A 72,089-nucleotide genomic window follows, 5' to 3' on the forward strand; every position below is an offset into this window, starting at 1 on the left:
CAATCCCAGAACCTGGGAGACTGAGACAGGAGAATTACAGTTCAAGTCCAACCTGGGCTCCATGGCAAGATCCTATCTCAAAAAAGTTTTAAAAAATAGGAGTTGAGAACTTAGTTCAGAAGTAGTATACTTGACTATAAGGCATTAAGACCCTGGGTTTGGTTCCCAGTGCCAAAATATAGAAATAATAAATGTGAGAGTTGGTTTTGAGCTAGTGAAGTATACCTCTTAAGTGTTTCCAGAGAGGGTCAGGATGTGGGGCAGTGACTGAAGGAAAAGACCTGCCCAGATGGAAAAAGCTGATGAAGCCAGAAGACATTAGATTCCAGCCTCCACCTGTCAACATGAACCTGACAGTAGCAACTACTCTCCAGTAAACATCCAGATCTTCAGCACCTGATGGGGACTACCAGAGGCTTCCAGAAGACACCTTTCTGTCTACTGGCTAAGTTTAATTAATATGAACTTTAGCAGACAGTTCTAATGTTTCTAAGTCATTTATCCTTTTTTGCCTTTCACTTAACATTTCAATAAATTTTAATTAGCTTTATAAACATTGTAGCTTTCCTTATCTTTTCATACATAGTTTTGGCTGACCCTACTCCCACCCTCTCTTCTCCCTCATCTCCCCGATCCCTATCTCCTCCATCTCCCTGACCTTTACCCCCAACACACACACACACACATTTAAACCCACCCTCAATAATCCCCCTTCCACTTTCATATCAGCTGTTTTAGTGTCCTCCCCACCTTAAAGCTTCATTTCCCTCCCTCTAATGGACCCCTTTCTAGTTTCCAGGCCTCTACATACAGCTACTCCCATACAAATTCACATACATAAAACTGAGAAGCTAGAATTCGTATATGTAGTGTTTGTCTTTTATGTCCTATGGCTAATCTACTTACATTTGTCAGTTCTTATCTCAATGTGTTATTCTCCAAATTTTGTAATGAGATTGTTAATCTTTATATACTTAATCTTTATATCAATTTTATTGGGTATATATATATATAAATTGTAAATATAGTAATATATATTATATATATCTCCAGTTTTATATATATATGTATGTATGTTTTATATATATATATATATGTATGTATATATATATTGCACAGCTGGGGATTACACCTAGGACCCTGGGGATATTGGTCAGTCACTCCACCACTAAACTATACTCCTAGCCCTTCGGTGCCAATTTCAATTTTGATTTGCCTTTTCTCATAAAAAAGTGTCTTTTGAGCAATGATTGTGGTAATAATGTAGTTTTAATTGAAAACTAACAAAATTTGTCTAAAACAAAAACCTATCTTCTCCTCACGTCAGTTTTGTTTTGAAGAACAGTATTTCAGGGTAGAATTTTTGGAGCTCCACAAAATCAAACTTCTGTAATTAAATCTTGTTAGACCAGATCATAACTGAAAATTTTAAAAGGGCTATATTATGATATATTTAGGATTTATACATTTGTCTGTGAAGATGTCTTCCAGACTGAAGTTCATTTTAGGATATATTTTTCTCTATTAGTCGTTGTTCTTTCTGCCACATGTGAATTTGTTAGACTAATAAAATGAGCAGTGCCAGGTGTTAGAATGCACTGCTAACTTTTTCACTTTGGTAGAATACAAAAATGCTCGATTTTTCAGTGCATACTAAAGCTGCGCAGATGTTAAAGGCAGTGGTGGCTCATGCCTTTAATCCCAGCACTCTGGAGGCAGAGTCAGGCAGACCTCTGTGAGTTCAAGGCCAACTTGGTGTACAGAGCGAGATCCAGGACAGGCACTAAAACTACACAGAGAAACCCTGTCTTGAAAAAAAAACCAAAAAAATATGAATATTAAAGGAATAAAATAAAATTAATAAAAATAAAAATGTTCTCATCTTTTTCTTTTTTTTTTGTTTGAGACAGGGTTTCAGCCCAGACTGTCTTCTAACTTACTATGTAATTGAGGATGACTTCATTATCATCATCATCATCATCATCATCATCATTGTTATTGAAACAAGGTCTCACTATGTAGCCCGAGCTGTTCAGGAACTCACTCTGTAGATCAGGCTGGCCTCAAACTCAGCGATCCACCTGCCTCTGCCTCCTGAGTGCTGAGATTAAAGGCATGCACCACGATGCTGAGGTTGACTTTAAACTTGATCCTCCTGCCACTAGCTCTGGGTTGGGGGATTACAGGTATGAGGCACCATAACACAGTTTATATGGTGCTGGGAATGAATCCAGGGCTTAATGCATGATAGACAATAACTCTATCAACTGAGCTACAGCCCCAGCCCTCTCAACTATTTCTTAAGGAAGAGAAACAGAACATTAATAATCTAGAAACAACTTTATCTTTTAGAATATGTTTTAATCTAATCTACTTAAAAATCTTTATTCAAAACAAAACAACTTTATTTTCTATGCTTAAGGTTGAACATGCCAGGCAAACACTCCACCACTGAGCTATGCAGCCTCAGCCCAGAATCTCAATATCTATATTCGTAAATACTAACAAAATTTGGGCTACTTCTGACTTGAAAAGTTTAATTAAAATAAAATAAGCTTTTTATTTGTTTGATCTCAGTGGGATTCAAAGAAAGACAATTAACAAATATAATTTTACCTATCAAAAGCCAGAGACATTTTTAAAAGAAAAGACAAAAATTTGGCAATTTCCGGAGAAACTGTGGACCTCTAACTGAGTGTGCTTGACTGTTCTGGAATTTTCTATCTTAACTGTTTGCATAGTGTTTGGCCTAGATAGCTTACTTCTTCATACTGTTCCTGAGGAAAGAATTTAGGGACCAAATGTTTTAGGTATTTAGGATATTTCTGTTTTTAAAACAGAAAAAAAAATCCAGAACAAACTTCAGTGTACAGGCACAAATTCTTAATCGTATAATGCATAATGTATAGAGATATATATTCAATCTCTTAAATGAATTTAACTTAATGGAGATCATCTCCATTTAGCCATCTAACTAAGTCTTATGTATCCATGTCATATGTAGATCTACAAAACACAGCACCAAATGGCCAGATGAGTCACCAAGTGGTAGTACAACGTGATCCCCTTCAATTAAACTGCATGCCTCAGAGTGACCTGTTTGTTCCCATGACTGTTCATGCCAGATACCTTATATTGACTATGATTTTAATAAGTATTACACAAACAGGTTTTAAATCAGTCCAGATTGTTCCAAGGCAGAGCTGTGTCTGTTTTCATTGATCTACAGCCCTTACTAAAGAACACTGCCAGAAATTCCTTTAATCTTCTATGTACCCTCTATTCTGCTCCCTCCTCTTCTAAACTTGATCAGGTTCCCCTCCCATCATGGAATAAACTGTCGGGTGCAAATTAATGGCACTGCTGGCTACAGTGTAACACTGTGGTGGAACACATGCAAGTCCCTGGGTTTAATCTACAATCCCAAAAAGAAAAAAAGGAATGGGTGAGGGGAAGGAAAAAAGAATAAGAGGTGAAAATGATGAGGAATGGGAGATAGGGAAGGCAAGAAATAAGAAATGGAATGTTTCCCTTTGAGTTCCCAGTGGGTGTGATGCCTCCTGCTATTATATTCCTTGAATATAGTATGCTGTACTTCTCAAGAGCACCCTGCACTCAAACTGCCAGCAGGCCACTTCTGATCTGCTAGACCTTGAGCAAGGCACTTAGCCTGCATGCACTTCAGTTTCCTGAGTGGCAAAACCTATGGCGAGTTACAGATCCTGCCTCACCATGATACTTGAAAGAAATATGATCTCATACAGGTCAAATGCCTGACTAGCATACAAATGCTCCAGAAGCATGAACTGCTGAGGATGTCTTTCTGTATGCTGTGAATGTGTTGCTCTGATTGATTGATAAATAAAACACTGATTGGCCAGTAGCCAGGCAGGAAGTATAGTATAGGCGGGATAAGCAGAGAGAATTCTGCCAGCCGCTACCACCATGAGAAGCAAGATGTAAAGTACCAGTAAGCCACAAGCCACGTGGCAACTTATAGATTAATAGAAATGGGTTAATTTCCTGTGAAGGGGAAGTAGATGAGATCTACATGAGTGGACTGGGTGTGGGGGGTGGCAGAGGGTGAGGAGGGGATGAGAACATAGGGAAATGGGAGGGTCAAGCTGGAACAGGGACAGAGTGGGAGGGCAGGGAGGAAGATACTATGATAGATGAGGACATCATGGGAATAGGAAGAGGCAGGGTGCTGGGGAGGCTCTCAGGAATCCACAAGGTTGACTCCACCTGGGTCTGCTGGCAGTGGTCCAGAGGGTGCCTGGACTGGTCTACTCTGGTGACCAGCCTAGCAATAACCTAGCTGTCATCATAGAGCCTTTGTCCAGTGACAGATGGAGGCAGATACAGAGATCCACAGCCAGGCACCAGGCTGAGATCCAGGAATCCAATTGATGAGAGAGAGGAGAGATACTGCAGGTGAGGGACGTCGAGATCATGATGGGAGGACATGCAGAGATGACTGGCCACACTAGTGGAAGCCCATGAACTGTGGACTGGTGGCTGTGGAGCCCCCATGGGACTGGACTAGGCCTTCTGGACACAGAAGACAGTTGTTTGGCTTGAACCGTTTGGGGGGGCACCCAGGCAGGGGGATCGGGATCTGTCCCTGGTGCATGGGCAGGCTTCTGGAATCTGGTGCCTGTGGTGTGACACCTTGCACAGCCTTGGTGCAGTGGGAACGGGCTTGGACTTGCCTAGGCTCAGTGTGCTGGACTCTGCTGACTCCCCATGGGAAACCTCGATTTGGGGGATGTGGGGATGCGGGATGGCATGGGAAAGAGGGCTTGGGGGTGGGAGGGGAGGAGGGGGGTCTGTGGATAGCATGTGGAGTGAGTAGAAAAATTCTTAATAAAGAAAAATGAAAAAAAATAATCACATCCACATTTCCTTAGTTGATTAGTAAGATATATTTCTTATATTGCTAAACAGGGCTATAAAAACCCCAGTTGAATAAAAATGGCAAAGTTATTATGAGAATATAAAGTTAGATCTTGATATCACTCATGAAAATCCATTTAACATTTCTAAGAATAACCATAAGATATATGAAAAGGTTGGAGAAAAGTTTTTTATGGCACAATCCTGGAGCTCCAGCTCTTATTCCACTAATGGCATTATCTAAAACATAACAGTGTCTATAAGCAGAGCTATAACTATGACAGTCAGCTACACTATTACAAAGCTCTCATACTATCATTTCACTCAGTTTAGCTATCCCTCTGCACCTTGTCAATGTGTCCTTGGGCTTCTCAAGTCCTCTCTGAAAGACCAAGCTTCAGAAACATTACTCAGCTTACGTCACACAATACACAACAGGATGTGACCTGGCAACTTACAGAGATAGGACATCTATGTAAACAGGTGCTTTTCATCTTCACTAATGAACCACAAGTGGAAACAGGAAAAAAAATAGAGAGAGAACAGAAGGAAAGTCTACAGGAGGTGAATGAAACACATCTTTTAACTTAAAAGCACTAATTCTCTCTGTGTGGTGATTTCCAAGGAGGAAGAAAGAGAGGAAGTGAGGGAGGCCAAAGAGAGTGGAGGGAGGGCACAAAGTTGCAAAACCTAGGTCCTTGTTTGTGCATGTCTACCTGTGACAGTATCCTGAGCTTCAAAGAGAAGCAAGGTTTGAAATCTGAGTGTGAGAGGCTACTCCATGAGATACACTTTCAATTATCAAGTACATAAAATTGAAAACTGAGTCAAAATTACAATTTTCTCACATCAGGAATATGAAAGATAGGACTACTTATGTGTCTTAAATTGTCCACTAATCTTTAATGGATGTGATATGATGGAATTCATCCTGTTGGTTTGTATAAAAGTTTTTGCTCTCTTGTTTAAGGACATAAAACTGATAAAATGAAGTATATATGTGGATCAAATTAGATGATCTGTATATCTTAAATGTTATATATAATTAAAATATGATAAATCAAAGAATTAATATGCTTTTCTCACTTAAAAAAAAAGAAATGGGTTAATTTAAGATATAAGAACTAGATAGCAAAAAGTCTGCCACGGCCATACAGTTTTTAAGTAATATAAGTCTCTGTGTGTTTACTTGGGTCTGAGTGGCTATGGGCCCCAGCGGGACTGGAGAAATCTCCAGTTACAATTGGCGCCCAACAGCTCGAGTTTCCACCTAAAACCTGAGAATACTTAGTAAGCAATTCTAAATGGAGCCCAAAACAGATTCCTACTTCATGTCTCATGCGGGCAGCTAGACGCCACAACATGTGGGCTTGAGCTACTCTATGGCGGGTTCGCAGCGTGCGGGCTTGACCTGCATGCAACATGGCAGATTCCAAACCACTCAGTACGCTGCGGGGAGGATATAGCTTTTGCTAGTAAAAAAACCTGGAAAAACTCCAGCTATAATGAACAGTTACTGTTTTTAAACCAGATGTATCCTGCCCAGCCATAAAATGGTGTATCTAGTAAATGCAAGAAGGAACAAATGGTTCTGAGTTTCCTCAGTTTCCTCATCTACCTCATCCCTGGACACTTGTTTGTGATATTTTCAGATTTAAACCCTCCCATAATCTTTACAGATGCCACAGACTTCCATGAATTCCTTTATCCCCTTTCCATTTACCCTTTATGAACAATAAAACCTTTGGGAGAAAAGCAAAAAACAATAAGCTGGGCAGTGGTGGCACACACCTTTAATCCCAGCACTCAAGAGGCAGAAGCAGAGGCAGGCAGATGTCTGTAAGTTTGAGGCTAGCCTGGTCTACAGAGTGAGTTCTAGGACAGCTGGAGCTCGAGAAACCCTGTCTTGAAAAAAAAAACAACAACAAACAATCATATAGAATTGATGGGATTTTAGACAACCTTACTGAAACCAGTCAGCCTTAAAAGGAATGTCACTCAAAAGAACATGCCCAACTGTATAAAACTTTTGGCTGAAATCTTTAGTACACAGGCATCAGACGCAACATGGTAGGCTCACAATTCATATCATTGTAAAAGGATTTATTGTTTAATCATTCTTTCACCCCTCAGCCGCATCCAGCCACTCATTCTGCTTTTCTGATCATTCTAAAAGCTGAATATAGTCCCCTTTATGGAAGATGAAAAGCAATGCGAACATCAATACTTTTCAGCATGCCTTTATTAGGCACTATGCCACTGTGCAGGGAGTGCTGGTTTGCAACAAGCAAGATTTTTCTAGGGCTCCACAGGGTAGTCCTTTTTCAAGGTCACTGGGACACTCATGGACTTGAAATGCCGCTGTCCATCTAAATACAACATGGACTCTGAAACACAAGAAAGACACCTCTGGAGAAATGTGCAGCACCCTAGACAATCATTTAGATGAATGACTACTTGGGAATACTAGGGAGAGCAGCTATGCTGAGAGAGCAGACCCTGACTCCATTCTTTTTGTTGGCTACACTAGGCTTTCATTATCAGTGGCTGTTTGCAGTTTGAACCAGCTCCATGTACAACAGCTGTGCAACGCAGCAACAGCCACTCCTGGGGCCCCAAAGGTATCTTTAGCTTTCAGGGCTACAGAACTTCAAAACCCAAATCTCCCAAAGACATGCTTCTGGGCTAACAGGTTTGGGGACACTGCTGAGGATAATTTAAAAGAAGAGGGGTGGAAATATAACTCAGTGGTGGAGTACAAGTTTGGCTTATGTGAATCCCTGGGTTCGGAGGTAATTTAAAAGATGCGGGCTGGGAATATAGCTCAGTGGCAGAGTACTTGCCTAATGTATGAAAGCCCCTGGGTTCAATCCCCTGCCACAATTTTTTCTTGAGAATTTCTTTCTTTCATTAGGAAGAAGCAATCATCACAACTTACCTCCGTATGTTCTGGGGCAAATCAAGGGTACTTCTTTTTCCGACATGAATGTAAAATGAAAGACATTGGTGGTCATATGCTCATTACTCTCAAGAGAGGACACTTCACTATGTACTCTGACTTGAATGTAATTGTCCTGAGTAAAGCATACCTAACAGATTATAGACATAAGACTTAATCAGTTGTTTTAGGAAGGAGGAAAGAAACCAGTCATAAAAGAAACACAGAAGGTAAAACCTTCTTTTCTAAACCCAAATGACAAAAAATACTTTTCACCTTTCATGACACACCTACCTGTGAAGAAAGAAAGAGCAATGAGCCAACTTCAACAGGTTTCTGAAACATTATATCATCTACTGTCACCACAAATGGCCGGGAACCACTATTGGAAAAAGCCCAAAATTGGAATGAATTGCAAAATTCAGGTCTAAAATGTTTCCCTTAACAATTCACTGATGCAAAATAACAACGGTCAAAAAATAAATGTATAGAAAGGGAAAAATATCAAATGTAGCTACTATGAGGGCTATGTTCATTAAAGTAAAATTCTGGGACTGGATATGCTCTAAATACACTGTATTCATGTATGGCATTACCTAGGAATATATAATAAAAGTTTTTCATTCAAAAAAATCTGAGGCATTTAACTTTGATTTTAGAATGTTAGCCCATTAATTCAAGACCTACTGAAAAAAAAGACAGCAATACAAAAAAGGGGAAAGAAACAATGATTTGGGACCTATATGGTCAGTGTTATCTCTTACATAACTCACCCATTTGGAACATGAAGAGACACATACACATACATTAAAAAAAAACAGAACAACAACAATAGAATGTTCCCACAAGCATGTGAGCATGTGCACACATAGATCTTATAAAAAGCATAATCCTATAGTGCAGTTCAGAGTGGTTTAAAATGTTTCCTTTCAAAGGAATAAAATAACTTGCTTCTCAGAAGTTAACTTAACTCAAACTCACCCAAAGCTACAAGCAGTAGCCCACCCAAGTTCATATGCTTTCCTCATAAGAAAACCACCAAAGATCCGATTGAAAATGTTCCGCTCCTATTAAAAAATAAATGAGTAAAAAAAATGAGTATTAATAAATAAAAGTTTGTGGCTACCCTTATATAGAGAACAAAGAAATTAACAATATCATAATAGAGGTCCGTTTAAAGGTGTGTCAAATTTTAGACAATTAACATGAATGCAATCTAGCACATTCAGAAGACTGCTCACAAAGTTCTAGTACCTGAGGATGACAAATATCCAAGCTCTTGAGTTTTGTATTCTCCATCCACACTGACTTAGGAGGCAAAATTCGACTATGAAAGCTTATAGTCCTGTGCAAGTGGAGAAGAATGAAACCCGGTTACTGTCATGTTTTCACTGTGGAGAGGAAATAGGTTATAAACATTCTCCATTCAAGTGTGGCTCTGGAGAAGACCTTGGACTTGACTGCTTTCTCAACTTGCAGTCTCCCCATCTTAACTTACTTTGGATCCAGTGTGCTAAGAAACAGCTCATGTATGGCATTCCTCTCCTCGGGACTGGGAGCCATTTTCAGTAAGGAAATGGAGCTAAAGGCAATTCTTCGTCCCTTGTTCACTGGAGTATGCAAAAACAAAGAAGTATGATGATCAGGAGGGTCACCCCACAGCACCTAGGGTACTTGGCAGCATCCAAAGTATATCTAAGTTCCAAAATCCCACAAGAATAATTTATATAATATATAAATATATAAATATATAATATAAATATTATATATATATATATATATATATATATATATATATATATATATATATATCTCCAAGAGAAGGCTGCAGAGACCACATAGAATTTCCAGAGATGGACCAGGGACACAGTTGAGTGGGAAACACTTATGCACAGGTACAAGGCCCTGGGTTCCAATCCCAAACCACAAAAGAAACCTTTTTTTCCAGTGAGTATTTTCTTTTATTTTTTAAGACTTTATTTTGTTTTGTTTTGTTTTCTTTTGTTTTTCGGGATAAGGTTTCTCTGTGTTAACAGCCCTGGCTGTCCTGGAACTTGCTCTATAGACCAGGCTGGCCTCAAACTCACAGAGATCCACCTGTCTCTGCCTCCTAAGTGCTGGGATCAAAGGCATGCACCACCATCGCCCAGCTAAAGAATTTTTTTATAATTTATTTTTATTTTATGTGTATTTGGTGTTTTGCCTGCATATATGTCTGTATGAGGATGTCAGGTCCCCTGGAACTGGAGTTACTGACAGGTTGAGCTGCCATGTGGGTGCTGGGAATTGAACCCGAGTCCTCTAGAATAGCAGCCAGTGCTCTTGACCACTGAACCACCTTTCCAGCCTGAGTATTTTCTTTAAGATGGAAATTATATCAGTTTAGTATGAGGACACTGGTTATCATATTGATCTACAGCCCTGACCTGACTTGCATTTAAAGCACTAAGATATAATTCCCATTTCATGAAAAATAGCTACCAGTGTTCCAGTACATGGTCCTGCACCCATGCACATCCACCAGCACTAAGTGGACTCAGTTTAAAAAAAGAGTACATGAAGTTGAGAGGGAAAAGTGGGCAGTGGGTGGGGAAGGAAGGAAAAGAAGGGCAGGGATTGGGGTAGATTTATATTTTTGGTTGTGAGCCTAGCCTTTAACAGCTGAGCTATCCCTCCAGCCCTATGGAGGGCGGGAAAACCGGGCAAAGCCGGGCGGCACGGGGCGGGCCCCACGGGCGCCCGAGGGGGGGCTCCCTAATGGCCGGCCTCAGAGCGGCCGTCTGCGGCAAGGGGCGGGAGTCTGAGGGAGACACGCCGCCTAACGGGGACCGCCCGCGGGCGGCCCTCGATGATGACGGGCTCCCTGAGGGCCCCCACCGCCCCCCCCCCGACCCCGGGGACGGAGAGAGCGACCCCCCCTCCCCGGGGATCTTTAAACCTACTCGCCGGAATGCGATAGCCAGGTACCCAGACAGGGTCGGGGTGGGCGCTCCGAGGCGGAGGGGGGATCCCACCGCGATGACACCCGCGTCACGCCCCCCCCCCCAACATGACACCGTGTATGGCCATGGTGGGAGGAGGGCGGCGGGGAGGCCGACGCAGCGCTCACCCTCCCCCCCCCCCCAGCGGACATAACGCACGCCACCCCTGTAAAGGAACGGGAGAGCCAGATGGGAAAGAGGGACAACCACGGGCCGGGGTGAGGCAGCGGCGGCAGAGAGGGAAGGAGGGAGGGAAGGAGGGGCGAGGCCCCCCTGGCCTGCCGTCCACCACGAGTCAACCGACCGAGGTCTGGCGACCACAAGGATCCACGGATAGTCCGGGATGGGGGCAGGCACCCCCCTCTCCTCTCTCTGGACCGCAGGATGACACACAACGACGATGACGACCCGGGGCGCGCCTCCCCTCCCGGCGGGGTAGATTTAATCGAAAGACACTATATGCATGTATGAAATTCTCAAGCAATAAAAAAATGAAAAGACAAATTGCCTCATTTAATACTATCTCATCAATAAAACTGTTCAAAGCATGAACTCCATGGGACAAAATACAATATGTTTTTACTATCAAAAACTTTCTGATATGAGTAAGGCATCTGACTGTTATAAGGGAGCCATATAATCTTCAATAATCCCTTCTATGGTAAAATTAATATGCTTTATATTTTTGTTTTACTATAAACAAATTAACATACATTCTCCTTGTCTAAAGAGCTCTTCTTCTTCTGCATTTTCAGGGATGAGTGGATTTACAAATGCCGGCCTAAAGAAAAGAGAAAAATTCAGTTTAAGAAGTGGGCTTGATGGCTTACTTCTGTAATCTCAAGATTAGGGATGCTGAGATAGGAGGATGTCAAGTGTATGCTATTTATGCTATTATCTAATAAAAAAACAACTGCCTGACAGTTTTAAAGTCTTCATCAGGGTTATGACTCAATGATAGGGTGCTGGCCTAGCATATGTAAGGCCCTGGGGGCCAGCGCTGCCAACATGAAAAGGTTTCTTTTGCCATTTGTTTTAGGTAATACTTACTGACAGTCTCATACATGGACACTGGAACAATTAAGTAAGCCTTCTCCTTACAGACCTAACTATGCACTAGAAAGTTCACATTCTAAAAAGGATACAGAAGTTGGGCATGTGGCACATGCCTGTAATCCTAGCACACGAGAGATAGAAGGAGGAGGAAAAGGAGTCCAAGGTCATCATCATGAGTTTGAGGCCAACCTGCCCTCCATAAGGCCCTGTCTCACAAAAAGAAAGGGACAAAGAATACAGGATACAGGTACTTGCCACACAGTTAAACCTGATTCTACTCATTGGGACACAAATATGGGTTTAGAAGTTCTACAAGAAAACTGACTTGGACTCTACAAAAATCTCAATGTCTTCAGAGATAGAAAGCAGGAGGGGTACTTCTGCTAAATAAACACAATAACCAAATCAAATGCAGGACCCTTTAGTGCAGCAGTTCTCAACCTGTGGGTCTCAACCCCACAGGGGTAACATATCAGATATTTGCAATATGATTCATAACAGTAGCAAGATTACAGTTATGAAGCAGCAACAAAAAAAATCTTATGGTTAGGGGTCATCATAACATGAGGAACTGTATTAAAGGGTTATAGTATTAGGAAGGTTGAGAACCACTGTTTAGTGGATCCTGAATCTGGGCTGGCACTTCACAAGGATATTTTAGGGAAATCTGGTGAAATCCAAATATGAATCATGTATTAGATAATATAATTGCTTCACTATTAAGTTGGAAATATTGTAATATAAAGCCATTGAAGTCATGTATGAGAATTACTTTGTTTTTAAGAGACATACACTAAACTACTGAGAGTTGAAGTCACCAAAAGCATACATTTAAATGATTCAGAAAAAAATGATCCACGTGTGTAATTTCATAGGGTGAGAAAGATAAATGCGGTTCCATGTTGACTGGGGAATTTAGGTAAAAGGTATATGAGGATTCACTGCATCATTAAAAATTCTTGAAAATAAAAATAAAACAAATAATAACTATGAGTCAACAAAAATGATAAATAAAAAAATTCTTCAAAATAAAAATTGAATTCCTCACATAATTAAAAAAATAAGGAAAAAAAGTTTTTCACTGTAGTGAAAAAAATCTAACATATACATCATTTGTGAACCTTAGATTTCAAACCAAAACATAAAATTATATATAATATATACATATACACATATATACATATACATACATACATACATACATATACATTATGTGACATGAAATTAGGACTGAAACAATCTGGGAAAATATAGAGGAAGGAAGGAGAAGAAAAAAGATGGTTGGGGTCAATATGATCCAAGCCTATAATACACTTGTACAAAAATGTCTTTATGAGATACATGCTGTGATGGTTAGTATTGTCAATTTGACAGAATCTGGTATCATATGGAAAATAGACCCCTGCTTGGGCACGTGAGGGATTATGTAAACTACATTAGCTTCTAGGCATGCCTATGGAAGATTACCTTGACAATACTAATTGAGGTGGGAAGACCAGCCCACTGTGGGTGACATTGTTCTCTGGCTGGGATCCTAGACTACAGAAAGTAGAAAAAGTGAGCTGAACACTAGCATTCACTCACTGTTATCTGCTTCCTGATTGTGAATGCAATGTGACCAGTTGCTTTAAGCTCCTGCTGCCTTGATTTCCCTACTATCATAGACTGTACTCTTTTTTTTTAATTTAATTTAATTTTATTTTACAATATAATTTAAATCTACATATCAGCCACGGATTCCCTTGTTCTCCTTCCTCCCGCCCCCCTCTCCCCTTTCCCCCAGCCCACCCCCCATTCCCATCTCCTCCAGGGCAAAGCCTCCCCCACAGACTGAGATCAACCTGGTAAACTCAGTCCAGGCAGGTCCAGTCCCCTCCTCCCAAGCCGAGCCAAGTGACCCTGCATAAGCCCCAGGTTTCAAACAGCCAACTCATGCACTGAGCACAGGACCCGGTCCCACTGCCTGGATGCCTCCCAAACAGATCAAGCCAATCAACTGTCTCACCTATTCAGAGGACCTGATCCAGTTGGGGGCCCCTTAGCCATTGGTTCATAGTTCATGTGTTTCCATTCGTTTGGCTATTTGTCCCTGTGGGCGGTGGTGGCGCACGACTTTAATCCCAGCACTCGGGAGGCAGAGGCAGGCGGATCTCTGTGAGTTCGAGGCCAGCCTGGACTACAGAGCAAGCTCCAGGAGAGGCACCAAAACTACACAGAGAAACCCTGTCTCAAAAAGCAAAACCAAAATCAAAAAAATATGTTGGGATAAACTTTCAACAGCCCGAACTGACCTACTCTGGTGATAGGATGGCCAAACACCCTAATTGTCATGTTAGAAACCCCATCCAATGACTGAGGGAACCGGATGCAGAGATCCACAGTTAGGCCCCGGGTAGAGCTCCGGGAGTCCAATTGGCGAGAAAGAGGAAGGTTTATATGAGCGAGACTGTACTCTTGACCCGTAAGCCACAAGAAACCCTTTCTCCCCTAAATTCTTTTGTCAGGGTATTTTACCATAGCAAAAAGAAAAGTAACTAAGATATTATACAACACACACACACACACACACACACACACACACACACACACACATACACACACACTGTATGGGACCAGCAATGTCACTCTGCTCATAAAGGAACTTGCTGACAAGCCTGATGACCTGAATTTTATTCTCCAGACCCACATGGTGAAAGAAGAGAACTGACTGTCCTCTCACCTCCATACATGTGCCATGTCATGTGCACGTACATTTCAATAAGAAAATAAAATTTAAAAATGCTTTAAAGCAGTGGTTCTCAACCCTCCTAATGCTACAACCCTTTCATGTAGTTTCTCAAGTTGTGGTGACCCCCAACCATAAAATTATTTTTTTTGCTACTTCATAATTGCAATTTTGCTACTGTTATGAACTATAAATACCTGATATGCAACCCCTAAAGGTGTCACAACCCTCAAGTTGAGAACCACTGCTTTAAAGAACCAAAAAAACTGAAATTTTTGGTTTGGGAAGTGGAAATTTATCTGCTGGGAGGGAAACCTGAAACAATACCCTGAGTATTTGCAAATGAGTCACTGGCCAGCCACTGGTCACAGAAGGTCAGCTGGAGCTAATAGGAGCAGATGAGTATTATTCTTTGTTCAAATCACAGTTATTAAGGCATTTTCCTTTTTTAGAAGGGGTCTCACTTAGCCCAAGTTGGCCATAAACTAACAATCTGCCTGTTTCAATCTTTCAAGTGTTAAAATTACAAAAAGCATGTGCCATCACAGCTGGCTTAAGGTAGTATTCAATCATAACCTGGTTTTCCAAACAAGCTTTCTATATAACAGGAAAAAAAATCCCATTACTGACTCCTAGGTTGGGTTTCTAATACATATGTGATTAGGTCACCAGATTGTCCTGAGAAAATAGCAATAGAGCAGCAATCCCCATACCCAACTAAACAGCCTTCAGTTTGCAGGCCTTGGGCAAGTACCTGTTGCTGGAAGCCAAGTATTCACTTTAAGCGTAAAAAAACAAAGGCCTATATAGTTAAATTTCACACAAAAATGTCCATTTAAACTCCTGAAGTTTTTCTGTTTAACACATATCCTAGCTCTATACACTGAGGCATAGAAATAAGTGACAAAATATTACCAATATTATTCCAGTGCCTAGATTTTGGAGTCAGATACTAGTTCCCACTAAAAGGAGCCCCAGGATTCTATAGATAATGGCTGACTCCAGGGTTTTGGAAGGAAGGCTATTAAGATGAAGGAGACAGTACTGGGAGAGATGACTGGAAATGTGGGGCATGTTGAAACCTAGTGTAGTATAAACTCCCTGGAATCTATGAGTGTGACCCTAGCGAAGTCTCCTTGTAATGGAGTGCCAAGAGGCATGATATAAGTATAGCAGATGGCAATTAATATTCAGTTATCAGCACACCAGAAGTTCAACTCTCTGATGGGAATGTTTTGTTCAAGCAAGACTTCTGAGAATATAGACTCCAGAATGTCTTTTGCTTATGCTGAGATTTCACATTGTTGCTGCTACATGCTTTTCTCTGGTATGATGTATTTATATATGGGGAGTCCCCCACTGCCTATAGAATTCCACAAAAAGCTGTTTTATATCATAGCTCAGGTTGACATAGGAAAATAGTTGAATTTCCCCACCTGCCAAGACAGCTGTACACTATTAGGAGATATAAAGCTTCAAAGTAACTTTAGATTAGACCAGGTGCCTTGCTAATGGTTTTTAAGATAAACTATTCCCGGAAAAAGCAGTCCACTTCACTAGGACATACAGCCAGCTGTCTGATTTGTTGAACCAAGGTTAAAGGCACAAAGCAACCTAATTGCTATGCCAGTTTCTCTTGCTAGGTCTGGCTGATAACTTAGGACAATGATTTTATAGTTTTATGATATGGGTATGTAACTGGAAGACTCATAGTTCAGCCAACTAACTGTTTTTATGTTAAGTCCTGAAATCGCACTAGTGACAGAGAGCAATTTACCGAGGTCTAGAGAGAAATGGTTTTTGTTCAGCTACACAGCAGGGAAAGATTTTTTCCAACTGGCTAGGGCCACAGAGAATAATCTGACTTCACAGTCCCTAGAAAGAGTTGCAAGTTTCCTTTTTTATGATCTAAAGTTACACGCAGGACAGAAAAATATATTTTAAGATTTAAAATGCTTTTGTTATCACTGTGCCTTGGAGAGTGCCAAAGTGAGCTCATATTAAGAGAATTAAGTTAACCTGAATTCCAGCCAAAGCATTTAAGACATAGCTCTCTCCCTGTAAACACTCCCACTGTGATAGAGTCTGGCATTTATGACAAATGACAAAATGTTAGTTTAAAATGTTGTTACACTCAGAAATATAGGGTGTAGTACATGATTTCCTTATTTTTCTTAGACTCCTCAATAGTTTAGTTTTATAACTCCTTTAACATCCTTTATAAGACTATCTCCCTAGTAAAATAACAATGATTGGTTCTTTCTTTGTAACTGCAGCCCATCAATTAGGGAGTTGAGATTTATTCCATGTGAGTTGTCGGGATAACTCTGTTTCTTATTATTTACTGGAATGTGACCTTCAGATGTAACTCCTATATTCAACATGAAAGATTCTGTTGGGTATATGTAACTGTGAAGAACAAAGAGATTCAGAGTCAACATGAGAGAATAAAGTGAGAAACCATCAAGAGAGTGTGAGTTCTTTCCTTTCCCTGAAAATCCTCAGATAGAAAAAAGTCTTAGCCCCACTAACACTGTGGATTTCTTGCAAGCCCTGTGTGTAGCCTTGGAGCTGGTTCCCCAAGGCTACAATAGGGAAGGATATAGTCCCTAAACTGTCCATCTTCTATAACCAGGCAAGGTTCCTAGCAGTGGGACTGGAACATCAACCCAGTCACAAAACCTTTGACCTACAATCTGTCCTGCCTGCAAAATGTACTGGGGTAATGGTGGCACAAAACTTGTGAGAGAGGCTCGTCAACAACTGGTCCAACTTGAGGCCCATTCCATGAGAGGGAGCCCATGCCTGACACTGGCTGTATGACCAGGAACAAAAGGCAGGATAGTCCAGAGACCCAGGATAGAACCAAACACGACTGGCCAAAAATAAAAATTAAAAAAAAAATCAAAGAAATGATTCCTAATGATATTTTGCTATACTCGTAGATCAGTGCCTAGCCCAGTTGTCATCAGAGCGGCATCATGCAGCAACTGATGGTAGCAGATGCAGAGACCTACAGCAAAACATTAGGCAGAGCTCAGGGAATCCTGCTGAAGAGGGCAAGGAAGTATTGTAGAAGCCAGAGGGGTCAAGACACCATGAGAATACAGCTCACAGAAGCAACTAAGCAGGGCATAGAGCAGCTCACAGAGTCTGAAGTGACAAACACAGACCCTGTATGGGTCTGAGCTAGGTCCTGTGCATATACGTTATGGTTATATAGCTTAGAGTTCTTGTGGGACTCCCAACAATTGGAGTGGAGCGGGTATCTGTGACTCTTTTGCCTATACTTGGGATCCCTTTGCCAAGTCCAGCTGTGATTTGAGGGTGCCCAGTTTTATTGTAACTTGTTAGACCATGTTTGGTGGATATCCCTGGGAGGCCTGCTCTTTTTGTTTTTGAAGGGAAACAGAGGAGGGAGAGGTCTAAGGAAGAAAGGAGGTAGGGGAAGGGTCTGGGAGGAGTGAAGGGAGGGGAAACTGCAGTAAGGAAGAAATGTATGAGAGAATAAAAGGGGGGAAAAGGTGAGCCTACACCATCTTGACATACCAGAGGACAGGAAGGTATAACAGACTATTGGGGTAGATAAATGCTCCTCTTAGCCTTACAGAGAGAAGCTTCTTTGTGTAGTGGCCAGAGGTTAACTGTTGAGTGCTCATCACTAAATGAGGTTCTTTATCAGCCATTCCTGGCTCAGGGAACTGTAAGGATATACATATAAGAGCAGGAAGATGGGGAACAATGCTGTGAAAAACTATCTTCTGGACATGACAAGACAGTTTATATTCATGAACTCCCAGCAACTGTGGTTACCTGCACTAACTGGAGGCCATCAACATTTCATCATGGATGGGGAGAGGCTCATGAAGTCTTGCCCCTCCCAGAGGTTTGCCTGGGGAAAGCCACCATTTTCTTCAGTGGTGTAGCTACTGATAAGTTACCCATGTTCCAATAAATAACACTCCCTCATCCTCACATAAGCAACCCTAATTAAACTCAGTGGGTCATAGAAAAAGACAAGAAAGTAGGAGGGGCATTGTTGGGAAGAAGGGGTTCAGCAGGTGTGGGGAGAAGAGTACAGAATGAGAATAAGAGGAGAAAGAGGTAAATGTGATCAAACTACATTGTGAGCGCATGTGTGTGTCTGAAACTATCAAAGAATAAATAAAAAAGGATAGGATGTTAAAGGAGTTATAAAACTAAACTATTGAGGAGTCTAAGAAAAATAAGGAAATCATGTACTACACCCTATATTATTATATTATATTATTTCTGAGTGTAACAACATTTTAAACTAACATTTTGTCATTAGTCATAAATGCCAGACTCTATCACAGTGGGAGTGTTTAAAGGGAGAGAGCTGTGTCTTAAATGCTTTGGCTGGAATTCAGGTTTACCTTAATTCTCTTAATATGAGCTCACTTTGGCACTCTCCAAGGCACAGTGTTCCTGATGTTGCTAAGATTGATCTGTATATTCAAGGAATGACAGGCTGATTTCTCCCTAATTGGTGGGCTGCAGTTACAAAGAAAGAACCAATCATTGTTATTTTACTAGTTGAGATTTATTCCATGTGAGTTGTCAGGATAACTCTGTTTCTTATTATTTACTGTAATGTGACCTTCAGATGTAACTGAATGTTGTGAAAGGCTCGATGAGTTCAGTAGGTGTTGGTGGTTCCACTTTCATGATTAACTAGGAAAATAGTGCAATGAAATATTATTGTTGTAAATACAAATTATCAAAAATTGAAAACAAAAAACTAATGGGGGTAGGCTGAAAGGACAAATGTGTCCCATCTCCACCAACCTGAACATCAAGAAGAGCAAGGACTACAGTTGGTTGAAATATACATTAATATACCAAATCCATGGAAGTCAGACACCTTTTTTAAAGAGAAAAAAGAAATGGAAATATGTCATTAGCAAATGGACCAACCCTTTATTCTGAAAAATATGTGCGTATATATATATATATAACAAATATATACCAACTTCCAAAGCTGTCTTCTAACCTACACACATTCTCTCTCTCTCCTCTCAATATTTATATAAATATTTATATAAATAAATAAATAGAAAAGATGGAAGTAGTAGTAGCTAATCTAATCACAAGATGAAGAAGAGAAAAACAACTTCACAATGGAGAAATCAGCCTGTCATTCCTTGAATATACAGATCAATCTTAGCAACATCCCAGGTGGAAGCACCGACACCTACTGAACTCATAGAGCCTTTCACAACATTCAGGAACAGTAACACCAAAAATGTGCTCTCACTGATCCTGACTTTGAATCTTACATGAAGCTCCAGGTCGAACTTCCGGTACAGGACACAGTAGGTACAGGGTACCACATACAAAGAATTAAGATGTCATGAGGAAGCAATAAGGCAAAGCCAGCAAGTAGGATATTTTGTGCAAAAGTTAGCCCAACCTTTCAATAAATTAATGATATAAAACAGTAAGAGGGTAGTGGGAACACACAAGTGAGCTAGATTAGAACACACTTAAAAGAATGTACAACTTGTAAGTATATCAAAATCCAAATTGTACATATTCAGGGGATATGACATGGCATGAGTTACATCTCAATAAACCTATTTTAAAAAACAGATTTATGAGACAAAAAAATCAAGCATAACATGTATACTGAATTTGGATCCTAATTTGAACAAACCTCTTTTAAAAGAGATTAAAAAGAAACTATGAATGAATACTATAATATATTAAAGATTACTTATATTTGTCAGGTGTGACAATGGTAATATAGTTTTGAATTTTTATGAGTTTATTTTTTCAGCTGGGAATCAAACTCAGGGCCTCACACATGTTAATCAAACATGCTACCATAGAGGTAAGTCCCTAGCATGGTGATAAAAGTTATTTAAGAAAATAGTCAGTACTAGCATTAGTGCAGAGGGTGCCTGAATTGGCCTGCTCCAGTAATCAGACTGGGGAATACCCTAACTGTCATCATAGAGCTTTCATCCAGTAACTGATGGAGCAGATGTAGAGATCCACAGCTAAGCACCAGGCGAGCTCCAGGAATCCAGTTGAAGAGAGAGAAGAAGAGAGAAGAGCAAGGAGGCTCAAGATCATTGCTGTGGGATATCTTTCTGTATGCTGTGAATATGTGTTGCTCTGATTGGTTGATAAATAAAGCTACATTGGACTATGGCAAAGCAGCTTAGAGGCAGGTAGAAATCCAAGCACATAGACAGGAAGGGACAGGACAGGGGAGAGACGCTAGCCTGCCACCCAAGGAACAACATACCAGTAGACCAGTAAAGCCAAGGAAAACACATGGCAAAACATAGATTAATAGTTAGGGGTTAATTTAAGATATAAGAGCTAGTTAGCAAAAGGCCTGCCATAGACTATACAGTTTGTAAATAATATATGCCTCTGTGTGTTTACTTGGGTCTGAGCAGCTGCGGAACTGGGGAAATCTACAGAGACAACTGAAACAAGCTAGTAGGAATTTATGAACTTTAGACCAACAGCTGTGGAACCTGCATGGGACTGGACTAGGCCCTCTGCATACAGGCGACAGTAATGCAGCTGGGTCTGTTTGAGGGGCCCCTGGTAGTGGGATCAGGATCTATCCCTGGTGTATGAACTGGCTCTTGGAGCCCATTACCTATGGTGGGATGCCTTGCTCAGCCTTGATGCAGGGGAGAGGGGCTTGGTCCTGCCTCAACTGATGTACCAGGCTTTGCTGACTCCCCATGGGAAGACTTACCCTTTTGGAGGAGGGGATGGGGGATGGGCTGGGGAGAGAGCAAGAGGAGGGATGAGAGGGGGATTTGTGGTTGGTATATAAAATGAATAAAAAATTTTCCTAAAATAAAAATAAATAAATAAAAGAGTCAGTTTTGGTATCACAATACTTGAATTCAAGATATATTACAGGACTGATATGATAACACATACCTATAATCCTAGCACTGGCGAGGCTATGACAAGAAGATTGCATCCGATGTAAGCACAGGATAATTGCTAGACTTTGCCTCCAAACCAAAAACCAAGTCTGCCTCTGTTGGTGCATACCTGTAATACCCAGGCTTAACATGGAGTTAAAGGTCATTCTCTGTTCAGGCTTAAGATGGAGTTAAAGGTCATTCTCTGTTGTGGAATATTCCTTTACACTGTGTGAAGATGTGTTGCTGTGACTGGTTTAATAAAAAGCTAAATGGTCAATAGCTAGGCAGGAGGTATAGGTGGGACTTCTGGACAGAGAGAGCTCTGGGAGGAAGAAAGGTGGAGTCATCAGCCAGACACAGAATAACTAGGATGGGCATAATGGAGATGAGGTAACGATCGTTACCTCATGGGGAGTCAGATTAAAAAAATATGGGTTAATTTAAGTTATAAGAGCTAGTTAGAAACAAGCCTAAGCTAAGGTTGAAATTTCATAATTAATAATAAGTCTCTATGTAATTTTTTTGAGCTGGCGGCCCTGTGGGAGCCCATTTTCAGGTGTTTAGTGGCTTTACCCAGCATGTCTGCATAGAGAGGATGATTGAACCACGGGCCTGAGTGCAGGTGTCTGAGATGGTCTGCACTTGGCTGTGCTGGGGGGAAGTCTTTTGCTCTGCCCCTTTGCGTTTCTATAAATACCCTAGTGCAGAGACAGTCAGGGATCATTGGAATAGGTTCTAGGCCCTCTTGAGGCTATCCTGCATTTTCTGTTTATCTTCACAATCTAAATCCTTCTATCTAATATTTCCTGCTACTCTCACTCAAGAAAACTCTGGGGAACTGTGGGGTTGATGGGTAAACGCCCTGCATGGCCCCAAAAGAAAAAATCTGCCTATAATCCTCAGCTACACACAGTGCAAGGATAGCTTGGGCTATACTAGACCATAATACATATACAGAGACTTTAAAAAGCAAAATAGGATGTTACTGGCATTAAACACATACAGATCAGTGGAAGATAATAGATTAGTATATAATAACATAACTATAGTATGTAGCACAAAGGAAAGTCTTCTCAACAAATGGTGCTAGGAAAACTGGGTATGCACACATAGAAGAAAAAAACTAGACTTATCTCTCAGCACTTAAAAAAATGAACTAGCCTGTGGTGGGGACACATGCCTTTAATCCCAGCATTTGGGAGGCAGAGGCAGACAGATCTCTTGAGTTGGAGGCCAGCCTGGTCTACAGAGTGAGTTCCAGGACAGCCAGAGCTACACAGAGAAACCCTGCCTTGAAAACAAAACAAAACAAAAGAATGAACTAAGCACTTAAGTCTAAGATCTGAAACCATTACAAAAAAAAAGTCAATGTAGTGATGCCTAATGATATTCTGCTTAGCCCAATTGTCATCAGAGAGCCTTCATCCAGCAACTGATGGAAACAGATGCAGAGATCCATGGCCAAACATTAGGCCGAGCTCAGGGGAATACTTTGGAAGAGGAAGAGAAAGGAGTGTAGGAGCCAGAGGGGTCAAGGACACCACAAGAAAACCTACAGAAACAACTAACCTGGGCTCCTAAGGGCTCACAGAAACTGAACCAATAACCAGGGACACTGCATGGGACTGACCTAGGCACTCTGCGTATATGTTACACATGTGTAGCTTGGTCCTCTTGTGGGACTCCTAACTCTTTTACAGGCCTTTGGGACCTTACTCCTTATATTGGGTTGCCTTGCCCAACCTTACTACAAAGGGAGGTGCTTAGTCTTACTGAAACTTGGTATGTCACGTTTTGTTGATACTCATGGGAAACCTATACTTTCCTAAACAGAAATGGAGGAGTGGATTGGGGGTGGGAACAGAGCAGGGATGGAGGGTGGAGGGAATGGGAGGAGAGGAGGGAAAGAAAAAAAGAAAAGACAGGAAACACTTAGGGACACTGAAATGGGTAAGGACTTTTGGGAAAATATCTTTTAGACAGAAAACAAAAGGAAAAATAAGCAAATGGGATTACATCAAAATAAAAATTCTACTGAACAAAGGAAACACTCAACAGAATACAGAGAGGACCTATAGAATGGGAGAAAATCTTTACAAGCATACGTTTTAGAAGGAGTTGATATCCAGAGTACACGTTACTCAAAAGAATTTAATAAACTAATTTTAAAATGGGCAAATGATATGAATAGTCCCCCCAAGTAGTGGTTAACAAATAAGTGAAAAAGCATTTAATATCTTTAGCTATCAGAGAGAGAATGAGCAAGTTAAATGAGACACCAATTCACCCCAAGTGGCTATGTTTTTAAAAATTAATGCTAGCAATGATATGGAGGAAAAGGAATGTAGATGGTCTTGGAGGGAATGTAAATTAGTAAAGCCATCATAGAGAACTCTTTTTTTAGAAATAGATGTACCATACGGCCCATTTATCTCTCTTTTATATATATATTCAAAGGAAATTAAATTATCATACCAGAGATACCTGTACACCCCTATTAGTGCATTGTAGCACTATTAACAATCACTAGGATAATTGAGTCAGCTTAGGCATCCATCAACTGTAGTAGAATATTTTAAGGTGTGCTACTTTTGTTTATGTTACATTTGTTTAACTCTGTGAACCTGTGTTACTGGGCTTGTGTAAAACACCTGATGGTCTAATAAAGAACTGAATGGCCAATAGCAAGGCAGGAGGAAAGATAGACGGGGCTGACAAGCAGAGAGAATATATAGAGGGAAAAAATCTGGAAGGAGGAGAGAAAGGAGAAAACTGAGAGGAGAGAGCTAAAATAGAGGAGCCAAAGAAGGAGGAAGACTCCAGGGGCCAGCCACCCAGGTACACCATGAGCCACGGAGTAAGAGTTAAGATGTACAGAAGTTAGAGGACAGGAAAACCCCAGAGGCAAAAGGTAGTCAGGATAATTTAATTTAAGGAAAGCTGGATAGAAACTAAGCCAAGCTAAGGCTGGGCATTTATAAGTAATAATAAGCCTCCTTGTATGATTTGTTTGGGAGCTGGGTGGCGGGCCCCCCAAGAAAAGAGTAAAAACAAACAACAATAATCAACTAATGAATGGAAAAATAAAATGAAACATACATACATACATACATATATATATATATATATATATATATATATATATATAATTTAGCTATTAGGAATAAAGATGCCTACATATCATTGTGAAGTAAAATGTCATTGTATATGAGATTTATGTTTAAAATATTATACATCTTCTTTAGAGAAATATATGAATTTGGCTAACACATTACAAATAAATCTGTTAAATTCAAGTCATGGGCATATGGAAATTCATCAGTTTTCTCTGCAGTCTTGTGTATTTTTGAAAATTTTCAAATTAGGGAATTATGGAAAAGCAGCAATTACCCTTTATTTTCCGAATCTCGAGCCACCATTACAAAGGTTGCATCCAAAACAGGCAAAAATTCATCATTTTTGTGCATCTAAAGAACAAAGAAAAGAAAAATAAAGTTGTAAGGAATGCATTTACTGAGAAGACCGACCACAATTCTGACAGAAGATATTATTATTATTATTATTATTATTTTAGGTTACTATATAGTATAGTAAAAACTGTATGTGTGAATATGGTTAAAAATGTCACACCCCTAAGAACTAAAAGTACTCTAGGTCTAGGTGTTATCCAAATGTTATACCAATGTCAAACTTAGAACCTACTACTACCTCTTTAAGATGGAAAAAACTGGACAGGTGTGGTAGCACATGCCTGTAATCCTAGCAACTTGGGAAGCTGAGGCAGAACAGTGCCTGTGAGTCTGGGGATAGCCTGGTGGGTTTCAGGCTACCTTGTGTGATTATAGTCTTGTGTGACTGTGGTCTTGCCTATTCATATATATTCATATATATATAAAAACTTTCCAGGGTGTTCAACAGCCAAAGCTTTAAGAGAAAATCCAAAGAGAAAAAACAAAGCTAAGAAGATAGCTAGTATTTTGACCCATGCCTTTCAAGGTCAACCAGGACCCAAAGGAAAATAGAAGCCCTCTGAAAGGGCCCTATAACTGCAGGCCTGATCAGAGAGGCCACAGGGGATCAGGAGGTGAGACTAAGCAGTGCATATCCTGCAGAGTGAAGAGACCCTGGACAGGGAAACTGTAACTAAATGGTGGAAGAATTTGGTAATATTAAACTGGACTAAATAGACACAAGGACTGAGTACTATGCCAGTTATCAGGATCTACTCAAATGGATACCATTAAATATCCTGTTCAGGGGAAAAAACTCAACACATCCCAGTAGTCTCTGACCAAATCTGTGGTGTTTTAATCAGCCATAAGAAGTCCTACTAGCTCTTCAACTCTTACTATGTTACCACTATTTTCATAAACATCCAAGGAATGGTTACTTCTATGCATGATGCTCCTGCCTTGATCCTAAAACTTTCTCCTTTTTTGCCTATTGTAGTTTATTTTTTAATTAATTAATTTATTTATTTAGCACCCCAGCCTCAGTTTCCCCTCCCTCCTCTCCTTCCAGTCCCCCCCCCGACACATACCCTCTGTTCCCACCCCCAATCCACTCCTCCCTCATTTCTGTTTAAGAAAGGGAAGCTCTAATATCCCCTGAGTATCAACAAAACATGGCATATCAAGTTGCTGTGAGACTAAGCACCATGTGTTAAGGCTGGGCAAAGTGACCCAGCATGAGGAGTAGGGACCCAAATGCCAGTAAAAGAGTTGGAGACAGCCTCTGTTCCTGTTGTTTGGGGTCCCACAAAAGGACCAAGCTATATAACTGTAATATATATGCACAGTGCCTATCTAAAACAGCAGAGAAACACTTAAGGAGATGTCCAACATCCTAAAACTTTCTCACTGGCATGCTCTATTTTTCCCATTTTAATTATTACTTCCTGTTTACATCTTCAAAAAGTCTATAGGACACACACAAAACATTCAGTTCAAGTACAGAACTCAGCCTCATAAATTAAAAAAAAAAATAGCCTGCTACAATTACATTTTATAAAAAATAAAAAATAAATGGTCTGAGATTTTATTCAGATATTCACATAATTATATCAGAACCCAAAGGGAAAAGGGAGTTAGAAAACTTACGTTCAAGGAAACAAAAAGGATTCTGAAAAAGCTACTAGAATCCTTTAGAGGCTACTAGCCTAGTAGGAGAATCCATTAACCAGCCTAAGCCCAAGACAAAAGTTAAAGAGGACATTATGTGACATAAAAATGAAAGCCCAGTGGTGTTGGTATGTGTCCTACAATTTGAATGAGCCTCAATTCAAAAATAATGAGATAAAAACAGGTGAAATGGCATACACCTTTTTCTTTTTTAATTTTCTGGAGCTGAGGACCGAACCCAGGGCCTTGTGTTTGCTAGGCAAGCGCTCTACCACTGAGCTAAATCCCCAGCCCCCAAATGGCATACACCTTTAATCCCAGCACTCAGGAGGCAGAGGCAGGCAGATCTCTGTGAGTTTGGGACCAGCCTGGTCTACAAAGTGAGTTCTAGGACAACCAGGGAGACACAGAAAGAAAAAAAAAGCAAAACAACAACAAAAATTAATGAACTCCAGCCCTATATAGGACATGTGTATCAGCACCCAACCCACGGAACACAGTAGAAGAAAGGGCAAAAGAATGTAAGAGCCAGAGGGTAGAGAGGAATGCTGTGAAATGCCAGACATGTCATAGCCATTGCATTTGGGAACTCACAGCAGCTGTGGTTACCTGTACAAGATTGGCTGTCAACATTGTCAATCATTGATGGGGAGGAGCTACCAGCAGTTACTAGCCACTGGGCATGGGAGGAACCATTATTTTCAGAAATATAGCCACTAGTATGTTGCCTACACTCCAGTAAATAACCCCCCATCTATGCTCATGTAAATAACTCTGATTAAACCCTGGATCACAAAGGAAAGGGACTTGTTGAAAAGGGGTTCAAGAAGTAAGAGCAGGAAAACAGGTGAAAAGGATCAAAATGCATTATATACAGATATAATATGCACAATGATGACACCATGCCTCAGACACTAGACATGGAGCTACAGAATTTAATGGTTGCTCTGCTGAGTTTCAGTCTTGTAACCTTGTTCTTCTCTTTTGAAATCTGAAATGGGAATGCTTAGCATGTACCATTTATAATAGAAGAAGTGTTGTTTTTGATTTTACAGAAGCTCACAGCTAATGTTTGCCTTGAGTTTCAATAGAAACTTCAAATTTTTAAAAAAGTATTTAATTTTATGTGTGTGTGTCCATGTGTGTACCAGAGGCATCAGATCCTCCTAGAACTGTGTGTGTGTGTGGGCGGGGACATGACTGCTGGTGCCAGCTTTCTGTGTGTGTGTGTGTGTGTGTGTGTGTGTGTGTGTGTGCACGTGTACATGACTGCAGGTGCCAACAGAGACCAGAGGCATCAGATCTTCTATTGTGAGATATCTAGAGTGGGTTCAGGGAATCAAACTCCAGTCCTTTGTAGTAGTAATCACTTTTTACTGCTGAGCCGCCTCTCCAACTCCTAAAACATGGAACTTTAGAACAGAGTTGAAACTGTTAAGGGAACTTTAGACTAAATGCATTTTGCTTTATGAGACAGCTATGAGCGTTTGGGGATCACAGGCAAAATGATACAGTTTGAATGTGAAATGTCTTTGACGCACTGATGTGTTTGCTCCTTTAATTAGGACTCAAATCTTTCAACGTTTGATCACCAGCTGGTGGCACTGTTTCAGGTTGTTGTGGAACTGTTGTGAAGTGGACACTAGTTGGCAGAATTATTTCACTAGAATGGACTCTGAAGGTAACCCTCACTTCTGCTTCTGGATTGTGCTCTCTGATTTGTCTGTTGCCATGATATGAGAAGCCCCAATTACATTCTCACTGACAAAAATGCTACCATCCTAACCTGCATGATGGACTGAAATGCCTCTGAAATGGAGTCAAAATACATCCTCTCTCCTTTACTTTTTGTTGTCAGTGTATTAGTTATTTTTCTATTGCTGTGATAAAAGCATGACCAAAGCAACCTATAGAAGGGTTTATTTGGGCTTATGGATCCAAAGGGAGAAGAGTCCACCATGGAAAGCACAGCAGCAAGCATGCTGGCTGGAATAGTGAGTTGAGGGCTCACTGCTTGAACCACAAGCAGGAAACAGAGAGACCAAACTAAAAATGGTATGAGTCTTTATAGCTCTCAAAGTCCACCCCAGTGACATCCTCCACACCTTCTAAACCTACCCAAACAGCACCACCAAACTGGGAACTGAGTATTCAAATGCTTGAAACTGCAGGGGGACATTTCTCATTCAAACCATCAGCTAGTAAAATATACAGAGGGAAATCAGGGAGTTAAACATCTCCAGGACTTCAGAACCAAGAAATCCCCTGGATAAAATGCCAAAATACCTCTTCTGAGAAATATTGAATAATATATCACAATCATTTCTTTATGTGGCTATCTCCCTATGATATGGTAAATTTCTTGTAGACCCACACCATTTTCCTTCACATTTGCATGGCCAACATTAAACACAAATACTGGCAGATAAATATGCAATTAGTTTCAAAAATTAATGAATGGGGAATTTCATGAATGAGCCCTTGTCAAATACAAGCTTTAAGAGAAAGAAACTTTCTGTGTCTTGTTCACTGTCATAAGAGATGTTCAATAATTATGACCGCCAAATTGATTTCATCAACAGATATTGGGAAGTGGGTTGGCTGACTGAAACCCAGGTATTGCTGTTGGTAAGTATGTCATCTAGTAGAAGAGAAAAAATGTTTGTATACTATTTTGTAGGCCAGAGAGTAGCAGGTGCCAGGAAGGAGAGACAGATTAGCTCTTGAAGAGGGAACAAAGGAGTCAAAGAAGGGGTTGAGCAAGATGCGACCCTAAAGCACAGTGGGAATGCACAGAATCAGAGCAGAGGGCATTTCAGGTAAAGAAAAAGGCATTAATAGACACTTGGTTGCTAAATATTTACACTGTGATTCACTACAATTTACACTTGCTAGTGTCACACATTAGGAAGCAAAGATATGTAGCACCATACTCACAGACTACTCAATGACAAGCAGTGAGCACTAAGAAGGTATAAAGGGCTAGAATGTGGCTCAGTGGTACAGCACTTGCCTATTATACACAAGGCCCTGGATTCAAAACTTGGCATTGAAAGAACAAAAAAGAGGATACATATATGGTAAATTAAAGGGAATAAAGTTGGAAAAGCAGATTACATGTAGTTTACAGAGCACCTTGGGTACTACCTTATCAAAGGAATATGCATTCCAACCCAATAGTCACTGAAGGTTTTTAGAAAGTGGAGTGACATGATCTAAGATTAGCTTTGGAAATTTTACCTAGTAAGCATGGGCAAACCAAGAGAGAAAGAACAGGCTTGAGAGAGCCATATGACTTTTCATGCTCTCTCCCTCTCTCAATTCTGCATCTTTTTTTCTAATTTATTTATACAGGAGTCAAGTAGCTGTGATTCCCTGGAATGCAGGCCCTAGGCAGGAAATCTACGGTGCACAGCAGTAGTAGGGTAGAAATTAACCAAGAAGTTTGGTTAAGTGTCTACAAATCATAGAAGCATCCACAGCAACTTTATAAGTATTTTGTTATTTTTGAAAGGACAAAAAAAACAGCATTATTGTCAATCACATAAATATGGGACTACAATTCAAATACTTTGATACAGTATGTAATTTTTTTAATTTAGTGGTAGTTAATGAAGACACACTTAACTGGTCAAAAGTGCTGAGAATTAAGTGGCTGTTGAATATGCAGCCCTATAGAAGGACATCTACATCACCTCCCTCTAAAGCTTGAAGAATACCCCATGAAAGGGGGCCTAAAAACTGTTAGGACTTAGAGGATGGAGAAAGTACTGCACAGTGCTGTCTCCTGTTCAATATCTGGCCACTGCACTCATGAAGTCACAGCAGCTGTGGTTACCTGCACAAGACCAGCACAAGACTGGGTCCTTAAACACTCCATCAGGGATAGAGGAGGGGCTTGGGAGGCCCCACCTCTCCCTGAGCAGCCATATGGGCAGTTAATGGCTACTAGTGGGGAAGGAGTCATTTTCTTCAGTGGGTAGCCACTGTTTCAGTAAATAACGCCCGCCCCCATGCTCAAGCAAGCAACCCTAATTAAACTCAGTGGGCCACAAAAAATGACATAAAAGTATGAAGGGTCCTAGTTGGAAAGAAGGGAAGAAGTGGTTCAGTGGGACTCAAAAGGGGCTAAAAGAGGGTAATGGGGGTACATATGTCCAAAATGCCTTGTATGCATGTTTAAAATTATCAAAGAATAAATTTTCAAAGTTCTAAAAGCAAGTGTTTTGACAAACAACTACTATATACTGTTTTTTGACAAACAACTACTATATATAGGAAGCTTCAGACTTTTCTCAAGTCTGAAAGTTGTTTTCTACCAAGAGGTAAAATGCATCTGAATAATAAGTCCATTGACTACCACAGCATAACTAACTGAATCACTCTTAAGTTTTCCACAGTGAAATGCGGGGCATACTCAAAACTACTTGGTGTCTGGACTGATTATCCTCTGACTTCTTTCTGCTCATGAGAGGAACTGCTTTAACTGCCACCCAAATGACTACTAATGACTGAGGGCTGGGGATGTAGCTCAGTTGTAAAGTACTTGCCTAGTACAGGCAAGAACATGAGTTTGATCCCCAGGACCACAAAGAGAAAAGAATTGAAGTATGTCTTTCATCCCCCAAAAGGTATGAGGAAGGCCTAACCTCCAGACCTATAGGTGGGAATTATTTGAAAAAAGGGACATTACAGACATAATTAGATAAAATGAAAGCCAGTATAGTAACCATGCATCTAATCCCAGTATTTGTTAGGCTAAGGCAGGAGGATTGCTATGAGTTGCAGGACAACCTGTGCTACAGTGAGGCGCTCTCTCTCTCTCTCAAAACAAACAAACAAACAAACAAACAAAAAACCACCAGGCGTAGTGGCGCACGCCTTTAATCCCAGCACTCGGGAGGCAGAGCCAGGCAGATCTCTATGAGTTCGAGGCCAGCCTGGTCTACAGAGCAAGTTCCAGGACAGGCTCCAAAGCTACACAGAGAAACCCTGTCTTGAAAAACCATAAAAAAAGAAGTCAGATATTATGGCCCATGCCTATGGTCCTAGCCCTTGAGAGGTGGAGGCAGGAGGATGAGGAATTTGAAGTTAACATAGACTACGGGAGATGATCTTGTCTCAGAAAAACAAAACCCTCAAACAAAAGAAAAGCCTCCAACTGCTTCTGTAAGGTTGCGTCATAGTTGTGCTGATGGCAAAGCCACCAACTAGTCCTCCATTGCATACTCACACATCCTTGAGGACCAGTTACAAGAAATCCTATCGCAAAAAAAGGATAAAAAAATGAGTTCATATTGGAGCAGAGTAGGCCTTCAATCCAATATGATTAGCATATTAGTAAGAGAAAAGTCACAGAAATATAGACACATGAAAACCAATGTGTATTGGCTGGTTTTATGTGTCAACATGACACAAGCTAGAGTACTCAGAGAGGGACGTAAACTGGAGTATTTTTGTGTCCACCTGGCTCCTGCAGCCGTTCAGACCCAATTAAACACACAGACACATATTATTTAAACTGTTTGGCCTAATGTCTCAGGCTTCTTGCTAGCTGTTCTTATATCTTAAATTAGCCCATTTCTATAAATCTATACCTTGCCATGTGGTTCATGGCTTACCGGTACTTTACATCCTGCTCCCTATGGTCGCAGCTGACAGTGTCTCCTCAGCCCTCTTCTACCCAGCATTCTCCTCTCTCTTGTTCCACCTACCTATACTTCCTGCCTGGCTACTGGCCAATCAGCGTTTTATTTATCAATCAATCATAGCAACATATATTTACAGCATACAGGACATTCCACAGCACTTCCCCTTTTCTGTTTTTTCAAAAAGGAAGATTTTAAATTTAACACAGTAAAATTACATATAACAAAACAATTATCAAGCAAGAATTACAGTTACAATATCTAATCTATTTATAATATCTAGTCTATTTGTATTTGGCAGAATTAAAGAAGATACCATATCTAGCCTATATTTGTGAATCTAAGGTGTTATATCTAATTTATCTTTTATCATAACTAAGGAAAATTGTAACTATCTAGTCTTTGCGTGTAGCCCAGAAACCTCCTTTTTTTTTAAACTAGCAAAAACTATATCCAACACACAGCACAGTGCACAGCTTGCAGACACCTCTGTGTAACATAGCCTAGGTCAAGCCCACATGCCATGAACCCGCCATAGAGTAGCTCAAACCCATTGTAGGTGCTGCCATCCCTGGGGTGGTAGTCCTGGGTTCTATAAGAAAGCAGGCTGAGCAAGCCAGAGGAAACAAACCAGGAAGCAGCTCCCCTCCATGCATCAGCTCCTGCTTCCAGGATCCTGCCATGTTTGAGTTCCTGTCCTGACTTACTTCAGTGATATGGAAGTATAAACAGAATAAACCCCTTCCTCCCCAACTTGCTTTTTGGTCACGGTGTTTCATCGCAGCAACAGAAACCCTAGCAAAGACACAATGACAAAAGTAGAAGAGCCCCCTGAAACCACGAAGAGATAAGCAAAGATAATCTCCTGCAGAGTTCACATGGAATGTGACCGTGCTCACAGCTTGGTTTGGGAATCAGAGCCTCCCACTCAATGTATTGCTGAGATTTTTTTTTTTTTTTTTTTTTTTTGGTTTTTCGAGACAGGGTTTCTCTGTGTAGCTTTGCGCCTTTCCTGGAACTCACTTGGTAGCCCAGGCTGGCCTCGAACTCACAGAGATCCGCCTGGCTCTGCCTCCCGAGATTGCTGAGATTTTTAAGCCACCAGTTCGTGGGACTTTGTGGTACAGCAACCCCCCAAAAGTAATACAGTAATCAATCCAATTCACATCTAGTCTAAATCAGACTTCTGTGAAATCCTCCTGGGCAAAATTAGAAACAAACTCCTTAATGTATAGCTGTACCTGATTACAAAGTAATATATATTAAATGTAAGTATCTGAGAATGTGTCAATCTCTGTGCAAAAGGATGATGCTATCGCTCTTTGAATTGTTAATTGTTTTAAAGCTGTGGGTTGCATACCTGTCCATGAATACAGACACGTTTTCTTCAAGTGAGACTAGCTGATTATATTTGAACAGTGAGGGATCTTCAGGTACATACATACCTGGAACATTTTCATCTTCACTTCCATGGATGTCTTTCCAACCCAGCTAACATGGCCAGTTAACTTAATGTCCCGTTCAGGGCTTAAGCTCTGTTTACACATATCTGCAAAATAAAAAGTTAAGAGCCATCCAAACAGTATCAGAAAAGTGTGGACTATAAGTGAACAATATTATTTGAAAAGATGACAAGTTGTACTATATTTATCTTCAAAACTAAAATAATTTTTGACATACAAGACAAATCTAAAAATTTGTGACCATGCAAAGACTATAAAAACTGGAATCAAGTTAAACTCTTCCACCTAATTCTATAAACAGCATGCTACATTCTAAATAGTTTCATATATACATTAAAATCCCCTATAAAGGAAACAATTTCCCCCAATCCCAATAATAATTTATAATTACTGAAAATTCTAAGTATGCATAGAAGCCGATCTTGCTTACCAATCTTGTCCACTAGGGCTGTCACTATTGATAAAGGAGACATCGGAACAGAAGGGTTTTTGTTATGCATGTAGCAAACAAGAACTGTAGGAAACCAAAAGAGTATAAAGTAACAGAAAAGCAGAATTATTTCTTTCATTTAAAATTCCCTGAAATTCACAAAAGGTCTTATTTTCAATAAAATCCAGTAATACTCAAGTAATGATCTTATTTTAGAACTAAAGACTTTTTTCTTTTGGGTTACTGAAATAAGGTCTCACTCTGTTGCCCAGGCTGATCTGGAACTCACTATACATCCCAGACTGGTCTCAAACATGTGGTGATTCTTCTATCTCATTCTCCTAAGTTGCAGATAGGAGCCTCTGGGCCTGGCAAAGACATTTCCCCCTGTTTTTATGTGTGTGTGCTTGTATGTATGTATTTGTACTGCATTCGGGCAGGAACCTGTAGAGAGGTCTATCCTAGTTAGGGTCACCATTTCTGTGATAAAACACCATGACAAAAAGTAACTTTGGGAGGAAAAGGTTTATTTAGCTAATGCTTCCATATCACTGTTCATCATTGAAGGAAGTCAGGAGAACTCAAACAGGGAAGGAACCTGGAGGCAGGAACTGATGCAGAAGCCACAGAGGAGTGCTATTTATTGGCTTGTTCTTCATGGCTTGCTCAGAGTACTTTGCTACAGAACCTAGGAGTGGCACCAGCTGCAATAGATTGGGCCCTCCCACACTAATCACTAATTATAAAAATTCCCCCCACAGGCTTGCCTACAGCCAAGTCTTATGGAGGCATTTTCTCAACTGAGGCTCCCTCCTCTCTGATGACTCTAGCTTGTGTCAGAATGACATAAAACTAGCCAGCACAAGGTCCAAAGAGGGCACTGGATTCCTGAACTAGAGTTACAGACAGACAGTGTGACCTGCCATGTAGCTGTTGGAAATTAAACCTGGCTTCCCTCCAAGAGCAGCTAGTGCTCTTAACTACTGAGCCATCTCTCTAGCCCCTGCCTCAAGCCTCGTAGGTGCTAGGATTACAGGCTACTCTACTATACCTGGTATTAAAGACTTTCATAACCTGAATCAATCTGGAGATCATTTAATCTGTTCCCTCAGTTGGAGATTTAGTAAGGAAACCAAATTCCAAAGCCCAGACCCCCCCCCCCCTCAAGTAGCTTGTCATCACTCTAAGGAAACAGTGCTAAGTGAGAGTAAGAACCCAGGACAAATTGACAGTGTCAAGCAAACCTCCCCAGAAGAGAGGACCTAAGCACAAGGCCTCCACTACCTGCTTTCTTCCTGATTCTCTGCAGTCATAAAGCTGTGCTTTTACTTAGCGATCCCTTTTTCCCACCCACACTCTTGACTACCACACTGTCCTGAAATCTTGTGTATACCTTCTATATCTTAACACACATTATATATTTACCAAGTGTGGCTCTATGTGCCTTATGAATATGAACTCATTTAAATTTGTATTAGTCATGCATTGATTGATGTCCCTGCTTTTCCCACCATGATCTACTCAAGTGTGTCTCACCCCTCCTCAGGAGAAAAATCTGCTGAATAAATACTTGCTGAATAACAGTTAATTCTTCCATCCATATACCTGTTAAAGGATACACTGGGGCATGAGATGTTAAAGGCAAGAAACCCCATTTAAAAGCCTGTCAGATTCCCAGAAATCTTGTTGAGTCTGACCTGTGTCATAGTAGTAGAATTGGAGATAAAAAGATACAAGAAATAAGAAAAAGATAGATCTGACAAGACTTGAATAAATGCAAGCTTCTAGCTTAGGTGAGTAGAAAAAAATACAGTGAGAGCAGAATGAGCTAATTGCATTGAAATGTTGTTTGCTTGTTTATTTGTTCAGAGTTAGGAATTGACTCTAATGATGCTTAACTAGCACTCTATCACTGAGCTATAACTCCCAGTTGAAGATGCTGAATTTGAGAAGCCTAATAGGACATTCAAAGGAAGACATCCAGTAGACAGGAAGGCAACCTGGAACTCAGAGGAGGCCAGGAAATGTAGTTGTACAGGCATTCAGTATACCGATAGCAACTGAAGGGCTGAAAATAGAAGAGATTATTTATATAGAATGTACAGCCTTCAAAAATGCAGAAGATAAAAACTCTGGGAAGTCAACCTTTAATGGATCAACAGAGGAAGAGGAACCTGTGAGGAAGACTGGAAAACAGTAGCCAAAGAGTCAAGAAGAAACATCACCAAAGACCAAGAATGAGGGGAACAATATCACAAATCACCAAAGAGACCAGGGAAGCTGGGGGAAGTCCTCAGTAGACTGTGCAGTGAAGGAGCCGATGGTGATTGTGGCGAGAACACGTTCAAAGGCACGGAAGAGGTGAAACCAGAACATAGTAATAAATGACATAATAAACAGTTCATAATAAGGGACAATAAAACATAAAGACTTTTCTAATTCTTTCCAGAAAATCAGCAATGAAAGGAGAGGGAAAGTCAGTCTGAGAGTGTTTATACGGGAAGGGGGTTTATCTGCTTTTCATTTTGAGATGGAGAATCTTGATGTTTATAAAATGTGGAAAAAGTAAAGTTGCGAAATGGCTTGGGATACAAAGAAAGGTCTAAGTGATATGGCATGTTCCCTGAAGAAGGAAGTAAAAGTACTAAGAGAACAGGTGTAAGGGATTGGCCATTGACAGGAAGTAGTGAGAGAGAATAAAAGGGTAGGGTCAGCAAGATGGCTGAGCCACTAAAGGCACTTGCTGCTAAGCCTGAAAACCCCAGGTGAATCCCCGGAATCTACATGGTAGAAAGGGAGAACCAGCTCGCATAAGCTGTCCTTTGATTGCTTGTTCACACACAAAAAATTGTAAGAATTTTAAAAAGAAAACTGAGGGCAATGGCAAAGGAGTTTGTATGTATAAGGACAGCTAAGAAAACCAAAGTAAGATATACAAATATAAATGTGTGTAATTTTTAATGACCACTACGAATTTTTAACTTTAGATTTAAAGGAGAAGGGTAGCTATATGTAAGTGGTCTTGCATCTGTATTTTAAGAGACATCAGAGCCGGGCGGTGGTGGCGCACGCCTTTAATCCCAGCACTCGGGAGGCAGAGGCAGGAGGATCTCTGTGAGTTCGAGGCCAGCCTGGTCTACAAAGTGAGTTCCAGGAAAGGCGCAAAACTACAGAGAAACCCTGTCTCGAAAAACCAAAAAAAAAAAAAAAAAAGAGAGACATCAGAGTCTTTCTTCAACCCCTTCCCCTAAAAGCCATTAGGAGAGAGTAAGTAGGACAACATGGAGCAGGAAGCTTGAATGGAATGGGTAGGATACTCATGGAGAGGGGTAACAAAAGCAATGGCAGTATGCTGCAGATCAAAAACAATGAAAAGGGTGACTATGTAGAAAGGACCTGTTTTTTTAGGGTACCAGAGTCCAAAGGACTTGACCATGAGGAATTCAGGTAGTGGCCCTGGTAAATGGGTTACCCGCAGGAAGCTGGTCAAATTAGATAATCTATTAAGGATAATGGAGCTAACTGGAAAAGGGAATTATAAATATTGAAGTGCAAACCATACAGTGCTAAACTAAAGTTGAAGGTACCAGTTTCGGACCATTGTTTCTATATACATAGAGAGATCAATAAGTAAACAAATGTAAAGGTACATACATGGACTTAAATATCGAAGCATAGTAATAACCAGTGACAAACTACTCCCAGCATAAGACCTTGGTTACTAAAAGCCATTCTCCAGTAAAAAGAACTGTGGTCCCTCCAAGACTTAGCTAACTGGCTGGCTGGGCCAAAGAAAGGATAAGATGAATCTAGAATGTCTTACTGGTCAGAAAGTTAAAAGTGCTCAAAGAATGATGGAGGACACATTTTTAAAACCCAGGGCGCCATGGAGATGGCTCAGTGTTATAAAGTGAGGTCATCCTGGGCTACATAGCAAGTGCCAGGCCATCCTATGCAGCAAGACGTTGTTTCAAAGTTTAACAGTCAATTGTGGGACTAAGAATGCAGGTCAGTGGTAGAACACCTATCTCCATGCACAAGGCCCTTGGCTCAGTTTCCAGCACTGTAACATGATGAAGACAAAGATGATATGACAAAAAGTGGAAGTCTGGCAAGGAATGGGATACTTACAAGGTCTCAAAGTGTCCTTAACAACAATACTACTTTACTACAAAGGGGAAAGGAGTCATTTCACAGAAAACTTGTCAGATACCACATTTATTAAGTGAAAGTTTACCTTCTCAGGAACTGGATAAATAAAAAGTTAAGCATCACTTGATGAGCCACAGTAAGAACAAAGCATCCCTTCCATGGTGTTCCTCCTAAAGATACAGATCCTGACGCTAATCATAAGAAAGCATCAGACAAGCCCAAAGAGAGGGCTTGTCTATAAGAATGGCTAAGAAAAGCAGCTCACAAGCTTCAAAAGTGTTAAGCTTACAAAAACCAAGGAAAGACTGGGTATCTACTCCTGACACAACTACCAAATGCAACCCATGCATGCGAAGTGTACCTTTCTTTAATAAACGACCACTAGGGAATACTGACTAGGCCTTGAGGATTAAACAGTGTTAAATTTCTGATCTTGATGATAGTATTAAGGTTATGTAAGAGATGTCCTACTTTATAGGAAATATACACTAAAATATACTGTGGTCTGCAATTTAATTTCTCACACATGATTCAGGGAAAATAATTCTTTATATGGTATCTGTTACTTGTCTTTAAAACTATTTTAAAAGCTGGGCAGTGGTGACACATGCCTTTAATCCCAGCACTCGGGAGGCAGATACAGGTGGATCTCTGTGAGTTCGAGGCCAGCCTGGTCTACAAAGCAAGTTCCATGTCAGCCAGGGCTGTTACACAGAGAAACCCTGTCTCAAACCCCCTGCCAAAAAAAAACCACTTTAAAAAAATTTAGTGACCCACTGAGTTTAATTGGGGTGTTTACATGGGCATAAGTGAGGAGTTATTTATGTGAACACAGCAGAATTTACCAGTGACTACAGCAATGAAGAAAATGTCTCTTTTTTTTTTTCCCAGCAACCACTAACTGTCTATAGACCCTCAGGGAGGGGTGGGGCCTCAGAACAATAGTTAACTGCACATAGAGCTTCCAAGAGCTAGGTAATTTACCCTAGGTCATTTACCCCTCTATGATGGAATGTCAAAGGGCCTAGTCTTATATAAGTCTTGTACAGGCAATAACCTGCTGAAAGTTCAAGAGGGCAATGGCCATGTCATACCTAGATAGTGTTCCCTGACATTGCAGATAAAACTACATCTAGTGTGTGTGCTTACCATGCTTGAGGCCCTGGGGTCAATCTCCAGCATCCAAACTAAAATTTAAAACTAAAAATCATAAAGGCGGCTTATTTGGATGATAACTGTTAAACAGAAATCCATATTCATAAGAAAAACAGTATGACAATGAAAAATATTTTTGTCCTTTTAGAATATCCTCATCTGTGTAGTATAAATAAAATGGCCCTTTCTATCAGGGATTCACTGTCTACTTGTACCTGTTATTAGGAATACAAATATCAGTACCTCCTAAGCTGTCAAGGTCCTCAAGAATCCTGCCGAATCTGTGAAATAAAGCAAAAGGTGGATTCAATGAAAATCACAATGACTTCCCTTTAAAATTTCATAATGTGCTTTGGGACAAAGAAAGGGCTTTAAAATTGAGTATAGTGATACACAAGTCTTTCACTATGCTGGAAACTACACAGTCATACACTTTAAATAGATGGACTGTAAGATTTATGAATTATATCTCACAGTAGTTATTTTAAAAGGAAAAAAATGATAACAAATGACAATCATGAAATTAATAATACAGTGTTACCTTACTGTGTTTTGAACAGTCAAATATTTATCTCGTAGTCCAGGATCACTACCCAAAGGTAGGAGAACTTCGATGTAACTGTCCTTCATTTTCCTCGGTGGTAGGTCTTTCTGTGATTTAGCCAAAAAGTTATGAAGTAACTTCCTTTCCTCCATTGCTTTCACATGGTCTCTGAGAAGAAAAGGTGAGGCTTCATAAAATAAGAACAGTGGCCCACAATTCCAGTATCCGCTCCCTCAAACAGGTCAGTCAGACATAATAAATGGAAGGTAGGGATCAATGTCTGTCTCATCTTCAATTCCTTCATTCCCTTCCCATGAAGTACTTGGTGAAACTGAACATTTCTGATGACATTTTTTAGACTTCCAGATACAAGTCTCATACTCTACCAACTGAAATAGCTGGGCACTGGGCATATATATAAGAAGCACATACTTAGTGATATAGATATACTTAAATGGACCACATATTCAACTGATCAAAAAAAAGTTTATTCAGGAGCTGGAGATATGGCTCAGTGCTTAAGAGCACTGCTGTTTGTGTGAGGACTCAGATTAAATTCCCAGTACCCATATGGTGGCTCACAACCACCTGTAACTCTGGTTCCAGAGGACCTGATGCTATCTTCTGGCCTCCTCAGGCACTACACACACAGTACACATACATAAATGCTGGTAAAACACCCATACACATAAAAATAAATAAATCTTTAAAAAGGTTGGGTCACACTACCACCATAGCTTGGTGGTAGAACACTTGCCTAGATATGCAAAGTCCTGAGTTCAATACTTTAAAACTTTTGTTGAATCTTGATGTTTTGAAAGTTTTAATCCTAGTCTGGCTACCTTGTCTTGCACCCCAAGTAATCTCTAGACTTCTTTCTACCAGGACCCGTTCTACCTGAATATACACATAGGCCCCTTTGCCCCCACGAGTCTAGTGAGTACCCCCAACAACCTGGTGTTTGTTTTTCTGTAACCTCCTGGATCTACTCTGGGTCTCACAGGCAATGCCCTGGCCTAGTCTGGCCACTCAATCCTGCACCTCAGCCAAACTCTAAACTTCCACCAGGAAGCATCGTATCTGCAAGCCCCTCCTGGGGACTAGCCTGGTGAGTACCCCTGACTTATATTTATCCAAGCCTTTTCCCAACCTCCCAGAATGAGCCTGGGTCCCACAGACAGTACACTACCCTAGTCTGGCCTTCCCTGCCTTCTCAGCAAGGGAGCCCGAGGCTTGGGCTAAGATCCACCCTACTCATCGCCCAAACCACAGGACTCTCCCAGGTCATATACCTTTGAATAAAGCAGTCAAGTTACATGAAACAGTAAAACCAGAAGACTTGAGTTCAAGTCCCAAGTCTTGACTGTAAGTTTTGGTTTTACTGTGTGTAAAAAAATGGAAAAGAAAAATATGCCATAAGCCCTCACAAGTTTTCTTCTGAGAATCAGTGAATATACCTAAACAGGTTTTGAAAATGCACAAATACATAAATCCCATTTTGCATGGTAATGATGCATCAACTGATTAATACATTAAAAATGTTGCTTTTTTTCCCCCAACAGGAAAGCCCCATCTCCACACAGGGCTCCCCATCCATAAAAAGGTATTAGCAACTGAGCCTACACATCACTTAGCATGACCCCTTGGGGATGAAACACAAAAGTACATACCTCCAGTTTGTGGATACTCCTACTATCTCCCGTAACTTATCCCGAACTGAAACAAAAATAAAGACATTACTCCAAGAAACAAAGAAATAGGAAAAATTGGTTAGCACAAGATGCTCAGAAACTAAGTAAAGCTGCTCATGCACTCAAAAGGTATCAAGATACACAAATTCCCATTCAATGCTACAACAGCTCAGGGGAGGGATCAGGCCTCTGCTCTCTGAAAATGGGAGAAACAACTATACTGTCGCCTTAGTGCAAATAAACATACTATTTGCCAATTCCTGAGGTTTGCTTAAATAAATCATAAAATTTTCAATTTTTCACCCAAAAGGGCTTTATCAAAGCAAGATTTGAATCCCTTTAGGACAGAACTTTTCTGCACATGTATGCACACATATACAGGCCAGAGAACGGCCATAGGTATCATTAGTCAGGTGTGATCCACTTTGTTGTTTGTTTATTGAGACAGGGTTTCTCACTGGCCTGCAGCTTGTAAGTAGGCTAGGTTAACCAGCCAGTGAGCCCTGAGTATCCATCCCTGTGATTCCGTGTCCTCAGTGCTGGGATTACAAGCGTATGCCAACACATCTGGCTTTTTTACATGGGTACTAGGGATCAGCCTCAGGTTCTAATGCCCCCATGGCAAGTACTTCACAAATTGTGCTATCTTCCCAGTCTGCGAACAAAGATATTTATACACAGGATCTCCACCCATCATCTTATAGGCAGTATTAGACCAAATTACTTAGTTCAGCAACTAAGACTAATATCCAAAACTGAGCTTTATTGCAATTGATTTCTCACATATTTACACTATTCTTTTTTGTTGTTGTTGTTGTTTTGAGACAAGGTTTCTCCATGTAGTTTTGGTGCCTGTCCTGGATCTCACTCTGTACACCAGCCTGGCCTCGAACTCACAGAGATCCGCCTGGCTGTGCCTCCCGAGTGCTGGGATTAAAGGTGTGCACACCCACCCGGCTACACTTTCTAATTAGAGCAGTTTAAGCCAGAAAAATAAAGCGAAGACTGAAATCAAGGTAAAGCAAAGAGTGTGATTTAATTTTAATTAATGCCCACTATGCAAGAGTGAATTAGGTTAAATCATAAGCGCTGAAGGGAAAAATTGATACTAATTACCACATACCATGATTCACATGGATAGATGGACATGCTATATATGGAAAGGGGAAAATAATTAGATAATCAGAGTAATTTGAAATTAGAAAATAAACATACAATATTTCAAATAATGTGTTTTTTCTAGCATTTCAAATTACACATTCCAGTTATGGGAAATTAAATGTAGCTATACTTGGTCCTTGAATAACTAAACAATCAAAACCAAATTACAGCAAGAATAACATGCAGCCTCATGAAAGCGGTGGATTTTCTATCAGACCTTTGTGTCACATACTTGGTGCACGCACTAATTATGGTTAAATCATAAGAACTGCAAAACATAACCATTAGTAAATTACTGAATTTCCTCCTGAATAGAAGAATGTATAGAAAACAGCCCAAACAGTATACAGACTACTGATGCTCACTGACATAACACAGCTCTCACTAGTTTAGTCAGTGTAAAGAGGGGTCGGTGCTGAGAACCAAGAAACTTCAATTTTACATACATTCATACTGTCCCCTCCCCCTCTCTCACTTAGACCTTTTAAAGAGGTGACAATTTTAATTTTTATGAGTATTTCTAATTTCTAAGACATACCATAGTCTGCAAATGATATTAGTAAGTGAAACTAAGTGCAATTAAGCATACATCAACGTCCCTCTAACAAAACTACAGACAAGTGTTAAGGTTAATACAAATGGCAGGCTCATTTCTTCCTCGTGACTATATCTCTGTTCCAGGCTTCCATAGCTCTACACAGGAAGTGGAAAGAAGAAACTGCTCAGTCCCCAAGGCTCCTAGGAACACCTCAAATTCTCTCTCAGATTTCTACCTCAAGCTATTATGCAGGTATCTTAATTCTTTTATAAATGAGATGTTTATGAAACATCGACACTTAACATGTATGTCTCAGGGATAGAGAGATGACGCAGTGGTTAGGAGCATGTACTGCTCTTGTGGAAGACCTGAATTCAGCTCCCAGCACCTGTATCAGGTGGCTCAGAACCACCTGTAACTCCAAAGAAAACTGACACCTCCGCATGTACATGTATTCATGTGCGCATACCAACCCCCAACCCCCACACACGTGTGTAATTAATTAAAAGTAAATCTTTAACATGTACAGTTCATTACTGCTGCTATCATTCTGTGCACCTCCCAAGGGAAATGGGCTTTTTCATCATGTAGGCACAAAGGGTAAAAACAATCATGCTTGCCTTCACGGATGTGTAAGGGTCCATGGTTTTTGGTGTACTGGGATCTTTGGGTCAGTCCTCTGCCATGAGTAAGAAGCCCCCTGTTCAAGGTACAAAGCCTGGAAAACAAGAGAAAGCATATTTAAAATAGTTTTCAGAGCTGCTTCTCTGGGAATCTGCAAGACATCACCTCCTCCAGAGTATCTCACTACACAGCAGCTTTAGTACATGCTTTGTTCTTTATTATCACACCATATTTCCTCCTCAATAAGGAAGATAAACTCAATTACAAACTAATCATCTTTAGACTTTGAATCAACCCTTTGCACTCAAAGAACTTAGCAGACTTGTCTAGAAGTTTCCTAGGACCCTAATGAATGAAACTAAAAACTATGTACCCAAAGGAGTCTTGTCAATTCTCTCTCCAAAACAAAACAAAACAAAACTGGGTAAGCTGATGTTAGCTTACTGTTGTTTAAGTGCTGACAACCATACTCTACCATATCGGTAATAAAATACACTAGCTTTGTAGGGTGGCAGATTCCTGTGAGTTCAAGGCAAGCCTGGTCTACACAGTGAGTTCCAGAACAGCAAGGGCTAAATAGTGAGCTCTCTCTCTCTCTCTCTCTCTCTCTCTCTCACACACACACACACACACACACACACACACACACACACACACACACACACCCCAGAAATTAACAAACTGATCTGTGAAAGCTGAAAAGTTACTGAAGGGATCAAGAATTCTAAACACTGTCAAGTCCTCTAGCTCAAGTTACTAGCAAATTCTTACTACATAATGTGAGTATAATGACTAACCAAAAAATTACATTTTTACCTTTTCTTAGAGCAAGCTACTGAGTTACAGCATTCAGTGAAAGTCACTCAGTAAAAATATTTTCTAAGAATCTACCTGCATGTAGTTTTGACAATTATGTGCTGCTAGATTAAATCTTTGACCTTTCACCAATCCAATTAATTCAGCTGCAAAAGAACATAAATTATGCATACTTGCACACTGGAAATTTTAACTCCTTAGCCTCCTGGTCAACTTATTTAGCTGTGACACAGTCCCTGTTGGCCCACTGACACAGAAATACTTGCTGGAGGACTTTAGCCTTTATGCCTTCTACACTGTTTATCAATATGGCTGCCAGTCACTTGGCATTTTTTTCACACAGTACCCTTTCCTTTTTCTGTACTTTTCTACACTGGTTAATATTCTAGTTGTCTTGATCTTAACCTTCAAATTTGAATTTTCTCACAATGTGATTTAGATTTTCTATTTTTCAGCATTGTATACATTTTTATATAAGTTCAAATCTATTACTCATGGAAGTAGGTTATGTATACCTGTATCCTGCCATCTCATAAACCAGGATTCTGCAACAGAACATAACTAGTTTTAAAGAACATACAGGGGATGGAGGGTGATAAAGTCACAATCCTGACAACCTGAGTTCAATCCCCCAGGACTCACAGAAAGATAAAAGGAAAGAACTGACTCCACAAAGCTGTCCTTTGACCTCCACATGCACACTATCATGCACGCACACGCGCGCGCACACACACACACACACACACACACACACACACACACACACGTACATCATGCAGGTATACACACATACACAAAATAATAATTTTTTAAATAAAAAACACTGGAGAGACTGAGGAGATAACAGTGGGTAGGAATGCTTGCTGTACAAGCTGGCCAGCCAGTCTAGCCTAAATGATAAACTCTAGTCTCAGTGAGAGCTCCTGTCTCATGGGAATAAAGCCAGTGATAGAGCAGGATATCTAATGGCTTCCTCTTGTTTCTGCATGCAAACAAACACACTTGTAAACATACATGTGCATATACCTCAACCCACATGCGCACACAAATATGAAGAACCCACTGCAAAAAGAAAAGCTAATCATTTCCATTGCTACCACTAGCTCAAAGACAAAATGGCCCTGATTTCAAACCCCAGTAACATAAAAGGGGTAACTGAATACAGAAAAACACCTGGGTCGTCATATTTGCAAAGTCAATCTCACGGCCCTAAGTTTTGTATGCAGCCTTAAAAGATAGTAAATATGTTCAAAGACAATTTGAACACTTTTTTTAAAAAAGCTGTATGAACTGAGCATATAGCTGAGTTGGTAGAGTGACTGCCTATTGTGCTTGAGGCCCTGGGTTCAGTTTCCAGCATACATAAAACCAAGGGTGGAGGCACATGCAACAATATTTAAGAGGTAGAGGTGTGTGTCTGTATGTGGGTATGTGGACACGTGTGTTGGTTGGTGTATGTGGGTGCCTATGGGGTCCTGCGCAAGGCAATGACTCTTCTGAGCTACAGTTACAGGTGGTTATGAGCTGTCTGACATGGGTGCTGGGATTCTAACTCAGGTCCTCTGGGAGAGCAGCAAGTGCTTTTAACCAGCTAGCTATCTCTCTAATCCCTGAACTGTATATCTTAAAACTTGAAAAAAAAAACGGCTTATAGGACAATAATATGAAAAAGAATAGCTTTTTAACAGCTGTACCATATATTTGTGTTTTGAGCTGACTTCACCTAGACCAACTTCTAGTCCTGTAAGCTCCATTAATGGTAAAGGAGTACACCTTTTTTTTTTAAATTTTCTACACCATATTAATACCATACATTTTCTGTTTTAGACATTGAAATAACTCACCCCTGTGTTCCAATTGCCCACACCATTCAATACAGTACTGTGCTGTAGGTTTCCAGCCCGGGAGTTGTAAGTTATAACATTTGGTCTAGGCTGTCTCATCTGGGTTTGTGTAAGCATACTCTGTGATGTGGAATAATGACAAAAATCTCTTAACAGCACTGTGCTCAGACCATAGCCCCATTGGTAGGTGATGGAAGCAGTGAAGTAGAAGAGGCAAGAGAATTGCTTAATAAATACCTAGTCCCTCAGTCCCTCAAGATTCCCTAGCTTCCTTATTTCTGATAAGCCCACAAGAGCCACACAACATAATCCCTAGGCTTTCAGAGGAAACTGTCATGGGACTTTTAGGATACTCAGGCCACAGAACCCCAGGATTGAACTTTCCTAATGAAAGAAGGCTGAGAATTTCAATCTCTCCATGGCTTGCCTAGGGAGCTACAAGGTCACCTGGAGTTATGAAAAGAAACGGATTGGCCCCATCTTAGGTTCCAACTATGGAGAAAATGGGAAAAAAAACTGTCAGTGTATTATCAGGTAGCGCAAGCCTGGGGGTGTTAGCTCAGTGGTAGAAGACTTGCTTAGAATGAATGAAGGCCTGGGCTGGCTGCTCCCCAGCACCTTAGCTACAATAGCACAGGCAAGGTTATTCACATGCCCACTACTCGGAGAAAATACCTCAATATGCAGACCAAATCAAGTGAGGTGACTCATGTGCATCTGGCAAAAAGCTGCACAAGCAAACACCAAATAACCTGATCGCCTCAGACAGTCTGTACTCTGTAGCTAGAGAGTTTTCTCTCCGGGTCCCGCCAAACCCTGGCAGTCCAACAGCCCACTTATAAAATAAACACACAGACGCTTAAATTATTTAAACTGTTTGGCCTAATGTCTCAGGCTTCTTTTTAACTGTTCTTATATCTTAAATTAACCCATTTCTATTAATCTATACTTTGCCACGTGACTCCTGGCTTACTGGTACCTTACATCTTCCTTGTCATGGCGGCGCCTGGCAGTGTCTCTCTGCCTTCCTGTTCTCTCAATTCTCTTCTCTGTTAGTCCTGTCTATACTTCCTGCCTGGCTACTGGCCAATCAGTATTTTATTAATTAAGAAATCAGAGCAACACATTTGACATACAGAACATCCCACAGCACTTCCCCTTTTCTTTTTTTTAAAAGGAAGGTTTTAACTTTTACATAGTAAAATTACAGATAACAAAACAATTATCAAGCAAGAATTACAGTTACAATATCTAGTCTATTTTTAATAACTAGTCTATTTGTATTTGGCAAAATTAAAGAAGATACCCTATCTATTTTATATTTGTGAGTCTAAGGTTTCATATCTAACTTGTCTTTCATCATAACTAAGGAAGGGATTACTTCTCTACTAGACACTGACAGAAGTTAAGCTTCAATAGGACTAACAAGAAAGGCACAAAAGGTAAAGAGTGCAAGGAAGCACTTCTAAACTGGGGTAGAAGAGCTCAAGAAAGGTGTGGGGGCTAGAGGGACAGCTCAATAATTACAACCACTTCTTTATTTTAAAAAAAAATGAGATTTTATTTTTATGTGTATGGGTGTTCTGCCTCCCTGTATGTCTGTGCACTACATGTATGCAGTGCTTAAAGAGGTCAAATGAGGGGCCTACAACTGGAGTCCTTGAACCTAGGTCCCCTGGAAGAGCAGCCACTACCCTTAGCTAAGTCTCTAGCCCAGTGAAGAGTACTTCTTGCTCTTGCAGGAGACCTAGGTTTGGTTACAAGCACTCACTCGATGGCTCACAACCATCTACAACTCAAATTCCAGGGGATGTGATGCCCTCTATGGTCTCCACTGGCATCAGGCATGCTTATGGAACACATGCATACTAGCAAGCAAAACACTCATACACATGAAAAATACAATTTTATGACACTTTTCAAAGATCTTGTGGAAGAAGGCACACGGGCAAGGCCACACAACTTATAGAAGCCTTTCACATTATGTCTAAAGTTAACCATGCCCTTGTAATGACTTTCAACCTGTCTTCAAATAGTTTGACAAAGCTTAGGTGGTGGTGGGCAGGGAGATAACCCACTTGGCTCACCTGATAGCAAGGTTCCTAGGAACAGTAAAGGCAGATCAAGAACCCTGGTGTTTACACTCAAGGTCAAGCCCAACCACAGCAGGATGACTTCTGAACCCAGAGCAAGTGTCATGCTCTTGGAAACCAAGCAAGCAGAAAAAAATTGCATGCTGTGGGTTAGGGACAGCCAGATATGCTGCCCTTCAGTCTAAAGACCTTGGTCCTTAACTATGCCAGCTGGAAAGAGCACATCTACCAAAAGGCACTCTAGTTGCCCCTGTTTTCCAATGGAGCACTTTCATTACAAGGGCCTTGTCGCTTACCAAAGTCAAGTTCTAAACTGGGCATGATAACAAACATCTGTAAATCTCAGCACTAAAAAAGTTGAAAGCTGAAGGAGTGCCCTGGGTCCGAGGCCAGCCTGTATTACTTGGGCTGTTTCTCTCAAACCGATGAATAAATATACAGGTGAGAGCTGGAAGTGTGGCACATGTCCTTAACCCCAGCACTGGAGAGCCATAGGCAGGTGGATCTCTTTGAGTTCGAGGCCAGTCTGGTTGATATACATATCAAATTTTAGGCCAGCCAAGATTACATAGTGAAACCCTGTCTCAAAAATAAAGTAACAAGGGGCTGGAGAGTTGGCTCAGTGGTTAAGAGCACTTGTTGCAAAAGGACCAGGGTTTGATTCCCAGCACCCACACAGAGGCTCACCACTTCTTCAGGTACCATGCATGAATGTGGTGCACAGGCGGACATGCAAGGAAAACACTCATACACATAAAATAATAAAAACAAATCTAAAATAATTAAAAATAGATGAATCAGCTTATGAGACCCAAATGGCACTCTACAATCTTGGCACATGTGATAACATACTTAAGTCCGATTCCAAGTGTGTCGAGCATGTAACCTTTAACCTCCAAAATGTTTTTCAAAGAGAAAAGGGCTGGCAAGGCAAGGAGGAACGGAAAATACTAGCTTTCGGAAAAGGGAAAACGGGTTAACTACCCCAAGGTTCCAGCCACACCCCTGGTGAGCAAAGGGATAGGAATTTCAAGGGAACACCCTGAGTCATCCCTTTTAAAAGTGTCAGATGTCGCTAAAGTAGGCTGGCATTCTTTCAGGCTAGACCGGTGGGCCCGAGTCTAGGCTGCCGGTGCCTTTTCCTGCAAAGCCAAACATCCACTGCCTCTGTCCCGCCCACTGCTTCTTCCGCCCCGCTCTGCGCTGCAAAGGCAGGCGTGGGCACCCCAGGACAGCGCCCTCCAAGCCCTTCCACGCCCTGCCACCTACCGCATCACTGCCCGCTTCATGGCACTCCGCTGCTTAGCCACGGATGGGCAACCAAGCCCCACTCGCACTCCTGGGTGGAGGAAAACAGGAGACAGAAGAGCGTGAGTGCGAGCCTGAATCTAAACACCAGGAACCGCGCAGAATCGAATCTTGCTCCCCACCTCGGAGCCTACGCCACAAGAGCACAGGGAGGGGGTTGGGCCTCACTGTCGGAAGGGCGGGGCTACGCTACCCGGGGGCGGGACTACCGCGCAGAGAACCGCAGGTCCTGATGTTTGATTGGTGCGTAGCTGGAGACGCAGACGATGGAACTTCCCACTCAATCAGCTAGGTGGGGTCCTAGACTAACTAACAGACAGGACTTTTCCCTCAGTTGTTAAGTAAATGAACCACTCGGCACAACTCCGCACAGCAGAGTAACAGCAGCGGCTGGGCGCACCTCCGCCGGGGTTGAACTCTTTAGTTCTTGACTCTTGGCAGGTTTACTCCCAGTCCGTGGTTCTTGCCCTTGGCATCATCTGAGCAGCTTTCCAAAATATGGGTACTAGCTTGTTCTCCCAGCAATAGGTAGACTGAGGCCGGAGAATAGCCAGCAATTAGAGGCCAGCCTACACTAAACTAAGGTCTAGGCCAGAAGAAATATTGTTCCTGTTTTTATTTGAAATTTTGGTTTAAAAAATGCTTAGTGAGAAAAATTAAGTTGCAGAGAATTTTTCAAGAGAGGCCCATGCCTGTTATCCAGGCAACCCAGGAGAGTGAGGATGGGTGATCACAAATTCAAGATCTGCCTGACTACATAGTAAGTTCCAGTCCAACCTTTGCAGTATACCTAGATCCAATCTCAAAATGAAAAGTAAAAAAGGGATTGAGGGATAGAACAAAGTGGCAGAGTGCAAGGCTAGCATGCTAGAGGCCCTGAGTTCAATCCCCAGTGCCAAAAAAGGAGAAAAAAAAGACAGAACAAAAGAAATTTTCAGAAATTAGGCATGAAGGCATATTGCTAGATGAGTTGATTGTGAGAATGTCTTATTTACTTAATAGGAATCCCCTCACCCAGACCCATGGCCAGGTGCTGAGTCACAATCTACAAATATAGATGTTTGCATAAGTGACCATTCAGAGACTAGGAAACATTTTTTAGAAAGAAATCCTGAGCGATGAACCCCATAGACTCTACAGCAGATGATATTTAAAGTGGGAAAACTCTGAATACTTGGCTCACTTATCTTAGTTCTAAAGTCAGGGAAGCCATGTTAAAAGCAGCCAACCTAGCATTTGTGTGTGTCTCTATCTCAACCTTTTAATCAGGCTGGAAAGATGGCTCAGCAGTTATGAACACTTGCTGCTCTTGCAAGGGATCAGGGTTCCATGCACAGCACCCACATGCAGCTCAAAACCATCCCAGGGGATCTGATGGCCTCTTCTGGCCTCTGCACATACCAAGCCACACACATAGTACACATACATACATACAAAGACTCATACACATAAAATAAATGTTTTTTTTTATTCTTTTAATGTCTTAGCAACCCTGATGTCTCACTGTTGTTCTTGTTGCTGTTGTAAGGCATTTATGTATCACAGCTTGGAAATCACAGATGAGAGGCAAAGTAGTCACAGAGCCAGACAGGAAACATGTAACAACTGTGTAATGGTGAAAATTCCTGTCCTTACACAACCCATCTGCCAAGTCACCTTTTTTCTTACTTGTGTCTCACATACAATGAAAATTTAAAAACACCTAATGATAGATAGACAGATACATTATCAATGTCTTTACTACAAGCAGAACAATACATAACAAAATCTGATAGTATGTTAGAGTTCAGTCATGTACTATGATAAAAAAAATTTAATAATCATATTTCCTTGGGATGATAGATTCTGAGTATCTGATTTAAATAAAGAATTTTCCTGGGAGACTATGTCATCAGCTTTCAAACCATTTTATGCTATGATTTTACAGGCTAGAGAAACTGTGGTTTTAAAATTAGCTTATTTCCAATATTATGTAGCCGACCCAAAATTATCTACATGAGGCAGATGTGAAGGCAAATGCCTGAAATACTAGCTACTTGGAGACTGAGGTGAGAGGGTCACAAGTTCTGAAGCTAGTCTAGGCTTTGCAGTGAGTTCAAAGCCAGCCTTCCCAAAATAGTGAGACTCTGTCTCAAAATAAACTAAAGGGGGACCATTTTGCTGAGATGTTAGCTCAGTGGTAGTATTTGCCTAGCATGTGTAAGGTCCTGTATTTGAGCACTCATGCCAAAGAGTGTGAAAAGGGTCCAGAATAAATTAGGAGACTGTCTTAGTTACTTTTCCATTGCTCTGTTAAGAACTATGTGAATAAACTATTTTAGAAGTTGGTCTGAATGTCCTTCTGAAATATATTATCTTTCTCATAGTTTTATTTATTTATTTACAGGAAGATATTTTAAGTTTTTCATTATGTGTTTGTATCTGGAGGTGCGTGTTTGCGCATGTGAGGGCAGGTGCTTGCGGAATCCAGAAGTGGAGTTATAGGTGGTTGTGAGCCATTTTGAGCCAACAGATATGAATGTTGGGAACTGAACTTAGTTCTTTTTCAAGAATAGTGCCTGGCTGTCTTAGTCACTATTCTATTGTTATGAAAAGACACCATGACCAAGGCAACACCATGATCCTGGGAGGGGCACAAAAGCATATTCCAAGAACAATCCTGTGCTTTGGAGGCCTGAGGTCACAGGACTCTTGTCCTGTTTTCTTGGAGTCTTCTCACAAGCAATCAGAATTCTCCTCATACATCTTCATTCATGGACTGTGTTCCAACAATTCATGGCAGGGAGCATAGTGGCAGGCAGGCAGATATGGTGCTGGAGAAGTGGCTTAGAATTCTACATCCTGATCCATAGGCAAAGAGAGAGAAACCAGGCCTAGGGTGGCTTTTGAAACTTCAATGCCCGCCGCCAGTGACACACATACTCACACAATCATACCTTCTAACCTTTCAAATATTGCCACTCCCTGGTGACTAAGCATTCAAATATATGAGCCCATGGGGGCCAAATTTTTATTCAAACTATTGCAATACCATTAACTTCTAAGCCATTCTTCCAGCCCTCTCATTTTTGTACTTATATATTTTTTATTTTAATTAAAATATAATTAATTACATCATTTTTCCCTTCCTTTCCCTCCTTCTAATCCCTCCATACACCCCTGTGTTCCCTCTCAAATATAAGGCCTCTTTATTTTGATTATTATTGTTACATGCAAATATATGTATATGTTAAACAAATACATACATATATACAAATATATAAATACAACATGCTAAGTTTATTTAGTGTTGCTTTTGTGTGTATGATTTTACGGCTGACCAATTAAAGGGCTTATTCCTGGGAAAGACTAATTCACCCTTTCTCAGCATTCCTTAGTTTCCTACAGTTCTTTGTCTAAGGATGGGGCCCCTTGAAACTTCCCACTCCCACTTTAGCATGTCTATTAGTGTTCTCATTTTTTAGGTAGCCATATTATTGTAGTATGTGGGTGTACCTTCCCTGTCATTTTTAAGAAATACAATCTCACATCAGACTTTCTGGTCTTATGGTTCCTCCATGCTTCCTGCTCTCTCTTCCTCCATGTTCCTGAGCCTTATGTGCAGGAGCTGTGTTATCCACTGGGGATGGGCATTCCACAATAAATTGTTCTGTATATTTTGACCAGTTATGGGTTTCTGTTATGGTCTCTATCTACTTCTTTGGTGAGGAGTGAGAGCTATACTTATCAGGCAAAGATGGCTTGTGAACAAACTCATTCTTTAAATAGCAGCCAAATTTACAGGATTATTTTCCATTTGTTACCTCAGATCATGATTTAAAAAACAAAACTGAAGGATATAGCTCAATAGTTGAGTGTTTGCTTAACATGTGAAAGGTCTGTGGTGGTTTGAAAGAAAATGACCTCCATAAGCTCCTATGTTTGAATACTTGGTACACAACTGACAGAAATGTTTGGGAAGGATTAGGAGGTGTGGCTTGTTTGGAGGAGGTTTGTCACTGGAAGCAGGCTTCGAGGTTTCAAAAGACTCATGTCTTTCCTAATGTGCTCTCTGCTTTCTCCTTGCTCTCAGTTGTTCCTGCCACGAGGCCTTCACTCTGAGACATTAAGCCTAATCAAACACTTTCTTTTATACGTTGTCTTGGTCCTGATGATTTATCACAGCAATAAAAACCCAAACTTATACAAAGCATAGGTTCAGTCTTCATTACTTCAAAATGAAACTTAAAAAGTAAAACTGTAGGTGCAGTTTCCCTGGATAAAAACTATTTCTCTCTGAACTAGAGAGATAACTGAGCAGTTAAGAGCCCTGGCAGCTCTTCCAGAGGACTCAGGTTCAATTCCCAGCACCCACATGGCAGCTCACAACTGTCTGTAACTCCAGTTCTAGTGGATCCAGTGCCCTGGTCTCCTCATGTACAAGGCATTGCAGGCAAAACACTCATACACTTAAAATAAAATTAATTTTTAATAAAAAACAATGATTTCTCTGAAGAACTCTGACTAATATAGTAGGCCACAAGTTACCCATAACTATCCCTTACCCATTAAGCCTGGCCAAAAAATAAGTCATGTGCTCAATTGAAGATGACCAACATCTAAGCTAGTGTTCTAACACCGAGAAATCACATTTCAAAGTTCATAGTAATGCCCAGAGCTATGAATGTCCCTAAAATCTAATGGCAAACATAACATGCATAACTGCACTACCAGATATGCTGGTTGTACTGTGCTTGAGGGCCAGTGTTCAGCAAAACATGCAAGCTGCTAGTTCAGAGAAAGAATAAAAAGTGAGCAATTAATCTGATAATAATTCTAGATTAAACATTCTTCTATAAACAGTTTCACCCAAGTGATCAAGAGACTATTATCTGGTCCATTTAAATATGATTTGCTGAGATTTCATACTGTTGTGATTATCTAATCCATATTGTCAGTCATTATTGGATTGGAGGTGGAAGTGAATAGAAGTGGGATCAAGAAATGAATGAGTTCGGCTTGACTCAGGTCAACAATCATACATGCATTAAATTTCAGAGCTGTAAAGAGAACCTTCACATCTCAATCTTCTGATCCATATTTATCTTAAATTCTCACTGCCCATATTCCTGGTGGTTCCTGATATCATCACTTACTTACTTCATTTCTTATTAATTACCATTAATATCAATATCAATATATAACAGTTTTTTACAAAGGAAATGGCTTAAAGAAGTTAGAAGCCTTGCCTAAAGTAATACTTGCAGAACCAGAACTTTAGTCCAAGGCTCCTAAGACCAAAACAAGATATTTTCATCCACCCTGTCTCTCACAGTCAAAATAGAAATTTGTATAGGTGAGGAAACAGGATACACTTTCCAATTAATCAAGCTGTGATGTCTTAAAAAATGAAAGCTATAGTGCAAAAACAGAGAAAAAGTTATCAAACCATTTTCATGAATTAGTTCAGCAAATTTCATTTGCAATTTGAGGCAACAACAGATGGTACAATTCCACATTGAGGTTCCCTCTGGCTAAATTTTATGGAATTAATCTAAAACACATATGAATCATATAGAGGACTTACATATTTCCTGGGAATAGATTTAGGAAGAAAAAATGCTGGAATTGGCAAGGACTCTAAAACACAGGTTCCATTAAATCCGTCCCATAAATGTAAACTGTCGTTCTGTGACCTTTTCCCCATTTTTAGGGCAGTTATTGTGTGTGTGTGTGTGTGTGTGTGTGTGTGTGTGTGTGTGTGTGTGTGTAGAAATGTGCACATGAGTGCAGATGCCCATAGAGGCCAGATGAGAATCAGATCTCCTGGAACTAGAGTTGCAGGTAGTTGTAGGCTGCTTGGTATGGGTGCTGGAAACCCATCTCAGATCCTCTGAAAAAGCAGCCAGAACTCTAAACCACTGAGTCATCTCTCTGGGGAGCACTCTTGTCATTAAATATAATGCTGAGCTAATAGCTTCTTCCTAGAAACTACCCTTGATACAATACAGAGCAAGTCTAGTGCTATTCTTGTATACAGACCTTCATGTGCTTTAAGTTCTTGCCATGTTACTACTTTTTCTCCAATGTTTACATATCACTGCTAATTTCAATTACACTGCAGTTTCTTTCAAGTGCTACAACAGGGTAGTATCCACAAGGGATGTTCTAGAAACCTACTCCCACACAGAGATGCAAGATGCTATTATTCCATGTGCTTTGTGGAGGAGGTACCTGCCATTGTAAAAATAGCACCACCTCTCATAGTTCAGATGTTAGTCAAATGTTTCCACAGACACATAACAGGGACAGATGTTCACCCAACCCAATCTCTATTCCAGGCTTATCTTAACTTCTTACCTCATATGTCACTCGGGAGTTTTATCCCTAATTTTTCCTGATGTCTGAAACCTAGCTGATGGTTGACCTCATCATTCATTCCCTTTGTTACTAAGTAGGGAAACCACCAATGCCAAGCATTGCTGGGACTAGGGTTAGGTGAGAAAGGCATATGTCTTGATTACAAATTTTGATTTTCAAAAATATTACATAGAAATATTTCTATCTTTGTCTTAGTTAGGGTCTCTATTGCTGTGATGAAACACCATGACCAAAAGGAACTTGGGGAAGAAAAGTTTTATTTGACTTACACTTCTACATCATTGTTCATCATCAAAACCAGTCAGAGTAGGAACTCAAGAAGGGCAGGAACCTGCAAGCAAGAGCTGATGCAGAGGCCATGGAGGGGTGCTGCTTACTGGTTTGCTCCCCTGGTTTGCTCAGCCTGCTTTCTTATAGAACCCAGGACCCCAAACCCAGGGATGGCACCACCTACAATGGGCTGGGCCCTCCCTCAATCACTAATTAAGAAAACGCCTTACAGCCTGATCTTACAGAGGTATCTTTTCAGTTGAGGTTCCTCCTTTCAGATAACTCATTTATGTGTCAAGTTGACATAAGACTAGTCAGCACAATTCTTCTTTTTTTTTTTTTTGTGTTCCCTTAAATTTTGCAAACAAAGTGAATGACTCGCTTTCCTCGCCATAATCTTAACTACATTTCACATGTTAAAATGATGACTTTATTAGCCAAGAGGCCTCAGCTCCTTTCTCAGACAGATTAACATTATACTTCCCAGCTGGCCTTGAACTCGAAATCCTCCTGACTCAGCTTCCCAAGTAGCTAGGATTATAGGTGTATCACACTATACTCTTATTTACAATTCATTTCAAATATAGCTTCCAACTCTATTAAAATATTTATTTGACTCCCCCAACATCCTACCCTCACATACAAAGAATTTGTTGAATTCTATCAAGGTAGGGACTGTCACCTCAAATTAGAGATATAAGTTCTAGTGACCAATCTCTGCCTTGTTCTAGAAATATGTAGCTAATCAGTAGGCAAAAAAAAAAAAAAAGATCTGGAAACAAGGACAGGACGCCAAAGCTTACAAATGGAGGAAACATAGCTGGTATCTTCCATTGCTGGCTATTTCATTAGTCTCAAGGCATCAGGTTCTAAAGCCTTTTAATTAAAAACAATGAATTTTCCATTCTAAAGTGGTAGAACTTGTAATCATTGGCTTTAGAAAAGTCATTCAAAATACTACCAGGAATAATTCTTAAAAGTTTATAATTGGGCGGGGATATAGTTGGTTGGTAGAATGTATGCCTAGCATGCACAATGCCCTGGCTTTGTTCCCCAGATGAGCTGCAATTCTAGTGCTCAGGAAGTAGAAGCAGGAGGATAAGATGTTCAAGGTCATCTATTCTCAGCTACACATTAGGTTTATAGTCCTAGGCCAGCCTAGGATGCATGTGGGTCTTTTTTTTTCAATCTTTTCTTACAGGGACCCCTAGTGGGTTTTCTACATTTCAATGAATGGCTAACATAATCAGTTAAAGAAAACAGTACAAGACCTTACATCAATAAGCAGAATGACAGGTGGATTTGGGGATCCATCTGCCGTCTTCATTTTTCAGATAGAAAGACATGCAGGCTGAGAAATTCTCTGCGTGTTTCACGTTGAACGTTGCAGGGAGTGGAGGAAGTTGTTGAGAAGAAATAAGAATTTCACATTATCTACCAAGCGGAGAAAAAGAACCTATTGAAGATTAGGGAGATAGCTCAGGCCTGGGTTCATCCCCAGAATCCTTAATTTATTTATTTTTTTGTTTTTAAAAGCCAGGTGTGGTAGCACTTGATGTAATCACTGTGCTGGGATTGCAGAAGCAAGCTGATTCCCAGGGCTAAGTGGTCAGCCAACCTATCTCACTTGGCAAGCTCCAGGCCAGTGAGAAAGCCTGTCTCAAAATAATAAAGTGGACAGTGCCTAAGGAATGACTCAAGATTGACTTCTGAACTCCACAGTAATGCACACACTCAAAAGGAAGTATTGAACCAAGATACATCTAATGAAGTCAAAGGCGATGGTTGTGTGGCAAAAATCTTTGTTTTTTTTTTTAATTAATTTAATTTTACATATCAGCCACAGATTCCCCCATCCTTCCTCCTCCCACCCCCAGCCTTCCCACCAATCCACCCCCTATTCCCACCTCCTCCAAGGCAAGGTCTCCTCTGGGGATTCAGCCCAGCCTGGTAGATTCAGCTGAGGCAGGTCCAGTCCGTTCCTCCCTACATCAAGACTGAGCAAAGTGTCTCAGCATAGGCCCTAGGTTCCAAAAAGCCAGTTCATGCACCAAGGACAGGTTCCGGTCCCACTGCCTGGGGGCCTCCTAAATAGTTCAAGCTAATCAACTGTCTCACTTATCCAGAGGGCCTGGTCCAGTTCCATGGGGGCTCCTCAGCTATTGGTTCACAGTTCATGTGTTTCCACTAGTTTGGCTATTTGTCCCTGGGTAATGGAGGGCAAGGGTCTGGGGAAAGAGAGCTTAGGGGAGCGGGAGGTCCCAGCTGGATCAGGAACAGAGTGGGAGAACAAGGAAGGAAATACCATGATAGGTGAGGACCCCATAGGAGTAGGAAGAAGCAGAGTGCTAGAGAGGTTCCTAGAAACCCACAAAGATACCTCCACTATAGACTACTGGCAATGGTCGAGAGAGTGCCTGAGCTGACCTACTCTGGTGATCGGATGGCCAAACGCCCTAACTGTCATGATAGAACTCTCATTCAGTGACTGATGGAAGCAGATACAGAGATCCATGGCCAAGCCCCAGGTGGAGCTCCAGGAGTCCAATCGGCAAGAGAGAGGAGGGATTATATGAGCAAGAGATATTGAGACCATGATTGGAAAAAGCACAGGGACAAAATTTTTGTATTTAAGAGTACCAAATTTTAATTTCTAATAAGCATTTCAAATCTGTCCACTACTCTTCAGATCCTCCACCTGCTATCAGCCAGTTCTCATCTGGAGTCCTCTTACTAGAGTCACCTAATTAATCTACTCTTCACCTCTCCTGATCTCCCCCAACATGATGATTTGAAAGCAAAATATAATCATATGACTTTTAGACTTTAAAGGCTGCCCACTGATCTTTGAATAAAAACCAGACTGCTCTGCATGGGCTACTGATCCTTGATAATCCCCTCACTCCCAGCCACCAACCAGTGCCACTTCTGCCTCCTCCTCTTCCTCCTCTCCCTTCTTCTCCTCCTCCTCCTCCTCACCACCATCATCCAACTCCTCTTGGTTTCTTGGAGTTTCCCAATTTACTAGGCTCCTCCACTGCCCAGCTCCTGATTTCATACCCATCATTCCTTCTCAGAAAGCCCTTCCCTTCACTCTTTCCTTGACCAACTTCTTCTTAAACTCAATTCCTGAAGATAGCCTGCCCTGGCCACCCCGACCTACTCCCAACTCTGCTATGACTCCCAAGCTACAATAAGCCCCTCTCAGCCCTTTCTTCATAGCAATTAGAACTGTCACTACCATCCAATTCCAGAATATTCTCTCTATTCAAAAATAAATGACATAGTTTATATCCCTGAAGTCACCTCCCAGTCTCTTTCCTTGAACAATTAAGTTTTCTTCTCTGTCAATAGATTCCTCTATCCTGGATAGGTCATACAAATAGAAATATCCAAAATGTGGTGGTCCTTCATGGCATATCTCACCTGAGAACATTTCTGATGATCATTTATGTTATAGCATGTATCACTAACTCATTCCTTTTTATATTTTAATTTTTTCATTTAGTGCATGTGTTAGAGAGAAAGGCACATGTGTATGCATGGGTGCATAGGTGTGTCTTTTGTAAGTGTGTGTGTGCATTTGTCATGGCTCATGTATAGTGGTCACAGGGCAACATTTGTGAATAATTCCCTCCTCTACCATGGGTTCTGAGAACCTAATTCAGGTCATCAGGCTTGCCCAGTAAGCGTTTTTGCCCACTAAGCCATCTCCTCAGTCCCATTTCTTTTTAGAGTGGAATGAAATGTCATGTATACCTTATTTGGCTAATCCATCCATCAGTTGATAGACACGTTGTTTCTCCTTTGGGGCTACCATGAATAATGCTGCCATGACTAATCAAATATAAGTTTTTTAATCACTTCTTATCTATAACTTGAAGCTCTCACCATGCAGATATTCTCCAAGGTCTCAGTCAGTTCTAACATGCCATATTAAGGGCTGAAGAAGAAATGAAGTTATTTCAGATTTTCTTTTACCTGAACACTATAATGCAAACTGTATATTAAAACTTGGATGAGTCTTTTGATTATTTGTGATACAACTAATATAACTATGTGAGTATTAGTTAACTAGTTAATTTGTTGACTAGTTAACCAGTACTGTGTTTCCCAGCACTGAATAATTCTCTCCAATGACATCTAGAAGTTTACCTCTAAAACACCACTCTTCCACATTTTCAATTTGCATACCTTAGGTTGGATTTTCTCAGGCCTTTGTGTCAATGCCTGATCTCATGGGAATTCAGTCAAAACTATGAAAATCTCTGTCTATGTCTGTTTCTTTCACCATCTCTCTCTCTCTGTGTCTCTTTTTGCATCCTCTCCCCCCTCTCTCTTGTGTTGTGTGTGTGAGGGGGTGTACTTTTGTTCATGCATGTGTTAGTGTGTTGCTGGGAGTAGAAGCCAAATCCTTGTGCATGCTGTTTATCTGTTTTGAATCTCATTTCTCTTTGGATTCTGAGCACATCCCACAAGGAGCTTGTTCCTTCTTCATTCCTCTTCTCAGAATCAACTGCAAAACAGTTCCACAGATGACTTAGATTTAGTCAAGAGTTATAGATAATGCCATATACCTCTAATCTCAGCACTGTGAAGGCTGACACAGGAAAAATCATGAGTTTGAAGCCAGCCTGGGCTATATATTGTAAGATGAGAGAGAGGAGGTAGGAAGAAAAGATGCACATAGGAATAAGAAAATTCTGTCTTCAATGCTTTAAATTTATAGAGCCAATACAGTAAATCAATTCTACTGAATTCACTTATTAAGTCACTATATGTTAAGTCCTGAGCTGGGTACAGAGCCTACACAGATCAAAAAAGAATTCATGGATCAAGTCTTCAAGCTGTGGGAGTGTGGATAAGGGTATGGAGAAGAGGGGACCGAGAGTAACACAGATAAGGAATGCTAGAATTTAGGTCATGGAGACAGCAAGTGGTAGCTGTTGGCTCCCAGCTGTGTGGGAGGCTGGGCTCAGTGAGCTAGAGCTTCCCATGTTTCTAAGGAAGCCAGAACTCTAGTTTTATGTGAATAGCATTATTTAAACATTCACTCAGCTCAGAACACATTGCCAAATTCTTTGTGCTTCACAAGTTTCTCTGCCTTTCTTAGATTTGGCAATTAGAAAAGATTTAAAGGACAGTTGGAAAGATGGCCATTAAATATCAATTTAAAAAGAACAGCCTTTATCTGCTGAGCTATCATGTTCATGGGCACGCAGGTGCACACACACAAAAATGTAGTTTTAAAAATAAGGGCTGGGGAGATGGCTCAGGAGTTTAAAGAACTTCGTGCTCTATCAGAGGACCCAGTTTTCATTCCAGTACTCATTTTGTGACTCAAAACCATCTAAAACTACAGTTCTAGGGGATCTAACACCCTCCTGACCTTCACAAGGCACCAGACAGGCACATGGTACATATGTATACATACAGGCAAAACACTCATACATATATAAAATAAATCTTAAAACAAACAAACAAACAAAAAAGACAAGGAGGGCTCCTAACACCTAGGAATTCATCATCACCTAGAGAGAAAAACGTGAAAATGTTCCCAAATTATTATAAGTACTTCAGTGCTCAGTGTGCCACCCTCTCTCAGAAGCAGCAGCAAGCAACTCAATTCATCTATCATGACAGAGCATGGAGGCATCTAGGTGATGGTGCAGAACAGTGGCTTAGAAAGCCACACAGAATGTGACATTTGAGGGAATTCTGCTCTCAGAAGAAAAAATATAAAATGACCCAAACTAAAATGTCTAGTTTCATAAACTCTTTATTAAAATATTAGAGTTTTCCAAATTTAGTTTTTACACTTAATATGTCGTGTCACACATTATCATACACCTAGATGCCTGGCTAATTAAGGAATGCCATTTAAACTAAAGGCACCAATAAAACATGGTCAGGTACCCTGTACCATTATAGCCCCAACCCCCACCTCCTGACAGCAGGGTCACTATCACTACCAACTCAGACGAATCTTTCATGGAAGCAACTAGAGCTATGTGTCCTCAGCAGAAGTGAATGCCAAAAGAAGAAACCTCTTTTGCCCTACTTTTGAAGAATTTAGTTTGATGCTCTGGGAGAACTAACACACCTCTGGCAGGGGAGCTCTGAAATGAGTGCCAAGTCACTGAGGGAAATGACTGCTTACTTACTTTGTCCGGAATAAACTAGCTCTCAAACTATCTCTTCCATGTACCATTTTGTTCAAGTCACATCACATAGAACACACATGTCAAGTACCTGTGAAAAACTGCTGTGTCCTGGAGCAACAAGAATGAAGACAGGGGTATAGTTCAATGGTACAGGGCTTGTCTAGTATAGACATCCATCTTAGCACTAAAACACACACACACACACACACACACACACACACACACACACACACACAATCAAATAACAACAACAGCAATAATAATAAATAGTGTGAAGGCAACAGTTTCTGCCACAGAGGGGGCTTATGCCTGGCTTCGTGGCTCATTTTACAGATGGGAAACAGAATCTGAAATTCTCATTTCTTCCTGTGGTCTGATAACGCTTTATACCCTTCATTAATTCACTTTCCAGAATGTATGGGTTTTTTTCAAGGCCGATAAAGACATACATCTAAGAGGATTTCCTGACTCCTTTACTCAAGATCAGCTTTTACTTGCCCTCAATTTCTTTGCTCACAAAGTCTGTACCTGATAATTTGCTGTGTCATAATTTTGCTTTGTGTGCTTGCTTTAATAATTGGATTGTTCATCTTGGTACTGCAGTGATACTGTTACTTATCAAAGGGAAGAGTCAACTTTTAAACTTTGGGACTGGCATGTAATTTATTCTCAATATATAAGATTTCCTTGATTGGGGCCTGGGCATGATTGCATGCTCCTGTAATGCCAGCACTCAGGAGGCTGAAGCAGAAGGATCAATTCTGTGTCAAGGGAAAAAAGCACAACAACACTCGGTTGATTGGATGATGGAAACCAGATCTTCAACAGTCTAATAAAAGAAGGACAAAGATGCTGAACAATTCTCTCACTTTCAAAAGTTAGTTTGATACTAATTAAGTCTTCAAATGTCAGCTAGATGAATTTAAACAACTGAATTCTATGAGCATAATATAAAACCAGAAGAATTTACATGATAAATAACATTCACATTCCATCTGATTGAAAATTAGGTTCATTACAGTGACAGGAAGGGTGATCTACTACATGAGAAAACAGCATCTTACATGATATGTCAGCTTCAAAAGGACCCTCCAGAACCTCCTAATTTTTTAATTTTATAAACTTTATTATTTAAAAACTTACAAATAAATTAAATCATCACACATACACAAAAATTAAACAGATCTAGATTCAACACAACTCAATAAACTTATACAAGTTAGAATAGGCATTTGGAATGGAAGCTGTGGAGTTTCACACTAAATTTTACACTTTCAGTATCAAATGTATTTAATGCCCTTATCTACCACCAAAAACAAAACAAAAATCCATGACATAATTAGAACTAGAAAAGAAATGACTTTTATATCCTCTTTCATAACTCGTGTCCATTACATGCATTCAGAGCATCCTAAATTGAATTTCTTAGCCCATCATCCCAAACCTAAACCCTTCACGGTGTTTTAAAATTGAAAGGGATTTATTTTCTCATTGCTTTAAAATGTTTTTTTTTTCTCTATATATTGCTCCTATTCTTGAACTTCAATGCCTCCTACTAAAAGCTTGTTTAACAGAGGAGGCCATTGAGCAAGGAAAGAGACAGCGGTTCTCTGTGGCATTATAATGCGTGAGAGAACATGAGTGCTGGCAGCATGAAAAAGCTCCGCTTTTGTCGCTCATTCTTCCTGTGACAGAGGACCATAAAGACGTCTTTCTTTCTTCCTTTCTTCTGCCTACTCCCAAGGCTGAGGCTCAATGAAATCCTTACCACTTTTCTACCCCCGTGCCTCTCTCAGCCGGAAAGAACTGGGTGAATGACACTATACTGAAGGCTGCAAACAGGAAGACATCCGTACGACTTCGTTTTCCCTCTTCACTGGGGCAAGACCAGTCCTCCAGCTTGCTCCGGAGTCTAGAGGGAAGTCTGCAGCCGACGTTTTGATTTATGTTGCTTCTATTTTTTTCCTCCTGCTTATAGCAGAATTTCTCCCCTCAGTTCTTCAGTGGAATTCCTCCCCTAGTTAGTATGCTAGGTTCTTCTAAAAAGAAGAAAGAAAACGAAAGCTCCCATTTAACTCCACCTACCTATGTGAACACAGGTTTCTTGGATTTTGATAACCCCTGTTCTGGCCCATTAGTCAGTCAGAACCAGACATGGTGTAGGAAGGTGTTTGACCATGAACTCTCACTGAACAGAAGGTTTTTTGTTTTGTTTTTCAGTGAGAGGGGTGGAACCCAGGGCCTCGTATATACTAGGTGCTTAAGCATTCTATTCTTGAACTATATCCCCAGCCCTTGGTTCATGAGGCAAGGTCTCCCTATATGGACCAGACTGGCCTCCATTTAAAAATTTTCCTGCTTTCACTTCCCTAGTGCAGGGATTACAGGTGTGTGCTACGGTGCCCAACATTTTATTTTGTGATGCTGAAGATGGAAGCCAAGATCTTGTGCATACTAAGTAAGTATGAGCTTACTGAGTACATCCAAGCCCAAAGAGAAGATTTCACCAAAGATATCCAAAGAATTTATAAGAAAGAAAAGTGTCCTATTGGTAGAACCAAAATATGTATCTAGAGTCCTGAAGGTTCTATCTCATTTACTACTATGGTTTCTACATGTGGCACAGAGCCCAAATACAGTGTAACTACATAATAATATGGATTGATCAAATGGCTAAATAGAAGTAGCAACAGTTCCCATATATTCAGTATTTAGCTCAGTACTTACATGTTGAGAATACATAATAAAGGCATGTTAAGTAAGTGAGGTATTTACAGTTAAGCAGTATTATTAATTGAGCACTCATTGATCAATTGTCCCATGTAATTCTCACAAAAATTAAGTATAGAAACTTGGTATCTCCATTTTACAGATGAAGAAATCATATCTCAAAAGCATTAAGTAATGGTCCCCAAAGTCAGTATGCCTAACAAGTAATGGCTAGCAAGCATTTTCCAAATTGTTCTTATCAGATGTGCAATTAGTTACATCCTTCTCCACCAGCAGGTACAGACTTGACACTCCAGACTTGCTGGGAGGAAACTGGTGATGAGAGTAGATCTGAGGAACTGGTAGGCTCATGACCCCAGCTGTCTACAACAACAGTCACCACTGGAAACAGGGTTCTGCAAAATCAGTGGATCCAAACTTGGAAACAAGAAATCATCTAGAGACCTAAATGATCATGAGGTCTCAGGCTGTAATTCTCAAGTTCCTCTCTCGTGGACACATTCAGCACTTTCAAGGCCTTCAAGCAATGTTTCTCCCTCTTTGACTTGTTTCTGCTTAGGAATAAATGTCTTCTTACTTTAGCGAATTATAAGGTGATGAATAGACACATGATTCCAGCCTAATTCATGGTTTACAATCAACATATTGCAAACAAAATGTCCTGGGAAATGTCAGCTCAACTATGGTGACACATGTCTGGAATCCTAGCACTTGAGAAGCTGAGTTCCAGACCAGTCTGAGTTATTCAATGAGAACCCCCTTCCAACCATACACCCCCAAAAGACAGGCAAAAGCAAGAAAACTGTCATTTTAAACCCCTTTGTCTGTAATCACAGAATTGGGAAGCAGAGGCTGGGGTTTTAAGAGTTCAAAGTCATCCTCAACTACACAGCAAGTTTGATGCCAGCTGAAGATACACTGGACCCATAAACAAGTAAACACACACACAAACAGAAATTCCTGTCTGTGTTTGGATTTTCCTAATCTGAGACTCTTTCTGTCTCAAACTAGTAAAGAAAGAAACTTTACTTTTAATTTTTTCTAGTGTACTTTAGCAAAAATAGATTCAAATTTCTCTTTACTGTTTCATGTGATCCTTTCAGGCAGGTCTGAGTCTGTCTTGTGTATTGTGTATTGGTTAGATCTGTATTTATGTCATTCTTATCTATACTATAATCCTATTCACTATGGAAACAGTAGGTAATGATGAGAAAGAAATAAGCATGAAATTCAAAGTCAAAATGCTAAGTATGTGAATGGACGATGGAAGCACTGGGCCTTTGTTGTCTGCAAAGTGAATGAACCAGCCCTCCAGTGCTTTTCTTGGTACAACACTGTAGCAAGAATACTGTAATGTTAAAAGTAAAGATTAGGGAGAGAAGATAGATCTGGTAAAGATTACAAAAACAAAGCTGTATTGAAATACTCACTTCATAAAAAGGTTATTCAAATAAAAAAACAATAAATATCAAAGGGGCCAAGTGTGTTGGTACATATTTGTAAACCCAGCACTCCCAGGCTCGCAGAATAGAAATGCCTTGTTGTGTTTATTGTGGATCAGGTACTGGATTTTATATTTGCAACTCAGAAAGCTGATTTTCATTTCACCCAAGGTGTATCTATGTCTCTTGGAGGCCCTACATAAGCCAAGGTACTGATATGTGAAATCAGAATATCTATTTCTTTAAATATAGAGATAAAGTCCAGAGTAAATGTGTGTTATTGATATAAGCATGGCCATGTCATGGACCCCAGAACCTCAAACCCATAGAAATGGCAAAACCTTTCCCAGGTCAGGATTTGATGAATGGCAAAATCTTTTTCCTGGTCTAAGTACAGATGTATGGAGAAACTATCAATCAAAGTTTTCCCCTCTGACATGACTATAACCTGAGACTGCTCCCCTATAGAGACCTCCTACTGAGATTAGATAACCCGTCTCCTCCTCCTTCATGCTGTATATAATAAATGGGTTGAGTGTCCAGGCTGCTACTGGTACGTCTCCATCAGAGCATACTTCCCACCCAAACTCAGCTTTCTGTACATGTAGCTGTCATTTCCTCATTCCTCCATCACCCCAGTTAGGTCAATCCCAAAGTTGTGCAGGCTGAAGAACGTGTGTGTGTGTGTGTGTGTGTGTGTGTGTGTGTGTGTGTGTGTGTGTGTGTGTGTGTATGTGTGAGAATGAGCATGTGTACACTCACATGTCAGTATTTGGAAAGCTCACCATTTCAGCTAGGTTGGCTGGCCATGGAGCTCCCTAGTTCCACCTGTCTTTATCCTCCCAATGCTGAGGTTATAGACACAATCCATATTCAAGTTTTCATGCTTTCACAGCAAGAGCTTGTACCCTCTGAGCAATCTCCCAGCCCTAGAATATCTGTTTTTTAAAGGCACAATGGGGTATGTGACTGCTTGTAATAAAAGTCAGCTTTCTGATTTGCATATGTAAAATCTAGTACCTGACCCACAGTAAACACAACAAGGCATTTCTATTCTGTGAGCCTGGGAGTACTGGGTTTACAAATATGTGCCAACACACTTCGTTCCTTTGATATTTATAGTTTTTTTTTATTTGAATAACATTTTTATGAAGTAAGTATTTCAATACAGCTTTATTTTTGTAAATATTTACCAGCTATATCTTTCCCCCCTAAACTTTGCTTTCAACATTACGGTGTTCTTCTTACACTGTCATACTAAGAGAAGCACTGGATGGCTGGTCCATGGCCATGGGAAGCTTAATTATTTTTATTAAACTGGGTCTCCAGTATCCCTAGTTTGAACTTGTTATGTAGCCAGGGATGACCTTGAACTCTTGATCGTTCTGCCTCTATGGGGATTACAGGCATGTTCTACAGTTCCTAATTGAAAAGCCCAATTATAACCAGAAAAAAAATTACTGATGTGCGTAGAATCTACTGCTTTCTTCTAAAATAGATTTATAAGAACATGATCACTATGATGGTAAAGTGTTTTGTCTGATTTCCCCACTGCTATAATTGCAATTATACAATTATAATTGTATAATTACAACACATGCTACAAAAAAACCCCAAAAACTTAAATAAGCAAAGGCTGACATTCATCCCCACAGATATACATATACCTGTCTCAATATTCAACTACTAGAGGCCTTGTTTATTTTTCTGTTTGCTATGTTGGATCCTATCACTCTCCAGGGTTTTATAAGGCAATAGCCCTGTCATTGAGCTAAAATCCTGATTCCAAAACTACTAGATTTTTTGCATCAGAGCAGTTTTTATTATGGAACACTGTCAGTTTTAGCCTCTGAGGTCTTTTTTCTGTGCCTCCATGTCTGAGCCTAGTAAACACATTTAGTTGTCTAACTCAGAGCTACCCCAATTATGTTGCAATGTTCCTAACCTCAAAGTATCCTAATTATTCTTGGCCAATGTAGTATGATTTTAGCTCAACATGATACAATCTAAAATTACCCAGGAAGAATTGTGATGAGGATTGTCTAGATCAGGATGGCCTATGGACATGTCTCTGGGGGATTATCTTGATTATGTTAGTTGATGGGTGAAATCCCAGTCCACTGTGGGCAGTGTCATTCCTTGGGATTGTTGGTGGACTATATAAGAGAGAAGAAAGTGAGCTGTAGTAAGCATTCATGTATTACTTTCTCTCTGCTCTTGACTGTAGATGTATTGAAATATCTGCTTTAAGTTCCTGTTATCTTGACTTCCCTGCTATGATGGGCTGTAACCTGAAATTGTAAACTAAAATAAGCCCTTTCTTCCCTAAGTTGCTTTTTGTCAGGATATTTTTTCACAGCAACAGAAATGAAACCAGATACATCACTCCTCCTTTTATCATTATCAGATACGCAATTTTCCTGCCTCTCTTGCAGCCATGCATAGCCATGTTATGTGGTACTATCCAGTGATACATAAAGAGAAGAGTTCTAAGGCATTTCAGGACAGGTATTACTTCCCAGGATTAAAAATAAATCCTTGATCTGGGAGTATAGTAAAGTAATACAGCATGTGCTCAACATGTGTGTTAGCTTTTTTTGTTGCTGTGACAGGACAATTTAAAATGAGGAAGGATTATTTTCCTTGTGGTTTTAGAGGTTTTGTGCATCGTGACATACAGGGCATGGTGTAATAGAGATGTTTAATTCAAGATAGTCATGAAGGAGAGCGCAGCAGCAACAGGAAGGGGCTGGAGCAAAGTATAGATAGCACTCAAGGACATGTACCAGGGGCCTGCTTCTTCCAATCAGGCCTCATCTTCCACAGTTCGACCACTTCATAACATCCCATTCAATTTTTCTATCAATGAGGGGACTAAAAGATCCAATAGGTGAAAGCCTTCAAGGTCTAATAATGTCTGGAAACACTTTAATAGACACATCGTCAGATGTGCTAATCTCCGAGGATTCCCTCAGTCAGATCAGGCTGATAATCAATATCAACCATTACAAGGCTGGGGATGTAGCTCAGGTTTAGAACACTTGAATCTCCAACCTTGAACAAATTTCCCAGATCCTGTATCTTGGTGTACGGTGTGGTGGTCCATGACTGTAATTCTAGCACATGGGAAACTGAGGCAAGAGGATCAAAGTTTCCAAGCCACCCTGGGCTACATAGTGAAATATTGTCTCAAAAAGATTAAAAATGGCACAACATCTAATACACTATGCTGATTTAAAAATAATTTAGAAACACTAAACAAAAATTAATAATAATAATAATAATAATGGCTTTTGATAACATGCTTAATTGCTGATGTGCCCTGTAACTGGCAACTTTTAGGCTCTTAATTAGGTTCAGAGAAAAAAGTATATAAGCTTAAGCTATGGTAACTAAAGTGTTATAAGCTAACATACCTTCTCTGCTAAGGTATGTGAATTCATTCAGTTAGTTAATATTTACATATTTTCTGACTTGGGATACATTTTGAACATTCCTGTTTGACTGTTGGTTTTAAATCTCACTTTCAGGCAATTTTCTAATTTTATTCAGTTCCAGTTCCATTACAAAACCCACACAACTTCCCCACTTGTAACAGCATAGGATTTCAGGGCTCTCTTCCCATGATCTGTTACCTACTTCAAATCTTTGCACATTATACAAAATTGTAGGCAGTTCTAAATACAAATTGTCTCTTTTAGAAACAGATAAACAGAACAGATTTGATTTGCTAGTTTGAGTCATTAGAAGTAGATGATATCATTAACAAAATTGATACATTTTCTTGTGCAAATGATTATTTACTTGTTACTCATCTCATTTTAATTACCTCAGAATTACATGCTGATTTAGTATTTCTTTTGGTCATTTCTTACCAGTAACAACAGTAATCCTTCACTTCTGTTTGTCCCATCTGTTTCTTTTCCCTCTTAGAATGCGTGTGTGTGTGTGTGTGTGTGTGTGTGTGTGTGTGTGTGTGTGTGTGTGTGTGTGTGTGTAAACATGTGCCATGTATGTGGAAATCAGAGAACAAATTTCAGTAGGCAGTTCTCTCGTCCACCAAATAGATCCCAATGATAAAACTCAGGTGATCAGGCTTGGTAGCAAGCACCTTTACCCTCTGAACCATCACATCAGCCCCAAAATAGGATACAGAGAGCAAAATAGAAGTGGACTTACAGGATTATAGTAAAGCTCCACCTCCAGCTACTCTTTCAGATTCTTGGCCATGCTGATTTATCATTATGAATTTGGAACTGTGAATTGTGTTACATTAATATATACTAATAAAAGTAAATGAAGGGGCTGGAAAGATGGCCCAGCAGTTGAGAGCATTTGCTGCTCTTTCATAGGACCAGAGTTTGATTCCCAGCACCCATGTCCTGCTGCTCACAGACATCTGTAACTCTAGTTCCAGGGGCTCTGACACTTCTGGCTCCTCAGGCACCTGTATTCATTAATTCACTCACTCATTCATTCTCTCTCTCTCTCTCTCTCTCTCTCTCTCTCTCTCTCTCTCTCTCTCACACACACACACACACACACACACACACACACACACACACACCTACACCCCTACACATAATTAAAAATATTTTTTGACTACTGAACCTCTGTTGACAACTCTTTAAGTACTTTTCATTTTTAACCACAGATAGAATCAGAAAGTAGATTTGAAAGAAGTTTGGGAAATTGTTCTTTATGCTAACCTGCTCACATTCTAACATTAGAACTGCATTACTTCTATCCTAAGCGAAAATTTGTTAGACCTGCCTGAAAAAAAATCAATAAGCGAGAGAAAGGAAAAAAGTTGAATGAATTCATATATTCCACATCATGGGCTTTTAAATATATTCTCCTACTTTGTCATTTGTGTGTGTGTTTTGTTTATTTGTTTGTTTGTTTATTTGTTGAGACAGGATCTCCCAAATAACTCTTACTGGCCTGGTGCTCTTTATACAGCCCAGGTTGGCTTCAAATTCACCATCTTTTTGCTTCTGTGTCCCAAGTGTTATGA

General features: G+C 40.4%; 1 protein-coding gene across 2 annotated transcripts; it reads right to left on the reverse strand.

Moving 5' to 3' along the window:
* Window positions 1-7,120: 7,120 nt before the first annotated feature.
* Acot9 (acyl-CoA thioesterase 9) lies at window positions 7,121-50,274 on the reverse strand. Of its 2 annotated transcripts, XM_052730824.1 has the most exons (17): window positions 50,229-50,274; window positions 50,068-50,137; window positions 44,042-44,139; window positions 42,846-42,872; window positions 41,702-41,747; window positions 40,029-40,199; window positions 39,731-39,768; window positions 34,181-34,264; window positions 33,733-33,836; window positions 24,910-24,986; window positions 11,529-11,596; window positions 9,333-9,444; window positions 9,089-9,179; window positions 8,816-8,901; window positions 8,129-8,216; window positions 7,835-7,985; window positions 7,121-7,283 (listed from the first exon to the last, which is right to left on the reverse strand). In XM_052730824.1, exons 2-17 carry the CDS (start codon window positions 50,085-50,087, stop codon window positions 7,195-7,197), a joined length of 1,350 nt encoding a protein of 449 aa, XP_052586784.1. In that variant the 5' UTR covers window positions 50,088-50,137; window positions 50,229-50,274; the 3' UTR covers window positions 7,121-7,194. The 2 variants fall into 2 exon arrangements, with proteins under 2 accessions (XP_052586784.1, XP_052586841.1); XM_052730881.1 differs by lacking the exons at window positions 42,846-42,872; window positions 50,229-50,274 and having other exon boundaries at window positions 50,068-50,222.
* Window positions 50,275-72,089: the final 21,815 nt, after the last annotated feature.

This window comes from Peromyscus californicus, unplaced genomic scaffold, assembly GCF_007827085.1.
Source record: "Peromyscus californicus insignis strain IS unplaced genomic scaffold, ASM782708v3 Scaffold_10__1_contigs__length_136768540, whole genome shotgun sequence".
NCBI classification, from domain to species: domain Eukaryota; kingdom Metazoa; phylum Chordata; class Mammalia; order Rodentia; family Cricetidae; genus Peromyscus; species Peromyscus californicus.

Bases quoted from the DNA above. Each gene is read 5' to 3' on its own strand.
- Acot9 (XM_052730824.1), bottom strand. From the start codon at position 50,087: ATGAAGCGGGCAGTGATGCG. The intron at 42,873-44,041 runs GCAAGCATGATT...TTCCATATATAG, and splicing joins ACCCTTACACATCCGTGAAG to CATGTCCATCTATCCATGTG. The intron at 9,445-11,528 runs GTATGTTAATTT...TGCATACTCCAG, and splicing joins GCTCTTTAGACAAGGAGAAT to TGAACAAGGGACGAAGAATT.